The following is a 70,925-nucleotide window of genomic DNA, read 5'->3' as shown; positions in this document are numbered from 1 at the left end:
CTCGCGTGTCATCAGGCAAATCACATTTTTAGGGGTGGATCCCAAAATAAATGTGTAAAGTGAAAAAACTAGTGAAGTTAGTTGTGCAAGACAAGACAGATAAAAGGATGAGTAGCATATCGTTTTTAAATGTGTGCATGCTTTTCTCCTCCGAGAATACAACAGCTGATTCAAAGGGGGTGTGGCAAATGTCAAAACTCTTCCGCGGTAGGACACACTTGTGCTTCCTCGCCAAAAAGAGGCTATCGAGGAGGGGAGGACCTTCTTCCATTTGCCTACTAACGAATTGAAACGCTCCTCGACTCGGTTTCCAGGTCACAGAGAAGAGAGGACGGAGGAGAGAGGACAGAGGGCGGAGGAGAGAGGACGGAGGAGAGAAGACGGAGGAGAGAGGGCGGAGGAGAGAGGGCGGAGGAGAGAGGGCGGAGGAGAGAGGGTGGAGGAGAGAGGACGGAGGAGAGAGGACGGAGGAGAGAGGACAGAGGAGAGAGGACGGAGGAGAGAGGGCGGAGGAGAGAGGACGAAGAGAGGACGGAGGAGAGAGGACGGAGGAGAGAGGGCGGAGGAGAGAGGACGAAGGAGAGAGGACGAGAGGACGGAGGAGAGAGGGTGGAGGAGAGAGGATGGAGGAGAGAGGGTGTAGGAGAAAGGACAGAGGAGAGGAGACACAGGGAGAGAGGGCGGAGGAGAGAGGGCGGAGGAGAGAGGACGGAGGAGAGAGGGCGGAGGAGAGAGGGTGGAGGAGAGAGGACGGAGGAGAGAGGACGGAGGAGAGAGGATGGAGGAGAGAGGACGGAGGAGAGAGGGTGGAGGAGAGAGGACAGAGGAGAGAGGACAAAGAGAGGACGGAGGAGAGAGGACGGAGGAGAGAGGGCGGAGGAGAGAGGACGAAGGAGAGAGGACGAGAGGATGGAGGAGAGAGGGTGGAGGAGAGAGGATGGAGGAGAGAGGGCGTAGGAGAAAGGACAGAGGAGAGGAGACACAGGGGAGAGAGGGCGGAGGAGAGAGGGCGGAGGAGAGAGGACGGAGGAGAGAGGGCGGAGGAGAGAGGGTGGAGGAGAGAGGACGGAGGAGAGAGGACGGAGGAGAGAGGATGGAGGAGAGAGGACGGAGGAGAGAGGGGGGAGGAGAGAGGACAGAGGAGAGAGGACAGAGGAGAGAGGACGGAGGAGAGAGGGTGGAGGAGAGAAGACGGAGGAGAGAGGACGGAGGAGAGAAGACGAAGGAGAGGACAGGATAGGACAGGATAGGACAGGATAGGACAGGATAGGATAGGACAGGATAGAATGGGATAGGATGGGATAGGACAGGATAGGACAGGATAGGACAGGATAGGACAGGATGGGATAGGTTGGGATAGGACATGATAGGACAGGATAGGATAGGACAGGATAGTATGGGACAGGATGGGATAGGACAGGATAGGACTGGGGCCTTTTCTCAATTAGATTTGCTCAACACCTCCGTCCACTCTCCTCCATCCTCTCTCGCCTCCTTTTGAAAAAGGTCAAAGGTAATCGAGGAGAGGTGGCAAGGTGAGTGAACGTGGACAAAAATTTGCTTGTATGAAATTAGAATCTCCTTCTCCACTCGCGTGTCATCAGGCAAATCACATTTTTAGGGGTGGATCCCAAAATAAATGTGTAAAGTGAAAAAACTAGTGAAGTTAGTTGTGCAAGACAAGATAGATAAAAGGATGAGTAGCATATCGTTTTTAAATGTGTGCATGCTTTTCTCCTCCGAGAATACAACAGCTGATTCAAAGGGGGTGTGGCAAATGTCAAAACTCTTCCGCGGTAGGACACACTTGTGCTTCCTCGCCAAAAAGAGGCTATCGAGGAGGGGAGGACCTTCTTCCATTTGCCTACTAACGAATTGAAACGCTCCTCGACTCGGGTTTCCAGGTCACAGAGAAGAGAGGACGGAGGAGAGAGGACAGAGGGCGGAGGAGAGAGGACGGAGGAGAGAAGACGGAGGAGAGAGGGCGGAGGAGAGAGGGCGGAGGAGAGAGGGCGGAGGAGAGAGGGTGGAGGAGAGAGGACGGAGGAGAGAGGACGGAGGAGAGAGGGACAGAGGAGAGAGGACGGAGGAGAGAGGGCGGAGGAGAGAGGACGAAGAGAGGACGGAGGAGAGAGGACGGAGGAGAGAGGGCGGAGGAGAGAGGACGAAGGAGAGAGGACGAGAGGACGGAGGAGAGAGGGTGGAGGAGAGAGGATGGAGGAGAGAGGGTGTAGGAGAAAGGACAGAGGAGAGGAGACACAGGGGAGAGAGGGCGGAGGAGAGAGGGCGGAGGAGAGAGGACGGAGGAGAGAGGGCGGAGGAGAGAGGGTGGAGGAGAGAGGACGGAGGAGAGAGGACGGAGGAGAGAGGATGGAGGAGAGAGGACGGAGGAGAGAGGGTGGAGGAGAGAGGACAGAGGAGAGAGGACGAAGAGAGGACGGAGGAGAGAGGACGGAGGAGAGAGGGCGGAGGAGAGAGGGCAGAGGACGTTGCCCAAACGAGAGAAAGCCCCTGATACACACCAGTATATGAAAAGACACACACACTGGGGTCGGAGAGGCAGAGTTGCTGCAGCAGCATGTTGAGCCAGTAGTTGGTCAGCCCGTTGCTGACCAGCATGGGGTCAGAGTTCATCTCATCTATCAATTAACCATTACAAAGAGCAAAGTGAACTGTGACCCTCCTCCCCATGAGTTGCTGCCTGGCCAGACATACTCCGTCTGGGCTGCCCTGGATGAGTGAGGGAGGGTTCTGAGGGGCGCTGAGGTCTGGCAGGACTATCTGGGTCTGGGTCTGATGCTTGACCCCCAGGAAGTGTGCTCCATTCTATCCCAGCAGGAAGAGGTGTTGCTGGGTGGTCACGTCCAGCTGGGGGCTGACCACCCCCGTGACCCCGCCCTGACCCCCAGCCCCAACCTCTGACCCCAGCATCAGCTCCATCAGGACACACACTGCCTTCTGTTAGGGTAGGGAGAGAGAAGGGCAGAGTTAGAGGGGGAAAGTAATGTGTGCAGAGCTAATAATTGATCATATTCAATTATTATTCCCTTTTTAGTCACGGTTTCTCTTTATTAATGTAAGGAAGTGCATCTAAAAGTCACAGAGAAACAGAGAAAACAGTGAGACAGAGAAAGGGGAAAGTGTGGTGTGTGTGTGCATGTTCGGCTCTCTGTATATCTGTGAGACTCAGTCCTCTGACCACACAGCAGCTGCTATAAAGTCTGGGCTGAGCCCTGAAGCTCATGCTGATCCCCAGAGCCTGTGCCACCTGCTGGATGACCGGCAACACTGCGTCCGGCAGGGCCTGGGGTACCAGGGTCACCGGAAGGTCAAAGGTCAACACCAGAGGCTGGAGGTCCTGATGGGCAGAGAAGAGAGAGGGGTGAGAGGTCATGATGATGTATAGATCACATAAATAATGTGAAATAAAAGCCATCCATGCATTAAGATGTAACGTTAGAGACTCTCATTTCCTCTTCCTGGCTGCCTCCACCCCTTGGACAAGCCCAGCGATGGAAACCTGGACAGGAGAGGTAGAGAGAGATGAGGGAGAAACAAAATAAAGTTGCTGAAGTTTAATAACTAACGGGCAGTACTTCAGGGGTATACTACAAAGCAGGATCAATGAGATAGCCAGCTAACTTTGAAGCTATTATTTAAGCTATTTCAGAATATTTACGCAAGTTAGCTGGTCAACTCATTGATCCTGCTTTGTAATATCGCCCTCTGGTTGCTAAGGGACAATACCCAGTTATTAAGAGGCTGTACCTGGTTGCTTAGAGACAGTTGCTAAGGAACAGCTGCGGGTTGCTTAGAGACAGTACCTGGTTGCTCTTCTCTCCAGTAGCGTCAGGGAAGTGGATGTGGCATGATGTCATCTCCATCACCTTCTTGATGTTCCCGCCCCCTTTCCCGATCACATGAGAGTGCTCTGTGTGAGCCACATCCATCTTCAGGGTCACCTTGTTGACCTGACTCAGGAGAACGTGATTTTTTTACTAACTGTATATAGTCGGTTTACTTGGCTACATTACATGTTAGGTATAGGATTAAATCTCAGTTTAGGACACTTAACTTTGTCTCCAGAAGTTATTTTTGGCCACTAGAACATTGCCACGCTTGCCTTCCACTTTCACATGGGGGTCTGTGGTATAGATACAAGACAGAAATGAATCTAAAATATATGTAGTAGCTGGCAGACTCTGGTAAATATTTAGTATTGTATAAAATATCAAGTTGTATAGGAGATTGAGACAGATTGAGACAGGTTGAGACAGGTTGAGACAGATTGAGACAGACTGAGACAGGTTGAGACAGATTGAGACAGGTTGAGACAGGTTGAGACAGATTGAGACAGACTGAGACAGGTTGAGACAGATTGAGACAGATTGAGACAGACTGAGACAGGTTGAGACAGACTGAGACAGGTTGAGACAGATTGAGACAGGTTGAGACAGGTTGAGACAGATTGAGACAGACTGAGACAGGTTGAGAGAGGTTGAGACAGATTGAGACAGGTTAAGACAGGTTGAGACAGATTGAGACAGACTGAGACAGGTTGAGAGACTGAGACAGGTTGAGACAGGTTGAGACAGATTGAGACAGGTTAAGACAAGTTGAGACAGATTGAGACAGGTTGAGACAGATTGAGACAGGTTGAGACAGGTTGTTGGAGTATGGAGGTATCAGGTGGTCTGAAATCACCTTTCTTTGACTTGGCTCCTATTTTCAGCTTGGATGGCCATTTCACCTGGGTGTTAGTTTCCATCATCACCTGCGAGACAAAATGTGAGAGGAAGACGTGTCGATGTGTGAGTGACAGAGAAACTAATGGAGTGTGAAAGACAGGTCTTTTACCACGAGAATAACACCAGTTTATACATCCCAGACACACACACAATACACACCAAAACCCATTGTCCTATTCAGAGAAGACAATGCTTCATTACCATCTCAAAGACAATCATCCTCGCTACCATAACAACGCCAAATCGCTGAGTAACAATGTCAACAGTCAGCCTGTGACCTTTCATGTTCTCTATACAGAGGTCCTCTGGGAAATCTGTAGACTTTTACATGCAGGTATTTTCACGTCAGTGAGTCATATTTGAATGGGAAGATTAGATGTATGTTCATTATTTCTGCATTGTATGAATATGAGCCTTTATATTTTTATTTCAACCGTCCATTATATCTGTCTCAGTGTCAATGTGGTCTTCTCTCTTCATATTTACTCTCTCAAATAACTCTTCACCAGTAAGTCCCTCTCCATGTTTGGGAACTGAAGAATATTGAAAAGAAAGGAAAGAGAGAGTCACTTATTGGCCAAAATCTGAGGTGTAAATAAATACAAACATTTAAACATCCAAAAAACACCAAATAATCCATACACAGGGTTACTGGTTAATGCTTTGTTTGTGTCTATGCGACACTCACCTAAAAGGAGAGAAGTACTGTATGAAAGTTCTGCGAAGGGTCAACATTTAAAAGGGAGAGTTGAAATTTGCAGAGAAGTGGGGGACGTGGGGTAGAAGGTAAACATTTTAAAAGGGCATCGCTCCACAATTACATTTACAGCGTGGGGGCTCAAAACACCCCACCTGCTGAGCGCCATGGGTTACGCTCCTCTAAGCTAAAGAATGGGCGAGCGAGCAGCATGGAGCTGAGAGAGAGGGGAGGGGGGCACCAAAAGCCAGCCCCAGAGACAGCTAATCACATCAAAGGTATTTCACTGGCGCATGGACCCTCCACCCCACCAGAAATTAAATAACAAACACTGACACGCTTTAGAACCTGATGTAAAAACTACGAAACCCATCCCTCTATAGTGATTATTCAAACCCCAACATCCCAGATGTCAGCACCAATACACTGCTCGCTAGCATGCTAACACTCAGGGGGAAAGAGAATACACTGCTCGCTAGCATGCTAACACTCAGGGGGAAAGAGAATACACTGTTTATCAATAACTGTGTGACTGGCACAGTGCACAATTAGAGTTGTGAGGCTTATTCACAACACTATGCAAACACACCCTCTCTCAGTCCCTCTTTCTCCCTCCCTCACACACACACATACACGCACACACACACACACACACACACACACACACACACACACACACACACACACACACACACACACACACATACAAACACACACACATACAAACACACACACACAATAAAACAAACCATACACACTATAAACAGATACTCTACATCTAGGCTGAGGGAGAAAAATAACAGCCTCTTATTCAGTTGTCCTGTCAGAGTTTCCTCTATAACACAGTGGAGGTAGTTTATCACAGATCTGCTCTGCACTGATAAACGATACAATGGAGGTAGTTTATCACAGACCTGCTCTGCACTGATAAACAACACAGTGGAGGTAGTTTATCACAGACCTGCTCTGCACTGATGAACAACACAGTGAAGGTAGTTTATCACAGACCTGCTCTGCACTGATGAACAACACAGTGAAGGTAGTTTATCACAGACCTGCTCTGCACTGATGAACAACACAGTGAAGGTAGTTTATCACAGACCTGCTCTGCACTGATGAACAACACAGTGAAGGTAGTTTGTCACAGACCTGCTTTGCACTGATAAACAACACAGTGGAGGCAGTTTATCAAAGTCCTGCTTTGCACTGATAAACAACACAGTGGAGGCAGTTTATCAAAGTCCTGCTTTGCACTGATAAACAACACAGTGGAGGCAGTTTATCAAAGACCTGTTTTGCACTGATAAACAACACAGTGGAGGCAGTTTATCACAGACCTGCTTTGCACTGATAAACAACACAGTGGAGGCAGTTTATCAAAGTCCTGCTTTGCACTGATAAACAACACAGTGGAGGCAGTTTATCAAAGACCTGTTTTGCACTGATAAACAACACAGTGGAGGCAGTTTATCACAGACCTGCTTTGCACTGATAAACAACACAGTGGAGGCAGTTTATCACAGACCTGCTCTGCACTGAAAAACAACACAGACTGACAGGATGGGAATAATGATACTAACGCACCCCTGTCTCTGAGCTACACATCTCGGAATACCAAGCAAGCTTATCTCATAAATCATTAAGGCAGAAACTTTAACCATGCCTAACAACAATGACAGCAGCTGCATGATGACCTGACAGTTGAATAGTGCGGTACTGTGCCAGACGGGTACTACGGGCATCTCAGGATTGCCATTATGCAGAACCCTGGACAGCATAACAATTACTGGACTCTGAACTCATTTCAGAATGGATCACACACTTGAGTCAACTCAGGTAACTGTACAGATTTACAGCATGCACTACCATGATTCATCGTGGTCAACATATGACCACACTAAAAGTCAAACCATAACAATACCACATCACACCTGTTCACCACATCACACCTGTTCACCACATCACACCTGTTCACCACATCACACCTGTTCACCACATCACACCTGTTCACCACATCACACCTGTTCACCATATCACACCTGTTCAGCATACTGACCATACAGCATGGTCTCCAGTTTCTTCCTATCAAAACGGAACCTTTCCTCAACCCACTCCGGGTGTGAGTGTTCGCCTCCCATAGTCTCCAGTCCTGGTTAAGAATAACCTCCTTCCTCCTCTTCCTCTCTGTTGCGGTGGGACGGGGATGGGAAAGGTGAAAGGGTCTGAGATAGTCTTGTCCTGGCTCAGGATGGCTTCTGGGCCGGGTCTGTGTGGTTCTAGCTGGGTCGGGAGAGAAAAGCTTTCCTCCGTTGTGGTGGCCATAGCAAGACTGAGCTTCTGTCAGTGTGTACATGGAGATGGAGTGAGAGAAGGGGAGAGAGGGGAGAAAAACATGCCCCCCCATAGCCTTCCTTACATCCCGCCTCCACACACACACACATGTTGGAAACACACACACACAATATTCACATGCACACACACATTTCAATAGGCCATAGATAGAGCATGAGGATGGAGTAAGGTGGGGGCAGAAAGGAGTTGGGTTATATTAATACCCTACACTCTTAGAAGAAAAGGTGCTTAAAAGGGTTCTTCGGCTGTCCCCATATGAGAACCCTTTGAAGAACCCTTTTTGGTTCCAGGTAGAACACTTTTGGGTTCCATGTATAACTCTTTCCACAGAGAGTTCTACATGGAACCCAAAGGGGTTCTACCTGAAACCAAAAAGGGTTCTATCTGGAACCAAAAAGGGTTTTCCTATGGAAACTGCAGAAGAACCCTTTTTTCTACATATTTAGCAGACACTCTTATCCAAAGTGACTTACAGTTAGTGAGTGCATACATTATTTTTCATACTGGCCCCCCATGGGAATCAAACCCACAACCCTGGCGTTGCAAACGCCATGCTCTATCAACTGAGCTACATGGCGGCCATTCCCTGGACAACTGTGCACCGCCCCATGGGTCTCCCAGTCGCAGCCAGCTACGACAGAGCCTGGATTCAAACCAGGATCTCTAGTGGCACAGCTAGCACTGCGATGCAGTGCCTTAGACCACTGCGCCACTCGGGAGGTCAGAATGTATACTGAGGATGCAGACACCATCAGACACCATCAGAAGGCCTTTGAATAACATATACATAGACAAGCAGACACACACATTCCATCCTGATCACAGAGACATTTCCTACAGAAATGTACAGAACCCAGAGAGTCCTCTTATACTGAGGACCACCCGAAACCTGAATGAGAGGAAGAGGGCTTGAGATTCCTGAGATGAAGGGAGGCGGTCAGGGGGTTTGGATGGGTGTATAGGGGAGAGACGGGTTGGGGAAGGTGGAAGGGTGGGAGGGATGGGGGGATAAAATAGCTAACAACCAGCTCCAGCTCTGTGTTTGCCACGGTTGCCTGGCAACCCGTTTGTTTACGAACAAGCAAGTGGTGAGAAAGTCATAAACTTCAGCACAAGGGAAAGATGGGTAAAGAAAATGGAACAGTGACAAAAAGAGGACAATTCTCCACTGCATTTCATTAATCTGAAAATGTGGTCAGAGGCTTTGTATGGAGGGTGTGACACAATTGTGGGGCCTCTAGAGGCATGTTGAGGCCTAATCAAGCTCTATACCGCATTGCTGTGCACTCAAATTTGTAACAATGCAGAGGGCTCCGTATAGCTGTCCATCGACATGATAGGTTGATGGTAGGTGAGGGCGGGAGGTCCTGTATAAACACAAACTCACTTCCTTGACAACTTCCTTCACAACAGCTCTGTATTGCTCCGTGAAGGGCAAGAAGTATGAATGCCCTGACTTCTGCAGATGCCGTATCACCGTAAATGCTGCACGGCCAATGCAGATGTCGGATTGATCATTCAGTGCCTTTAAGAAGTGAGTATATGCAATGCCCACTGACCTGGGTATACCCACCACTACATCACTGTGGCTATGCATATTCATGATGAGGCTAAGCATCTCTCTCCATTGAATACAGGACCCTCATCAAATATTCAAAACAGGATTACACAATAATGAGATGTATCCACCAATCCAACGACTCCCATTGTTAGGGCGGAGAGTATCTTGTCAGTATATCCATAATCTTTGGCCCAAAGTCAGCTCAAAACAAAAGTGATGTAATTAAGCATGTGTATTAATTACTAGGGTTCTTTGTTTTTCCCATGCAAAAGGGATTGCTTTTGATAAAAACGCTTTATCTGCTTTCCCAATGAAAACTAGTTAGAAAATTCAGTCATTTATTTTATGGAAAATAGATTTTGTATGTTTCTGGACAATGCACCATGCTGCCTTGTTGACAAAATGACAGAGAGGCGCAGATTACTGTTAGATGGTAGAAGGACGCTCCTCCCGCTTTCGCCCGATGACGTGAGGGGTCTATCCCCCATGCCCCGCTGCTCAGCATAATCGAATCCGCCCAGTGTTAACCCTGGGACAGAGGCACAGAGAATAGCTCCATCCACCACACCAGTAACCTAATCACTGCCAGGAAACCCAGTGTTCAGGAATGGACCCTTTGTATGTGTCAGACAGACACACCTGCAAAAAACCATGCATGCATCATGCGTATGTTTGTGTGTGTGTATTTCCAGGATGTGCTCCGAGCTGTCTAAGGGGGCAATCCATTACCCCAATAAAAGAAAAGAACAGCTAGTACCTCATTAAACCGCACAGAACGAGCCAATCTCACACTCCTCGGGAAGAATGAAAAAGTAGGATTCCAGATAATATAATTTTTAAAATACTAAAACAGTATGAAAAATCACAATTGAATTTATTAACAATGAATCACGATTAAAATATAAATACAACAAGGCTGTAGGCTTAGACTGCCACGAAAGGTATAACTACAGAGCCTTCAACACAAAGGGATAATACATCAACTGAGGCTTTACAAGCATTTGTGTACCACAGCAACCACAATATTCAATTGGGATCCCTTTAAAACTAGTCAGTTATATTCAGGATATGTACAATTAACACAGACTGAATAGAAGATGTATCAATGGTGACTGGAATGCTGGTTTCACTGGACAAAGATTGTCTGTTATGTTGACAAGATATTAGAGTGACCGCTCTAACAATGGAAATACATGTCCTCAAAGATGGAAGGCAGGCGTGAGGAGGCGAGATCAGGTGGGACCATTCTAGCCAATGAGAGGGCAGATACGCGTGTCAACAACAGGCCATAGAGATAGCTAGAGGCCTCATCTTTGTATCTGTGCCATTACAACCTCTGTGGCAGCATGGGCAGCGCCATTGAGGCTATCTCCATTTTAAAGTAGTCCATTTACTACTTCATTGGCTAAGTGCTTCCAACACATAGGAATCCCCACCCAGTTGACTACTTTAAAATGGTGGAAGCCCTCAATGGCAATGTCCACGCTACCAATTTTTGGGTAAGTTGACGAAATGCCACGTGTGTTCACTTATATCAGTACATTCATAACAACCTATCCATTACAAAACTGATATTCAATCAAATAAACATCACGTAACAAATTAACAATTCCATTTTTTGTTGACCAAATTCGACACTCTCATTGACCTTTGTACAAAAATTCCTCACTTTGTGGGCTTATTTTCTGGCAGAGTAAAACCTCTCACTTCGCCTCTTCCTCTCTGCTAGGAAGTAAACGCCTCAGCGTGATTTTGTAGGAAACAGGTGCGTTCTCCGTCACACCTGCAACCAATCAGAGCAGACAAACAATTAATTAAAACCGACCAATCAGTTCACAATCACATAATTCATTGAATAGAGGGGCCTACATACAAACAAATTCAATCTTAAAATTGGTCTTTACACTTTGTAACTATTTACAGTATTATTTTAGTATTCTTCTCCCCAAGTGTCTCATCGCTGCAACTCCCCAAAGGGCTCTGGAGAGGCGAAGGTGGAGTCATGTGTCCTCCGAAACATGACCCGCCTAACCGTGCTCCTTAACACTCGCACCCATGTGTGAAGAGGAAACACAGTTCAACTGGTGACCGGAGTCAGCCCGCAGGCACTCGGCCCGCCACAGGGAGTCGCTAGAGCGCAATGAGTCAAGTAAAGCTCCACAGATCAAACCCTCCCCTAACCCGGACGACGCAGTCCTACGGGACTCCCGGCCACCGCAGGTTGTGGCACAGGCAGTGTTGCCAACAAATTTTCTGGGGAAGTTGCTAGAGGCAGGTCGATTTGTTGCTAAAAGTTGCTAAATGACGTTGTGATGTCATTGCGTCACGACGTCATTATGTAATAACGTAAAACTACGTCATTACCTAGAATACACAATAACGTTACTCAAATTGACTGGCCATCTCGGCAACAAATATGATTTGATATTTGTTAGTTTCGATTTGTTTGTTTATTATCACATATTTTTATTTGTAAAAGTACTATAAATACAACACATTTTATATGATCAGATATTTTTATTTTTAAACACAACACATTGAGTTATTGAACAATTACACATGACACATTATTTATTTTCTTATTAACTAGTAAACCTACACATGCTGAACAATTATAGTTTTAAGCAGTGTATTGTTAGTTAGTTAACGTGCTACCTAACTGATAAACAATTATAGGTACAAGCTAATAACAAGCTATATATGCTATCTTATTGAACAAGCAACTTAACTCAAATAATGATGTGTGCGCTAGGCATCTCTCTCCAGCTCTCTCCAGGTTGTTGTGCTGCTTGGCTGGCCTGCTGCTGCCTGTGCACGAGCTGAGCGCTTGATGCTGTCATCACTCACAATGCACTTTTGCAGCCAGGCACGTGTGTTGTGACTGAGTGTCTGACAGATAAAATCGTTTTTGTGTCATTTAGAGGGAACATGCGTGCATTTTAGGGTTTGAGTCACTTTTCAAAAGTTGCAAAAAGTTCCAAATATTTTTTTTGTTGCTAGGTGCTGTTTGAAAAAAATTGGCCAGGGTAGTCTGAAAAGTTGCTAAATCACTAGGTACAGGCCAGGAATGAACCCGGGTCTGTAGTAACGCCTCTAGCGATGCAGTGCCTTAGACTGCTGCGCCACTCAGGAGGCCCCAACTATTTTCAACGAACCTTTTCATATTGTGTGGATTGTGACAGTATAATTCTGCCTATAAATTAACGTGTTCTAATAGTCGCTAGATGGCGAAAGAGTTACATGGAATATTGTCAAAAGCCGTCCCACCAACTCAGGCCCTAGTGCCTGAGAAGGGAGATATGGAGATTTTCTGTTTTGTTTTGTCAATGTACAATTTTATTTTGGTGGATTAAGTTAGTTTCCCTATTATGTATGGATTTTATTTTTACCTTGTTTTGGTTTCAACCCGTCCAGTTGGTGGCGGCAATTCACCTTTTTTGGGTTGTAGTCCGCCATAAAACCCACAGAAGAAGAAGAAGTTGCTAGATGGGGATTCAGGTTCTCTGTAGAGAAAACTCAAACAGTGTCCTTTACCAGGAGGAAGGTGGGAGATGAGGTACTTGGAGAGGGTGGGGGCCTTCAGGTTCATTGGGGTATACTTTGATACTAGACTGACCTGGGCAGAACACATTGAGAGAGTGGTGGGAAAGTGTAAGAAGGTGGTAAATGTGATGCGCTGTCTGACGGGGAAGGAGTGGGGGGCTGGGCGTTCCTCATTGAAGACCATGTATGTTGCATTGATCCGATCTGTAATAGACTATGGAAGTATAGCATATGGTTCGGCAGCCCGGACCTCACTGGAAAGGCTAGATGTCGTACAGGGGCAAGGACTCAGAATATGTAGTGGGGCGTTTCGGACGTCCCCAGTGGCTGCATTACAGGTGGAGATGGGGGATATGCCGTTGCAGATTAGGAGGCAGCAGCTGGCAATGAATTATTGGGTCAACCTACAAGGACATGGGATGTCTCATCCTGCGAAAGGGATTTTACAGGCATGCTGGGAACATGAGCGAAGACCGTACACGAGCTTTGGGTGGTTGGGTAATACCCAGGCGAAGGAGATGGGACTGTATGGAAGGGAGTTTAGTCCAACGGTAGTTATTCCTGTAAATCCACCATGGCTACTCCCGCCTCCAGTAGTTGATTTAGAAGTGTTGGAGAGACTACAGAAAGATAGGGAGGGGGTTGTTCCTGCTGATTTCTTTAAGAGACTTCTGGAAACTGTGTATCAGGATTTTGTAGCCATTTACACAGATGGTTCAAAAGATCCAAGGACAGGACGTACTGGGTCAGCATTTGTAGTGCAGGAGTGTGGGGTGGAAGTCAGGAAACGTATTACAGATCATCTGGCTGTATATACGGCGGAGCTGATGGCCATACTGTTGGCCTTGCAGTGGGTGGAGGAAGTTAAGCCAGATAGAATAGTTATTTGCTCTGACTCAAGTGCAGTGTTAATGAGCCTCCAGTCCTTTAGCTCACGTAGCAGACAAGACCTGCTTTATGAGGTGCTACAAACCCATGGCAGGATTAAACAGATGGGTATTCAGATAATATTTACTTGGGTTCTAGCCCATGTGGGGGTGGAGGGGAACGAGGCTGTAGATGAACAGGCTAAACAAGGACTTAATAGTGGGGATGTTGATGTTGAAGTGTCAATGAGCAAGGCAGAGGCAAAAAGACTGATATGTACAGTGATGGTGCAGAGATGGCAGGAGCAGTGGAATATAAATAATAAGGGAAGGCATTTATTTCAAGTACAGAGGAATGTCGGGGAGGGGAGGACGGCAGGAAGGGACAGAAGAGAGGAGACTCTTTTTACAAGATTAAGGGTGGGACACAGCCAGTTGAATAAGACATTAAACGTGATAGGAAAGCATCCATCAGGAAAATGTGATTATTTTCAGGAAATAGAGACTGTGGAGCATGTATTGCTACAGTGTGGGCAGTATCAGAGGGAAAGAGAGAGGATGAGATTTAGTATGAGGGAGAAGGGAATACAGGAAATTAGTTTAAAGAGTATATTAAGCAAAACGTCATTAGATATAGTCTCAAATATTTTGTTATCTTTTTTAAGAGAAACGGGGTTGGCAGGTAGGATTTAGTTTCTCCCTGTCTCTGGCCCACATTCCAGTACGGTAGGTGGCAGTAATGCGCCATACTGTAAACCCCACTGAAGAAGAAGAAGAAGAAGAAGAAGAAGAAGAAGTTGCTAGACTGCAATGCGAAGCCGCAGTTTTGCTATTTCCGGGTGACGTTGCTTACTCGAGCTTGCCTCCTTCCAAAATAACCAGTGACCGTTCCATGCTTTATTTTTGTATCTAGACTAGAGCTACTGTACTCATGGGGCGAGAATACTCACCCAGTGAGTTTTTAAAGACACTCATTTAAGGCAAATATGGAGAAATATTCATCTTGAAACTAACTTCAGGACAACGAAACATGTGGAGAGTACAAGGGTTTGTTGGAAGAGGTGAGCGAAATATAATTGTCAATAATTTCCGATTTAGTACTAGCTAGCTAACCTTGTGTATGCACTCACGTCGAAGCTTGCTAGAAGTGTCTATAAAAGTTTCATAATAATGTGTTAGATTTGCAAATGAGGTATCCAGCTCGCTAATATTTAGTTTTTGTCATGACAGTGCTATTATGCGCACCAGCTAGAATCATTGACAGGCTTGCTAACAAGTTCTCTCATGTTCTAGAATGCAAGTCTATTTTAAAACATTCTCAGTTTATGCCTTAACTAGGCCATACTAGTTTATGTTCCATATAGCTATCATTGTTATTATGGGTGCTTTGATGAGCCACAGCCTCCACCCTGCCAACTGTGATCAAGTCTGTTTTGGTTTCAGACGGTTTGAGGTGTGTTTGCATAACATTAACTAACTAACTAACCACTGTTGTAACCTGTTTGGTGACACCTCCTTATGTTATTGTGGTTTGTTTGAACATCTTTATAATGAGAAAGACCTGATTTGCACAGAATACACAAGTACTTCGAGCGCCTTTTATTATAATGCATGTCAAATATAAAAAGGACAGCGCTTGTGCTGTGTCTGTGACTATAACGTGCAGAAATGCAGACAGTATTAGCAATAGGGCAATTACACAGTAACAGAATGATGCTGAGACTAAAATGTTTCACTTTAAAATGCATGCCAAACAAAAACCAATGATTGCAAAACGTTGCATCTGCACTGTTCAAGTAAATGTGTTTTAGTACAATTTTCAGTGGAAATTGTTGTTAAACGTAGTCTTTGTTCATAGAGTTGTATGGGTTGTTTAACTTTGCAATCATTGTTTTTTGTTTGACATACATTCTAAAGTCAAAAATCGGAGTCTCTGCACCATTCTGATACTGAAATAGCCTGTATCTTCCAGGCTATACCTAATTGTTGAAATGGCTGCTTTGCTGAATGAAGTCAACTTCTTCTATACACAATCACAAACCCATCTCTTACCCCTCTGCCCCCAGTTTTGAGCCGGTGCCATGGCAACGCCCCCCTGCGCCAGTCTCAGAATCACCACGTGGAGGATGAGGTCATCAACACCTCCACCCTCCTCTCCACTGGCTGTCACTCCCCTGACAGCAGGTACCGCATCCCTCCTTCCCTTCAAACCTCTATAGTGCTCCCCCTCCTGTGAGGCGCTCTGCAGCCCTCTCTGCCAGCCTTGCAGCTGGTTGCATCATCCTGTGGCCCTGGCCAGTCTCCGCTGTGCGTGTAGTGTTCTGTTGGGGAAACGGGGACAAACAACCTCTCTCAAGTCACATTTGAGGCTCCTGCCGTGATAGTTTAATACAGCAGAGTAACTAGGGGATAAGGAATCTGACATGTACAGTGAGCTCCATAATTCATTGGACAGTGACCATTGTTTTGTTATTTTGGTTCTGTACTCTAGCACTTTGAGTTTGAAAGGATACAATGACAATGAGTGTGAAGTGCAGACTGTCAGCTTTAATTTGAGGGTATTTTCATACATATCGGATGAACCGTTTAGAAATGACAGCACCTTTTGTACATGGTCCCCCCATTTTAAGGTACTACAAGTATTTGTTAAATTGGCTTCACAGATGTGTGTCGTTAGGCAGGTGTATTCATTTTTGTCGTTAGTGAATGCAGGAGAGCTGTTGATGAATAGTAATGATTCTAGACGTTGCTATTGCCTTTGGAGGTTGTTATTGGGGTGTGACAACATGAGGAAGACAGCAGTGTTGATGCAAATGAAGTTGGCCGTCATAAGGCTCAGAAATGAAAATCAATCATTCAGGAACATTGCAAAAACCCTGGCCATGCCCAAGTCAACAGTTTTGTTCATCATTAACAAGAAAAAAACAACCGGTGAACTCAATTATGTCAAAAGACCCGGTAGACAGAGGAAGACCACTGTAGTGGATGACCGGAGAATACTCTCTATGGTGAAGAAAAAACCCCTGATAACAGCCCAACAGATCAAAAACACTCTCCTGGATGCAGGTGTAGATGTGTCAAAGTCTACCATACGTAGAAGACTACACCAGCAGGACTACAGAGGGTACACTACAAGATGCAAACCACTGATAAGCCTGAAGAACAGAAAGGCAAGATTACAGTTTGCTAAAAAGCACCTAAAAGAACCCCAAGAGTTCTGGAAAAAAATATTGTGGATTAACATGTACTAGAGTGATGGAAAGACAAAAGTGTGGAGAAAAAAAAGAAATGCCCATGATCCAAAGCATACCACCTCATCCATGAAACATGGTGGAGGGGGTGTTATGGCTTGGGCCTGTATGGCTGCCAGTGGAACAGGCTCACTTGTCTTCATCGATGATGTGACTGCAGACAGAAGTAGAACAATGAATTCTGAAGTCTACAGAAATATTGTATCTGCTCAGATAAAACCAAATGCCTCCAAACTCATTGGACGGCACTTAATCACGCAACAAGACAATGACCCTAAACATACTGCTAGAGCAACAAAGGGGTTTTTGATGGCCAAAAAGTGGAAAAACCTTGACTGGCCGAGTCAATCACCAGATCTGAATCCAATTGAACATGCATTTTACATGCTGAAGAGGAGACTTAAGGCAATAAGTCCCCGAAACAAGCAGGAACTGAAGATGGCTGCAGTACAGGCCTGGCAGAGCATCACCAGGGAAGATACCCAGCGTCTGGTGATGGCGATGCATCGCAGACTTCAAGCAGTCATTGCATGCAAAGGATATGCGACCAAATATTAACAATGATTACTTTATTCTACATTATGTTAAACTGTCCAATGTTTTTGATGCCCGAAAATGGGGGGACCATGTACAAAAGCTTCTATAATTCGTAAACGGTTCATCCGATATGTATGAAAATACCCTCAAATTAAAGCTGACAGTCTGCACTTCACCCTCATTGTCATTGTATCCTTTCAAACTCAAAGTGCTAGAGTACAGAACCAAAATAACAAAAGAATGGTCACTGTCCAGTGAATTATGGAGCTCACTGTATGTGTAACTAGTAGATGCACACACACTACATGTTAATGTTTCTAAATGTATGTAAATTGTAAAGTATTTGGTCTGTAATGTATTTTTCGTCATGTGTGGGACCCCAGTAAGACTAGCTGTCGCTTATGGGTATCCTAATAAATGAAATCAATATACAAGTTTATATGTAATTTATTCACATCACATTCTTTCTCTTTTAGCTCTCAGAAAGGGGAGGATGGAGACAAGAGGAGGAAGAAGAGGACCTCTCAGTTCTGCTACGCTGGGCTCCCCCGCTACACTGCCTTGGATGCAGTTGGCTGGGTACTTTTCACACATTAAGATGCAAATATAAAGCACATGGCACATTTGGAAAAATACAATGACCTGTGATCTCTCTCTTTAGGGGGAAGCTGCGGTGCTGTTGATGCAGATCTGTAGGAGGGTCCACTCTCAGTTTTCTGGGAGTGAACCCAACCCCAACCAGAACCCCAACACAGGACGCCTGGCCATACAGGGAACCCTGCAGAAGTTTGGCAACCGTTTCCTACTGGAGAGACGTGAGACCCACTATAATCCCAAGCAATTCATCCTGTAAATTATATTGAGCTGTGACATTCAGACGAGGAAACTCTGAAGCTAATTTCTCTGCTCAATTTCAAAGCGTTCTGGTAGTACATGAATGCAGAATGAGTCTGATCTCCTTCCCACTGTGTTTGTCCAGTGTCTCGCCATTACGTGCTGCCCAGAGGGAGGAGTGTGCACTGTCTGCCCCAGAGCCAGCAGCCCCAGAGCCAGCAGCCCCAGAGCCAGCAGCCCCAGAGCCAGCAGGCCCAGAGCCAGCAGCCCCAGAGCCAGCAGGCCCAGGAGCACAGCAGGCCCAGGAGCAGCTACAGCAGCCCTGACCAGTTTCATGAAGACCATCTGACTGCTGGAACGGGTCAGTCTCACATTCTACCTTTACATGTTAAGTGTTTGGTCAGGGTAACAATATTTATCTTAAAGCCTTACATCATGCTTTTCACAAATCCATGCCTACCAGACTACATGATAAAGCAACATAGTGGAGGGCTGCGTTCCCGGGGGATGCCCGTGGGACCTGCGGGTCCCGACAGAGATCGTTGTGGCGCTGTCTGCATTTTTCACGCTGCAGGCGGGGTGGTCAGACAGACAACTTTGGGATTAAAATATTTGGAGACGGTCATATTTTTGCTTTGTATGCGTTAGCAGATTGTATTAAAAGCACCTTTTACACTCTTCACACTCTTAAGAATTTTCTGCTTCATGTTCAGTTGCTCTCCTCTCATAGTTGGGCGTGCGAGATCACTTGTGCCTACAGTATATGGTGTCAGTGAAATAGAGTAGTCTTCCTATGTGTGGGCAGAGAATCAAGTGGCACTTATCTTTCCATGGAAATACACTTAAATATGATTAGGCTATAGTTTACTACAGTGTCTGTAAATAAATATTGACAATGGAAAGAAGTGGAGGGTGCTCAACCATCGTGAGTCGAGGTGCAATCAATTTTTTAAAATCATTGTTGAAAAGAAAAAGGTGCAGCGTGCGCATACCTAGGTGGAGAAGCTTTACTACATTGCCTAGAAATGCATGTTGATCACCCATATTTGTCAGTCTGAAAGTCATCCCTCTCCTAAAAGGTAGGCTTTAAAGCATAGCTCAAAGCTGTCTCTGCAACTCTGCTCTCTTCAAACTACGTCTAACATATTGGCTGATATAGCCCAGTAATCCAGCGAGAGCGGGCTGGTGCGGTAGTAAAAGCTGCCGCTGCGGGACGGATGAGGGAATCAGTCCCGCGCAGACCTCTACAACATAGGCCTAAACACATGCATTTTTGAATCTTTCCATGTTACAGAGGAGTCATCATTTTCAGAGTCCTCCCTCCCTGAAGACAACCACAGAACCAGAGACGGGGAACAGCCTGGGCAGCAGAATGACCAGGTGAGTTTTTAGGCTTATTCATTCCTCTGATGATGAAGCTGCCTGTCTCCTGTTGATGACCTTTGACCCTGACCTTTGCCCCCTGTGTTCCTCAGGACGCCCTGGCGGGGGCAGCCCAGAACCTCCAACAGGTAGCCGACTCCAGTGGTCCTGTAGTCCTCAACATCATCGGTCTGGAGAGTGCTCAGACTGGGGACTATGAGGCAGCCTTCTCCTGTTTCCTGGCCTCCGCCAGACGGGGCTACTGCAAGGCCCAGTTCAACACTGGAGTCTGCTATGAGAAAGGCAGGGGTGTATGCAAAGACAAGGAGAAGGTAAGAAACACACACTCAAACTTGCATGCAGTCAAACTCACATGTGCACACAATCACATGCACACACACACACAATCAATTACTCAATTCCTGTCTTGTGACTCCCCTCTTCATGTTCCCCGTCCAGGCTCTTGACTTCTACAGCCAGGCAGCGACAGGGGGTCACAGTCAGGCTCAGTACCGCTGTGCCAAACTCCTCCTGAACAGCAGAGGGCAGCAGAGCACACAGCAAGACCTGGACACAGCCATCAGCCTACTGCAACAGGCTGCCTCAGCTGGACTGAGAGAGGTGAGGAGTGAGGGAGTGTGTGTTGCGATGTATGTGTAGCGAGTGTGAGATGTTGCCTAAAAGAGAACATTGGTATTTTTCTTCAAACTTTCTTCGTTCTTCTTTCTCTCTCTCTCAGGCCCAAGTGTACCTGGGGTCTCTGTTCTCACAGGAGCCAGTCAGAGATGGCCGTAAGTCAGTGCACTACCTGAAGATGGCAGCAGAGAGCGGAGTGAGTGACTTCCACTACACTTAAACTCTACAACTGTAATTATAGTCCACGGTCTCAATCATAACCTGGTCTCAGTTCAGTGTAATGTGATGCTGATGTGTGTTTCTCTGTCTGTATGTGTAGGACAGTGAGGCCCTGCTGTTCCTGGGCCAGTGTTATGAGACTGGGTTCGGGGTGTCCCGGTGCTTCAGAACAGCAGTAGGGTTCTATCAGAGGGCAGCCCAGGCAGGAAACAGCCAGGCCAAGACCTTACTGGCGCCGCCCTTTGGACTGGAGGGTAAGGACACAGTCCAATACACACACACTTCAGATCTACACTTAAGCCTATTTGCACTGATACATGTTATTTACACAAATCTGAATGAAATACAGAGATGGCTTTAGTCCTATATTATAATGATCTTCTTCTCTCTCCCTCTAGAAGATGCCGTCCTGCGCTCTATCCGTTCTTCCCAATGTTTCTCTGTAGCTGACCATCTGCGTAGACCTCTCTCTACCCTCACCTCCCCTGTCCCTCCCTCCAGTCGCCCCACCCTCCCCCACTCCTGGAGCACAGGGAGCATGGGCCCCCCACCCATGCTGTCCTCCCTCACCCCCAGCTCTCAGAGGAACGCCGTGAGGTGGACTATAGGAGTGGGATAGTTGGCGCCACAATCATGACTCATGAATAATATAATGATAATATATGCCTTTTAGCAGTCACTTTTATCCAAAGCCACTTAGTCATGTGTGCATACATTTTACATACAGGTGGTCCCGGGAATTGAACCCACTATCCTTGCGTTGTAAGCACCATGCTCTACCAACTGAGCTACAGAGGACCAATGTGGTTATCTATTGCATAAGAGTGAAGAGGGATTGCATGGTCACATGTTTAAACACTGGGTTACTGTCCCTCTTTCAGCACTTCTAACTAGATTTGTATGTATGTGTGTATATTTGAGCACAGGTCAATTTTTTGAGGAAGTATGGGAGATAGAAATATGTCTGAAAGGCAGGCATGTCAAAGGTTTTGTATGGCTTTAACTGTTAGCTTGATGCAGTCTGGGATCTTAAGCACTTACAAATTCTTAACATATTGTACGAATTGCAAAAAAATGTTTGCAGGACGTAACATATCATGCGAAATGGTTGACGTTACACAATTTTCAGGGACCCATTTTGGCTCGTGAGCGCTACTTTAAAAACTACTGGCTGAAATTCTGCAAAAGCTCTGGTGCATGACTTTAATAACTTTAGTATTGTTCCTACAAAATGTTCTCATGGCACAATCTTGGCCAGTTTTTGTACAACAAACTGCCCTATGGGTAGAAAGATGGTATTGCGATATAATATGTGCCTTACTAAGTCATTGTAAGTACAGGATCTCTGGTATTTACTTGATCCTCTTGATGTGAGTATGTTTCATCTTAACTTCATTAGTTTGCTATTTCAGTTATGTCTTTGTATGTGTGAGCTGTTCTTGTCTACCCATGGCATCCAGTGAGGTTAAAGAATGTCAATGGAAAAAACGCAAGTACCTTTATTTTTGTTTATCATGAACTATCGACAAAGTCGTCATTATTATCAGAGCTGAACTATCCAACCCTGTCCAATGATGCATAAAAGCAAGCGATACATAACATCTTTACAATAGGTATCTTTACCCATGTGGTGGTGCATTCGGAAACTATTCAGACCCCTTGACTTTTTTCACATTTTGTTACGTTACAGCCTTAATCAAAAAATGATTAATACATTTTTTCCTCATCAATCTACACACAATACCCCATAATGACAAAGCAAATTTTTTTTTATTTTTTTTATTTTTTGTGCAAATGTATAAAAAATTAATGACAGAAATACCTTATGTAAATAAGTATTCAGACCCTTTGCTATGAGACTGGAAATTGAGCACAGGTGCATCCTGTTTCCATTGATCAACCTTGAGATGTATTTACAAATTGACTGGAGTCCACCTGTGGTGAATTCAATTGATTGGACATGATTTGGAAAGGCACACACCGGTCTATATAAGGTCCCACAGTTGACAGTGCATGTCAAAGCTAAAACCAAGCCATGAGGTCGAAGGAATTGTCTGTAGAGCGCTGAGACAGGATTGTGTCGAAGCACAGATTGGGGGAAGGGTACCAAAACATTTCTGCAGCATTGAAGGTCCCCAAGAACACAGTAGCCTCCATCATTCTTAAATGGAAGAAGTTTGGAACCACCAAGACTCTTCCTAGAGCTGGCCGCCCAGCCAAACTGAGCAATTGGGAGACAACCTCCTTGGTCAGGGAGGTGACCAAGAATTCCATAGCTCCAGAGTTCCCCTGTGGAGATTGGAGAACCTTCCAGAAGGACAACCATCTCTGCAGCACTCCACCAATCAGGCCTTTATGGTAGAGTGGCCAGACGGAAGCCACTCCTCAGGAAAAGGAACATGACAGCCCGCTTGGAGTTTGCCAAAAGGCACCTAAAGACTCTCAGACCATGGGAAAAGATTCTCTGGTCAGATGAAACCAATATTGATCTCTTTGGCCTGAATGCCAAGCATCATGTCTGGAGAAAACCTGGCACCATCCCAACGGTGAAGCATGGTTGTGGCAACGTCATGCTGTGGGGATGTTTTTCAGAGGCAGGGGCTGGCTCTGGGAAAGGATCGAGGGGAAAGATGAACAGAGCAAAGTACAGAGAGATCCTTGATGAAAACCTGCTCCAGAGCGCTCAGGACCTCCGATGGCCGATGGTTCACCTTCCAGCAGGACAATGACCCTAAGCACACAGCCAAGACAATGCAGGAGTGGCTTTGGGACAAGTCTCTGAATGTCCTTGAGTGACCCAGCCAGAGCCTGGACTTGAACCCGATCTAACATCTCTGGAGAGACCTGAAAATAGCTGTGCAGCGACGCTCCCCATCCAACCTGACAGAGCTTGAGAGGATCTGCAGAGAAGAATGAGAGAAACTCCCCAAATACAGGTGTGCCAAGCTTGTAGTGTCATACCCAAGAAGACTTGAGGCTGTAATCGCTGCCAAAGGTGCTTCAACAAAGTACTGAGTAAAGGGTCTGAATACTTATAGAAATGTGATATTTCAGTTATTTTTATACATTTGCTGAAATTTCTATTTGTAAAAAAACAAACCGTTTTTGCTTTGTCATTATGGGGTATTGTGTGTAGATTGATGAGGGTGGAAAAAACAATTCAATCCATTTTAGAATAAGGCTGTAACCTAACAAAATGTGGAAAAAGTCAAGAGGTCTGAATACTTTCCGAATGCACTATGTAATGCACAAGGTGTCTAACACCAATAAAAAAATGAAGCTCTTTTCTACAACCCGGCCTGTGTGTCACTGAGATGTGCAGACAATGTATTGAAGTATTTTAAATTGTACATTTTGTCCTAAGCTATGACATAGTCTCTGTCATTGCACCAAGGGAAGAGGCGCTACAGGTCTATTAGGCTATAACGTCATCTGTGTCTAGAGTTAGACAATAGCCTGTGCCACTGCAACAGTTGAAGGTACTGTTTGTTATGCCGGATTATGAATGGTTTATTGGAATCTGTACACTCTTGAGGTGCTGGTTCTGGCTGAAATTATATACACAAATCACTTCTTCGATCAATCACTTTTTACATAGACGCCAAAATGGTACTCTAGGCAAAAGAGTTGATGAATTGTCAGTGTTTCATTACACCAGTTGAATACCACTATAAACACCAAAATAGCAGATTTATGATGAAGCTCTGCGTCTCTTCTGAACCTCTGCGCACACAGCGTCCAGCGCTCTGATTGGGTCCTGGGCGCTCGGGAGGCAGTGGCGCAGAGAGACTAGCTGTAGGTACCAGCACCGGAGGAGACCAGAGAGTGATGTGATGTGATCTGATACGGGTAGCTACGGGAGGACTCGCGCTTAAAAAGCCGGCGTCACTTCTCTGTCCTATATCGGTGTCGTCGTTGAAGTGGCATAGAAGCACGATTGTCAAACGCGGTGAGTGAATGACTGTAAATAAACTGTGTGTGCGGTGCGCGTTCGCCTTCCAGTGCGGTGACGTGATGGGAGAGAATATTGGGTGGGAGAGAGACGTCAGAAGATTAACTGCGTCTGATATCGATAGCCCTACTGCCTTTCTAGCTTGTTTCCAGAATTCGCAACAGATTGGTGTTCTCTTTGCAATATAGGACATTTCTGCTTGATTTACTGAAATAGGTGAGGCTGCAGAACGGATCATAAGGTTAGAAAGGTATAGGCTAATGTAAGGCACGAGAAGAGGATGCAAACACTCCACCCATTTAGTGACATCATCTCCTTTTATAAGTTGAAATGGTCTAGCATTTTAGTTGAAGCTTTATGTTGGTGGCATATGTATGAAATGTGTAGTATCATGTATTATTCAACTCCAGTTATTAGCCTACCACACCGTTTGAAAAATAGTTAGGTCTACCTTCGAGGCCTACACAAATTCAAGAAAATTATTTCTTAATATTCCTTAACTGGAGTAGGCCCAAGCCTGTTTCAGCAGTATAGGCTACAGTACAGATGTATTTGAGGTGACTATTTTAAATATTCATATCGATGCTATAGCAGCATCTGTTCACCACAGTGTGTGAAAGACATAAAACAACCCACCTCTCCTATTGCTATTGAGATGTGCTGTTTGTGTGTGCTCTTCGATCACACTGATCAAGCTGTGAGAACTCACCGTCAATGTTCCCTCTAAGCTGTGCGCGGTCGCGCACCTCCTCCAGGACTGCGGCGCAGAAGAAATGCCATGCCGCGCAGAGACGCAAGAGATTGAACTTCACTGAGTAAGACCCATTAGTTTTCACTATATAGATGCACTTTTTTTCTGTGATCGAATCAACATTATATCAGCCCCTTTTCAATGCAACAAACCTAAACAATGCTAACTTTGCCAGATTGAGTCTGTGATTTTGTTGTAGGAAGAGCCAGAGCGCAACGGAGTAGAATTCTATTGGCGGGGGTAGCCCACAAGCGGTCCTTCAATCAACCGCGAGTGAATGCGCTTTTCTGATCAGTTCAGATTAGAGCGCAGAGCCGCGCGTGTGCACATTTGTTGATATTCTTTGCTAGTTATTAGCCCATTTATAGATAAGTATAGGTCAGAAATGGGGAGTTACTGATTCCTACAAGAGCACAAACGTGTAGGCTACATTTTAATATGTATTTGAAAAGCCAGTCAGGTAAAAAGCTATGTCTTAATTAAAGGGGCAGTGTTTTATTTGGAGACGGGCTTGAATATGCAAGTAAGCCAATAGGCAGAGGGATAGCTTACATGGTCTAATTCTCTTTATGGTAATAATAATTAATTTTATTTTGTAAAGTGGTTTCTGGCATCATACAATACAATGCAATTTACAGTCACCAATCTGGCCCATGGTGTTAAAGACCAAGTAAAAAAATCATGAATTAATGTAAAAACGTATTTAAAAGTCTCATGCAATGCAGGCCTGCATTGAACACCCACATATAGGCTACTGTAGGCTATATCATAGAAATCAAAAGCTATTTCCATTTGAAAATGTTATGGGATTTGCTCCATTGGTTTTGTTGGTAGACTTACATTATGCTCAAATAGCCACAATAGCCTATTGGCTACTGTCTAAAACTGTAATGGTACAGCCTCAGTGTTCACTGTAAACGCAAAATTCTCACAACTTTCAAGTTTCCGCTCGCAAGACCTAACATTTGCTCAGTGCCCCAAACAATTAGAAGGAACATTTCTCGCATTCGGAACTAACTTCTAACCTGCATGAGTCGTGAGTTCTGCTCTGACACCTGTCCCACCTACAGTAAAATAAAAATAAATAAATATGCCATTTAGCAGACGCTTTTATCCAAAGCGACTTACAGTCATGTGTGCATACATTTTTTGTGTATGGGTGGTCCCGGGGATCGAACCCACTACCTTGGCGTTACAAGCGCCGTGCTCTACCAGCTGAGCTACAGAGGACCACTACAGTACATAGAAGGCTGTATCTCATGCCTGACTGTATGTTATCTACAGGAGTCTATGATTATTCTTTCAACGCCAGCTCCTTATTCCTGCAGTAACTCTGAGGGCTGGTTTCCCAGACACAGATTAAGCCTAATCCTGGACTAAAAAGCATGCTCAATTGAGAATCTCCATTGAAAAAGCTATTTAGTCCAGGACTAAGTCGAAGATGAACCTGTGGCCAGGAAACAGTCTTCTAGACATTTCTCAGCTGTAAATGACAACACTGCTAGTTGACGTCCTCTAATATGGGTCGTGGTACCATGTTTGGTAAGGTCTCATGAATGACCTAAAGTGATGGGAATACAATGTGTGTGTAGTAAGACAACAGCTGAGCTGAGTGGTGATGTGAACTCAATGTCCCTGCTGAAAACTGCTGTGTCATTGTCCTATCTCACTCTGTCTCTAATATCTATCTCTCTTGTATTTGTCTCATGCCCTTCTGCTAACTGAGGTTTGCAGAGTCAGAGGAAAAACACACTATCTCGGTCTGGATCTAGCAGCTCTCTCTCCAGCTCTGAGATTTATGCAAAGAAAGCAGGCATTTGTGCATTTGCATATTGCACAGTTGATACCTTATCAATTGCTTCCTCAGTTTTGGTGTTTTCCCAGGCCAGGGTATTTATTATGTGAGAGGATAATGAGGGTAATGCAAAGTGAGAGAAATGTCAAAAACGGTCTTGAAATCAGTAGCAGACGGTATAATGTCACTTCGTATAGAGAGCCAAAATATCCTTATGAGTCATGTTTTGTGTTAAATATCTGGTAACATTTTAGTCTATCATAGGTGTAGGCTGATTGACCTTGTTTGACATTATTTGTGTTACAGAAGCTCTACAGGTTAGTTCCTGAGTGCTCTCTGACACCACAACACCACCCAGAGAAGGTTGAAGGGCCCTCATGAAAAAGTACATTGTGTGGAGATATTTTGTCTTAAAATGTAATCTCTTGCTTTTTCCAAGGGCTTGTCTTGTTTTCAAATCTGCTGTGTCCATGTTTTCCATCTTTCCATGAAAGAAGTTAGCATTTGTGTTTGTTTACCTGTGTATGTGCATGCTTCCGTGTGTGTGTGTGCAAGTGTCTGTGTGTGTGTGTTCATTTGTTGGAGAGGGGTATGATTGAATTGAAGAACAGAATATGATAAAAACCAACCACTGAGCCCTAAACTCAAAGCCCTGTCTCTTCCTGATTACATCTGAATTGACAATTTCTCTGGCTGGGTCCAGTTGCCAGCACAAAGCTGATCACCAGGGAGATACAAGGGTCAGCTAGAGAGTAGGATCTGCTCTGCAGCTTGTCAGCATCTGGACCTAGCATTGGTACACCTTCCAACAGCCTGTCTCTAGCCTTGGCATGGTGTATCAGTTGTGGATGAATACATTTACAGCAGTAAGCCTCATGATTGCCAAGCATGTCAAGAAAATAAGACCCAGGTTATAGGTTTGGCACCATGTTTTAAACAGTGTGACATATTCACCAGATGTGACAAACAAAAAGGGAGAGAGAGGGTGTTACTGTATTGGGACACAGTTACAAAACACACCACAGAGTGCGTCAATAAAACCCTCCGCTATTGGTCGATGGGTTGCCAGAATGTTGAATAGTTGAGGCTTTTCATTTTGTGTGAGTGCCATGGCAACAGATCAATGCCAGAGGAGTGGCTGTGGGCCTGATGGTCTGTAGGACTTTATAGAGCCATACGGAGTATCTTTATTCATACAGTGGGGAAAAAAAAGTATTTAGTCAGCCACCAATTGTGCAAGTTCTCCCACTTAAAAAGATGAGAGAGGCCTGTAATTTTCATCATAGGTACACGTCAACTATGACAGACAAAATGAGATTTTTTTTCCCAGAAAACCACATTGTAGGATTTTTAATGAATTTATTTGCAAATTATGGTGGAAAATAAGTATTTGGTCAATAACAAAAGTTTCTCAATACTTTGTTATATACCCTTTGTTGGCAATGACACAGGTCAAACGTTTTCTGTAAGTCTTCACAAGGTTTTCACACACTGTTGCTGGTATTTTGGCCCATTCCTCCATGCAGATCTCCTCTAGAGCAGTGATGTTTTGGGGCTGTCGCTGGGCAACACAGACTTTCAATTCCCTCCAAAGATTTTCTATGGGGTTGAGATCTGGAGACTGGCTAGGCCACTCCAGGACCTTGAAATGCTTCTTACGAAGCCACTCCTTCGTTGCCCAGGCGGTGTGTTTGGGATCATTGTCATGCTGAAAGACCTAGCCACGTTTCATCTTCAATGCCCTTGCTGATGGAAGGAGGTTTTCACTCAAAATCTCACGGTACATGGCTCCATTCATTCTTTCCTTTACACGGATCAGTCGTCCTGGTCCCTTTGCAGAAAAACAGCCCCAAAGCATGATGTTTCCACCCCCATGCTTCACAGTAGGTATGGTGTTCTTTGGATGCAACTCAGCATTCTTTGTCCTCCAAACACGACGAGTTGAGCTTTTACCAAAAAGTTATATTTTGGTTTCATCTGACCATATGACATTCTCCCAATCCTCTTCTGGATCATCCAAATGCACTCTAGCAAACTTCAGATGGGCCTGGACATGTACTGGCTTAAGCAGGGGGACACGTCTGGCACTGCAGGATTTGAGTCCCTGGCGGCGTAGTGTGTTACTGATGGTAGGCTTTGTTACTTTGGTCCCAGCTCTCTGCAGGTCATTCACTAGGTGTCCCCCCCGTGTGGTTCTGGGATTTTTGCTCACCGTTCTTGTGATCATTTTGACCCCACGGGGTGAGATCTTGCGTGGAGCCCCAGATCGAGGGAGATTATCAGTGGTCTTGTATGTCTTCCATTTCATAATAATTGCTCCCACAGTTGATTTCTTCAAACCAAGCTGCTTACCTATTGCAGATTCAGTCTTCCCAGCCTGGTGCAGGTCTACAATTTTGTTTCTGGTGTCCTTTGACAGTTCTTTGGTCTTGGCCATAGTGGAGTTTGGAGTGTGACTGTTTGAGGTTGTGGACAGGTGTCTTTTATACTGATAACAAGTTCAAACAGGTGCCATTAATACAGGTAACGAGTGGAGGACAGAGGAGCCTCTTAAAGAAGAAGTTACAGGTCTGTGAGAGCCAGAAATCTTGCTTGTTTGTAGGTGACCAAATACTTATTTTCCACCATAATTTGCAAATAAATTCATTAAAAATCCTACAATGTGATTTTCTGGAGAAAAAAAATCTCAATTTGTCCGTCATAGTTGACGTGTACCTATGATGAAAATTACAGGTCTCTCTCATCTTTTTAAGTGGGAGAACTTGCACAATTGGTGGCTGACTAAATACTTTTTTCCCCCACTGTATGTGCTTCTCATTTAGACTGCCTTAGTCATACAGACGTGGGATATTAATTTGATCACCCTGCAGGAAATTTAAACTTGTAGTGTATTTGAGGTTTAATAAGTCTTCTGAAAGTAGAATGTGAAAGTTCAGACTTGATTTTTCCCTTAAGAAAAATGTATCAACCCATACAATAATCCACATAATAATTCACATTTCCTGTTGCAGCAAACTGGCTCAAATTAAGATCCTACATCTGTATGCTGACTTTTCTTGTGTTTCTGCCTCATACCACCAACCCAGTCCTGTAATCCTCCTAACTCATCACACATGGAGAAGACGTGACTCAGGCCAAGTTTCCTTCAAGTACTGTGGTGGATAATGGGCGCCGTCACCAGTATCAGATGTTGAATTCCTATGAGAGCTTGGAGCTGGTGTGTGTGTGTGTGTGTGTGTGCTGCATGTGCATGTGTGTTTTGTTGTACTCCTAGTGAGCCCTTTCTCCTCTTTTCTCTCCCTCTCCAGTTGACCTCTTGACCTCTCGTCAGTCATGACATCCGTCCACACCCCCCCTCTCTCCCGCAGTGGCTCCTCCCCTTCCTCTGTCGGCCTGGCCAATCACAGCGGTCCCCCTGCCGCCCCTCCCACCTCCCTCAGCCTGCGCTCCTCCTACAACCAACTCCTGGGTCGTGATGTCATAAAGGAGTCCCCTACTGCCATGGAAATGGGGAGTTCTGCCACTTTACCAAAGAGTCGCCATAGATATGCCATGACCAGCGTGCGCAGTGCCATGGGGCTGAGCGACACCCTCGCCCCTCCCACCCGAAACCAGCCCCCCACCGGTGGTAAGCGCCTCCCCACCAAGTCCTCTTCATCCTCTGCTCTCTACTCCTCCTCCTCTTCCTCATTCTTCTCCACCAACCCCAAGCTGGCGAAGAACGGTGCCAACCTGCAGAGGAAGGCTGAGACCCAGCAACAGGAGCAGAGTAAGACCAACACGGAGGTCAAAGAGCAGGATGACATCATCACTCCCATACACAGCACTGATTGGCTGGAGGGGGAGAAAGACAACTCCCAGGGCCCACCCCCATTCTGTCGGAGGACCAAGAGTTTTCTGGAGTTCCATGAGAAGGAAGAGGACCCTCCTAGGGTAGAAAACAAGAAAGAAGAACTTCCCAGCAAGGAAGGGGAGGAAGAGGATGAGAAGCACCCCTGCCCTGAGAAAGATCAGGTCAGCCCGGATAAAGAGAGAGAGAGACCTGAGGAGGAAAAACAGACCCCAAAACAGGAGGATTACATGGAGTGGCACCCTCTTCCTCTAACTGCTAATCAGTCTTTTCTACAGGGGGCCCAATCTCCCCCCATCTCCCCCCAAAACAACCTCAACTGGGCCCAAGAGAACAAGATTCAGAGTTTTCCCCCTCCCCAGGGCAGAAAGGAGGCCTTAAACCAGGGCCAGGGTCAACCACATGGGTTTGAGACGCCCCCCAAACCCTCCCGGAGCGCCCAGGCCCCCCCGCCCAGAGTGATCAAGGTGGAGCTGCACCCCAGCAATGAGAACCCGTACCTCCACCGCCCCCCCTCTTCACCCCCTAAGCAGCCCAGGGGGGAGGAGAATACCCCTCTCCTGCTCCAGACCCCCCCTGCATCCTTCGGCCCGGACCCAGAGAAAGGAGCTCCTAAACTGGGTACTCTGAGGACGAAGGTGGAGTCTCCCCTGGAGGATGAGGATTCCAGCTGGACCACCCTGTCCCAGGAGAGTCCCTCCCCTCAGACCCCACAGGAGATAGGTGAGACAATGATATGATATACCTTCTGGCTGGCTTTATGTCTGTTTGTCTGAGTGACTGGCTGGTTGTCTGTCTGTCTGTCTGTCTGTTGGTCTGTCTGGTGGGAGATATACTTTCTGTATGTCTGTCTGTATGTCTGCCTGTCGGTCTATCGTCCTGTCTGGTTGGAGATACAGTTGAAGTCTGAAGTTTACATACACCTTAGCCAAATACATTTAAACTCAGTTTTTCACAATTCCTGACATTTAATCCTAGTAAAAATTCCCTGTCTAAGGTCAGTTAGGATCACCACGTTATTTTAAGAATGTGAAATGTCAGAATAATAGTAGAGAGAATGATTTATTTAAGCTTTTATTTCTTTCATCACATTCCCAGTAGGTCAGAAGTTTACATACACTCAATTACTATTTGGTAGCATTGCCTTTAAATGGTTTAACTTGGGTCAAACGTTTCGGGTAGCCTTCCACAAGCTTCCCACAATAAGTTGGGTGAATTTTGGCCCATTCCTCCTAATGGAGCTGGTTCTGCCCACACATTTTCTATAGGATTGAGGTTTGGAAGTATGCTTGGGGTCATTGTCCATTTGGAAGACCCATTTGCGACCAAGCTTTAACTTCCTGACTGATGTCTTGAGATGTTGCTTCAATATATCCACATAATTTTCCTTCCTCATGATGCCATCTATTTTGTGAAGTGCACCAGTCCCTCCTGCAGCAAAGCACCCCCACAGCATGATGCTGCCACCCCTGTGCTTCACGGTTGGGATGGTGTTCTTCGGCTTGCAAGAATCCCCCCTTTTCCTCCAAACATAACAATGGTCATTATGGCCAAACAGTTCTATTTTTGTTTCACCAGACCAGAGGACATTTCTCCAAAAAGTACGATCTTTGTCCCCATGTGCAGTTGCAAACCGTAGTCTGGCTTTTTTATGGCGGTTTTGGAGCAGTGGCTTTTTCCTTGCTGAGCGGCCTTTCAGGCTATGTCGATATAGGACTCGTTTTACTGTGGATATAGATACTTTTGTACCTGTTTCCTCCAGCATCTTCACAAGGTCCTTTGCTGTTGTTCTGGGATTGATTTGCACTTTTTGCACCAAAGTACGTTCATCTCTAGGAGACAGAACATGTCTCCTTCCTGAGCGGTATGATGGCTGCGTGGTCCCATGGTGTTTATACTTGCATACTATTGTTTGTACAGATGAACGTGGTACCTTCAGGCGTTTGGAAATTGCTCCCAAGGATGAACCAGACTTACATTTACATTTTCGTCATTTAGCAGACGCTCTTATCCAGAACGACTTACAAATTGGTGCATTCACCTTATGCTAGTCAGTTTTTTATTTTTTGGGGGGGTGGGGTAAGGGGGGGTAGAAGGATTACTTTATCCTATCCCAGGTATTCCTTAAAGAGGTGGGGTTTCAAGTGTCTCCGGAAGGTGGTGAGTGACTCCGCTGTCATGGCGTCGTGAGGGAGCTTGTTCCACCATTGGGGTGCCAGAGCAGCGAACAGTTTTGACTGGGCTGAGCAGGAACTGTGCTTCCGCAGAGGTAGGGGAGCCAGCAGGCCAGAGGTGGATGAACGTAGTGCCCTCGTTTGGGTATAGGGACTGATCAGAGCCTGAAGGTACGGAGGTGCCGTTCCCCTCACAGCTCCGTAGGCAAGCACCATGGTCTTGTAGCAGATGCGAGCTTCAACTGGAAGCCAGTGGAGTGTGCGGAGGAGAGGGGTGACTTGAGAGAACTTGGGAAGGTTGAACACCAGACGGGCTGCGGCGTTCTGGATGAGTTGTAGGGTTTTAATGGCACAGGCAGGGAGCCCAGCCAACAGCGAGTTGCAGTAATCCAGACGGGAGATGACAAGTGCCTGGATTAGGACCTGTGCCGCTTCCTGTGTAGGGCAGGGTCGTACTCTGTGAATGTCGTAGAGCATGAACCTACAGGATCGGGTCACCGCCTTGATGTTAGCGGAGAACGACAGGGTGTTGTCCAGGGTCACGCCAAGGCTCTTTGCACTCTGGGAGGAGGACACAACGGAGTTGTCAACCGTGATGGCAAGATCATGGAACGGGCAGTCCTTCCCCCGGAAGAAGAGCAGCTCCGTCTTCCCGAGGTTCAGCTTGAGGTGGTGATCCGTCATCCACACTGATATGTCTGCCAGACATGCAGAGATGCGATTCGCCACCTGGTTATCAGAAGGGGGAAAGGAGAAGTTTAATTGTGTGTCGTCTGCGTAGCAATGATAGGAGAGGCCATGTGAGGATATGACAGAGCCAAGTGACTTGGTGTATAGCGAGAATAGGAGAGGGCCTAGAACTGAGCCCTGGGGGACACCAGTGGTGAGAGCACGTGGTGCGGAGACAGATTCTCGCCACGCCACCTGGTAGGAGCGACCTGTCAGGAAGGACGCAATCCAAGAGTGAGCCGCGCCATAGATGCCCAACTCGGAGAGGGTGGAGAGGAGGATCTGATGGTTCACAGTATCAAAGGCAGCAGATAGGTCTAGAAGGACGAGAGCAGAGGAGAGAGAGTTAGCTTTAGCAGTGTGGAGAGCCTCCGTGACACAGAGAAGAGCAGTCTCAGTTGAATGACCAGTCTTGAAACCTGACTGGTTTGGATCAAGAAGGAGGATTCAGCAGGGAGGAGAAGGTGGCAAAGAGCTTCCTAGGGTTAGAGGCAGATTCTTGGAATTTAGAGTGGTAGAAAGTGGCTTTAGCAGCAGAAACAGAGGAAGAAACTGTAGAGAGGAGGGAGTGAAATGATGCCAGGTCCGCAGGGAGTCTAGTTTTCCTCCATTTCCGCTCGGCTGCCTGGAGCCCTGTTCTGTGAGCTCGCAATGAGTCGTCAAGCCACGGAGCAGGAGGGGAGGACCGAGCCGGCCGGGAGGATAGGGGACATAGAGAGTCAAAGGATGCAGAAAGGGAGGAGAGGAGGGTTGAGGAGGCAGAATCGGGAGATTGGAGGGAGAAGGATTGAGCAGAGGGAAGAGATGATAGGATGGAAGAGGAGAGAGTAGCGGGAGAGAGAGAGCGAAGGTTGCGACTGCGCATTACCATCTGAGTAGGGGCAGAGTGAGTAGTGTTGGAGGAGAGCGAGAGAGAAAAGGATACAAAGTAGTGGTCAGAGACTTGGAGGGGAGTTGCAGTGAGATTAGTAGAAGAACAGCATCTAGTAAAGATGAGGTCAAGCGTATTGCCTGCCTTGTGAGTAGGGGGGGACGGTGAGAGGGTGAGGTCAAAAGAGGAGAGGAGTGGAAAGAAGGAGGCAGAGAGAAATTAGTCAAAGGTAGACGTAGGGAGGTTAAAGTCACCCAGAACTGTGAGGGGTGAGCCATCCTCAGGAAAGGAACTTGTCAAGCTCATTGATGAACTCTCCAAGGGAACCTGGAGGGCGATAAATGATAAGGATGTTAAGCTTGAATGGGCTAGTGACTGTGACAGCATGGAATTCAAATGAGGAGATAGACAGATGGGTCAGGGGAGAAAGAGAGAATGTCCACTTGGGAGAGATGAGGATTCCTGTGCCACCACCCACGCTGACCAGATGCTCTCGGGGTATGCGAAAACACATGGTCAGACGAGGAGAGAGCAGTAGGAGTAGCAGTGTTTTCTGTGGTAATCCATGTTTCCGTCAGCGCCAAGAAGTCGAGGGACTGGAGGGTAGCATAGGCTGAGATGAACTCTGCCTTGTTGGCCGCAGAACGGCAGTTCCAGAGGCTGCCGGAGACCTGGAACTCCACGTGGGTCATGCACAAAGTAGATGTCCTAAACGACTTGCCAAAACGATAGTTTGTTAACAAGAAATTAATGGAGTGGTTGAAAAACGAGTTTTAATGACTCCAACCCAAGTTTATGTAAACTTCTGACTTCAACTGTATACTGTTGAATAACACCTTATTCCCTATAGTGTACTGCTTTAGAGCCACAGAGCACTCTGGTCATATAGTATTGCCTGTAGGTATGCCCCTCTCTCTCTCTCTCTCTCTCTCTCCTCTCTCTCTCTCTCTCTGTCTCTATCTCTCTGTCTCTCTTTCTCAGGTTAGTCTCTCACTCTCTCACTCAGTCTCTCAATCTCGCTCTCTCTCGTTTTCTGTTAGAAGTCTTTTAGAACACTCAGTCTTGATTGAAAATGTAGCACATCTCTCCTTGATGACTATGACTTCAGCGAAACTGCAGAATCCTTAATGACCCCTGTGAGCCACCGTACTCTGCAGGCATTGGAGGAAGAGAGGGAGAGAGATAGGATAGAAGGGGAGAGAAAGCAAGAAGAAAGTTAAAAAGAGGAGAGGAAGAGAGAGAGATAGAGAGAGAGAGGTAAAACAAAAATAGAGAGGGGAGACAGAGAGGCCTGTGTCCTCTGAGTGCTACTTCAGGAGTTGAGCCCAATGGTTGCTATGACAACAGAACAGGATGACCATCTCAGAATTGACCTAGACCACTGTCTGTGTATCTGAGTGTCTGAGTTGTGTGTGTGCACTTTAGTATGTGTGTGTGTTTGTCTGTGTGTGTATTTCTGTGTGTGTATTTGCGTGTGTGTGTGTATTTGTGTGTGTGTCTAAGTCAGTCTCTCTACATACACGTATATCTGTGTCTGCATATGAGTGTGTGTTTATGTCAGTGTATGTGATCTGTGTGTAGTTAATGTGTGTTGTTGTGTGGTACATCAGATGTGTGGGTTGAGGGGGACCTTCCCCCAGGCTGGCGTGAGGTCACAGACCAATCAGAGATCTATTTCTGGCATGTCCCCACTGGCACCACCCAGTACGACCGCCCTGTCGCCACGACACACCTCGACCCACACCCTGGCTCACAGCAGGGCGACACAGTCACCCTGAGACCCCCCAGCGAGGTGAGGCCTGACACACACACATAATGTACACACACACACTCAAAGGCTGTGTTTAGACAGGCAGTCCAATTCTGGTCTTTTTTTAACAAATTGGTCTTTTGACCAATCAGATCAGCTCTGAAAAAGATCTGATGTGAGAAAAATATCAGAATTGCGCTGCCTGTCTAAACGCAGCCAAACTCGCACACATGCATGCACACTCACACATACTCACGCACACTCACTCACACTCACACACACACTCACACACACACTCTGTGTACACTGAGTCCTGCCGCTAGAGTTCCTTTGATAATGTCATATCTCTCTCTCTCTCTCTCTCTCTCTCTCTCTCTCTCTCTCTTTATCTCTCTCACTCTCTCGCTCTCTCTCGGTTGTTCTCTCTTCCCTCCGCTTTCTACCTCTCTCTGCAGCGTCCTAGCAGTTTGGTATCAGACAGTTCATTGGAGCCTGTGCCCTCTCCCTCCGGCTCCTCTCCCTCCTCCTCCACCCCTCCCTCTGATCTCCCTCTGCCTGACAGAGGCTTTGACAACACCAGCTACACTGTCAGTGTAAGACTACACACTACTAACGGCACCATGTACACAGGCTCAGAAACAACTGAAATCACACATGTGTACCTTAAAAATTCGGATATGTAAGAGATAGTAAAAAGTATCAATATATATAAAATATGAAAGGGATGTGGTCCTCTGTAGCTGAATTGGTAGAGCATGGCGCTTGTAACGCCAGGGTAGTGGGTTCGATCCCCGGGACCACCCATACGTAAAAATGTATGCACACATGACTGTAAGTCGCTTTGGATAAAAGCGTCTGCTAAATGTCATATTATTATTATTATTAGATATTAATGTATCTCTCTCTCTTTTCTTTCTCTCTCGCTCTCTTTCTCTCTCGCTCTCTTTCTCTCTCTCTCTCTCCTCGCTCTCTCTCTCTCTTTTCTCTCTCTCTCTCTCTCTCGCTCTCTCTCTCTCTCTCTCTTTTCTCTCTCTCTCTCTTCTCTCTCTCTCTCTATCGCTCTCTATCTCTCTCTCGTTCTCTCTTCCCCCTCTCTCTTTCTCTTTGATCCCCTTTCTATCTAGGAGCTGAAGGACTACCCAGTCTATCCTGACCCCAGCCTGAAAGCTTTTGAAGGAGCTACTCTTCGTTACGCCTCACTGAGACTGCAGTAAGACGCACACAGACACACACCATAAAACACACAGACAGTCGATTAAGGCAGCCCCCTGCCACCTCTCTGATCAGTAGGGGTTGGGTTAAATGTGGAAGACACATTTCAGTTGAATGCATTCAGTTGTGCAACTGACTAGGTATCCCCCTTTCCCTTTCCCAGTATTCAACAACATTGCTTACCAGACATTCAGCATAGCCTGGATTTCTGATTAGCACATTCGTCACATTTCTCCTGACCATTTCTCATTATTATTCAGTCATTCACACACACTTTAATGTCTTTGCTCATGGTTATCTCTCCGTCTGTAGCCCTGCCCAGTTAGAGACAGTGGACCTCAACAGTGCCTGCACTGACCCAGAGGGACAGGTGAGACCTCCTTAATCACTGATTTTACAAGGTTGGATAGAGGACAACAATGGAATACTAACCATGCTGTCACCTATCCAGAGGAAGGGGAGGGCTGGAATGATGTAATGTGCTGTCCATTGAGATTCTGTAGCAGTACCACCTAGTGGTAGTTTAGTGAACTACTGCCTTGTACCAAGGCTCTGCTACTAAATGGCAGGTTTAAGTGCCCCCTGCTGGATAATTGGTTAATGTACATGCTCCCCAACAGAGGTGGTGGGGGGTGATGTCATAGCAAGGTTATTATAGTAAACTAAAACTGAAACTAAAACGAATCATGAAAAATCTATTTAATAAACTGAAATAAAATAATTAAGAAAAATTTAAACTATACTGAAACTATTATCTTTGACTCCAAAATGACCTAAAATAAAATAAAAGTCATCATAAATTATGTTCAGTTTTTTTTTTCTCATAGGGCAAAAATAAAATAAAAAATTCAAGCAGGTAAATGCTGCTCGGAGATGGCGATGTTTCAAATAGGCCTAGCTTGTGCATCACTATCACTAGCTACATAGTCTGTAGACAGATGGGTTGCCTCGCACAGTGTAACAATGTTTCAGCATACACATCTGTACAAGTACCTGCATCGCTTGGGACAGAGAGGAGGAGTTGGAACAAGGAAGACCGTACCTTATCTGGTGACGTCATTGCCTTATCCGGTAGTTGCCCTAGCAGAGGTGGAACTCAGTCGGGGTCTCAACTTACTGTTGAGAGTTAGAATAGTAGAATGCACAAGGTGCAATTTCGAAATGTGGTTTTGCATCAGCAGTTTTTCTCATATGTCAGTCACTGACAGTAACTCAGTTAGTCCATGTCAGCTAACATGTTATAGATTTTTTAGGCCGGCTCTGACTGCATGTGTGGGTATGGATGTGGGTACGAAGCAGACCCACGAGCCACTGCTGCCCTGGAACAAGCTCCCCCACGACACGCCAGGACAGCGTAGTCACTGACCACCTTCCGGAGACACTTGAAACCCTACCTCTTTAAGGAATACCTGGAATAGTATAAAAGTTATCCTTCTACCCCCCCCAAAAAAAAAGATTGTCCCACTGGCTATCATAAGTTGAATGCACCAATTTGTAAGTCGCTCTGGATAAGAGCGTCTGCTAAATGATGTAAATGTAAATGATGAGTTCAGAATTTTTGTGGCCCCCATCAAAGTTGTCCATCCCTGCCCTAGCGTAAACATCCCCACTGGACACAAGGTTGTAGCTTGCTAGCTAGCAGGATGTAGAATGTGGAGGATATTTTTTATGAGAGCATTTTGCTAGATTGTACATCTACATTCACTAAAACCACGGCGAAGGTTTTGGTTTCGAATGGCAACGTTCTTAGACTGTATGTCTCCCTACAGGCTACTGAAAGAGTTAGATTTTCAGGCTTTGCCCGCCTACCCGTGATTTGTTGGGAGTGTTGTCTGTCTGAAGAGGACCGATCCTTCCTGGAATTTTTTTTTTATGTCCAAGAGAATCTGAGATCCTCCCCAGACCTAGTGCTGTTTCTCTAGGTCTGGGATTCCATAGCCATCACTAGCTAACACCAGCCACACCAGCCATCACCAGCCATCACTAGTCATCACTAGCCAACACTAGCTAACACTAGCCATCACTAGCCAACACTAGCCAACACTAGCTAACACTAGCTAACACTAGCCAACACTAGCTAACACTAGCCATCACTAGCCATCACTAGCTAACACTAGCTAATACTAGCTAACACTAGCCATCACTAGCCATCACTAGCCAACACTAGCTAACACTAGCCAACACTAGCTAACACTAGATAACAGGAAATAGAACCTACAACACACATGGGTACTGGCCTCTCATATATAGGCTACTTTCTGTCCCTAATACTAAAACTAAAACTGAAACTAAATGATATAAAAACGAAATAGAAAGGTTTTTATCAAACTAAAACTGGATAAAAACTAGTAAATCAAGTAGGGAAAATAAGTGAAACTAAACTGAATTTTGAGAAAAACGAATAGAAATGAAAGCTAATATAAAAACAAAACAAAACTATAATAGCATCATAGTTTGATGAGGTTGTTGTTGTTGTTGATGTTGATACGGTTTCTGAGTGAGAATGACCAGAAGGTAAAGAGAGGGAGAAGAAAAAGAGGAGGAAGGATTTAGAGAGTAAACAGTTAGGCCTAATGTACCTGGAAACATTCAGATGGAGAACAGCTGTTGAACGTTTCACACGTTAACGGATAATGTGTTCATGTGTGTCTGTCCATGCGCGTGTGTGTGAGTGCATGAGTGCGTTCATGCTTGCTTGCTTGTATGCATTTCTGTGTGTTCATACACACCTGTTTGTGTGTCAGTCTGTGTGCATGTTTGTCCATGTGTGTGTGAGAGTGAGAACAAAAGCCTGGGGTCTGTCCCTAAAGAGAAGAAGAATACATTGTGGTGCTCTGTAGAGGGAGGGCTGGCTCTGGGCTTTCTATCTCTCTCTCTCTCTCTCTCTCTCTCTCTCTCTCTCTCTCTCTCTCTCTCACTCTCTCTGTCTCTCCCTCTCCCTCTGTCTCTGTGTCTCTCTCTCTCTCTCACTCTCTCACTCCCTCTCTCTCTGTCTCTGTCTCTGTCAAAGCCCTGGGATGCACTGAACCACAGCCTTTATATTTTATAAACTGTCGCTTGCGCATGCACCAAAAATGTTTAGGGGCCTAATCATAGAATTACATATAGAATCTCTATGAATTCAATAGGATCTCTGTGGGCCTAGTCGTAAACATTTGTCATATAACTTTCAACACAACCATTTGTCATTTAACTTTTAACACAACCAGTCATGATGTTTTCATCTGATTGTCAAACAATCACATAATAATAATAATAATAATATGCCATTTAGCAGACACTTTTATCCAAAGCGACTTACAGTCATGTGTGCATACATTTTTACGTATGGGTGGTCCCGGGGATCGAACCCACTACCCTGGCGTTACAAGCACCATGCTCTACCAATTGAGCTACAGAGGACAACATCAAAGGGCTCTTTAACTAGGCTACCCACACGTTCAGCCACTCGCAACATATTTCCAGCCTTAAAACAGTGATGAATGGAAAGAGACATCTGTTACACCAAAAAAGTGTAATGACATTTGGCGATTGTCATTAGGCCAGAATGTATGCCTCCACTGCTGTCCTCGCGCATCTCGGGTGTCGGCCACTACTGTCCTCGCGCATCTCGGGTTTCGGCCACTGCTGTCCTCGCGCATCTCGGGTGTCGGCCACTACTGTCCTCCCGCATCTCGGGTGTCGGCCACTACTGTCCTCCCGCGTCTCGGTGTCGGCCACTCCTGTCCGTGCGCGTCTCGGTGTTGGCCACTGCTGTCCGCACGCGTCGGTGTCGGCCACTGCTGTCCTCGCGCGTCTCGGGTGTCGGCCACTACTGTCCTCCCGCGTTTCGGTGTTGGCCACTACTGTCCTCCCGCGTTTCGGTTTTGGCCACTCATCTCTCTGCCTTGACAAAATGTATATGTTTTCATCTAACCACATCGCATTTTAGAGCGTAGGCTATACCACCCGTTTTCAAGTCCATTCGCTCATTTTTCATGCCTCGGACATGCTGTAATGATAAAAAAAGTGTTTTTCTTGACATTTTGTTTTAATTATTGTGATAGCCTCATGTTTGACCGGTACTGCGTACCCCCACTATTTATTTTGCCGGGATGCCATACCAGACCATACCGCCTTACTTTCACCTCTTGAACGCACACCCATGGTATCTGCTGCATTATAGCCTACCACTGTTAAAAGGCCTCTCTTCACACATTTGACCAGAGATCTACAGATTCACTTACCAGACTGGACCGTTTTACTTTCACCCCTACTAATGAGTATAAGTGTGTTTATTATTCAGTGTGTGTGTGTGTGTGTGTGTGTGTGTGGGCGGGGGTACTGGCTAGGAGTCTGTATATATTATATTAAATGTATATGAATCCATCTATGTGTGTTGTAGTCGTTCCCGGTGCGTTCTCTGGGCTGGGTGGAGATGGCAGAGAGGGACCTGACAGAGGGAAGGAGCAGTGTGGCTGTCCACCACTGTATCAGACAGCTGTCCTACTGTAGGAGGGACATACAAGACTCCGCTGGGGTCTGGGGAGAGGTGAGGACACTGTGTGCGTGTGTGCGTGTGTGGGCGCATTGATTGATGTATTGACATATTGATCGTCCCATCAGGGTAAGGGCATGCTGCTGGTGCTGCAGGACCGTGATCTGACCCTGGTTGACCCTGACGACCACAGCCTGCTCCACTCTCAGCCAATCAGCAGTATCCGTGTGTGGGGTGTTGGCCGAGACCACGACAGGTGAGGAGGACGGGAGGGGGGGTCTTATAAAGGGAGATACATCATACTCCTGTATTACAGCCGTATTACACCTAGTACCACACCTAGTGAATATCCTGTATTACAGCCGTATTACATCTAGTACCATGCCTAGTGAATATCCTTTATTACTGCCGTATTACACCTAGTAGCACGCCTAGTGAATATCCTTTATTACAACCGTATTACACCTAGTACCACGCCTAGTGAATATCCTGTATTACAGCCTTATTACACCTAGTAGCACACCTAGTGAATATCCTGTATTACAGCCGTATTACACCTAGTACCACACCTAGAGAATATTCTGTATTACAGCCGTATTACACCTAGTAGCACACCTAGTGAATATTCTGTATTACAGCCATATTACACCTAGTACCATATTACAGTAGTATTACACCTAGTACCACACCTAGAGAATATTCTGTATTACAGCCGTATTACACCTAGTAGCACACCTAGTGAATATACTGTATTACAGATGTATTACACCTAGTAGCGCACCTAGTGAATATCCTGAATATCTGGCACACGTTAGGTCCCTTGATACCAATTGACCAACGTTTCCATGCCCAAAGAATTCAGGTTGTTCTGGAGGCAAAGGGGGGTCCGACTCGGAACTAGATAAGCTGGCCACTGAGTGTATTTGTATAGGATTGTGTGTATAGACATTATGGACAGTATATGAATAGAAAAGGTGTGTACAACAGTTATATAGGATGAACCTTGACTAGAATACAGTATATACATATGAAGTGGGTAAAACAGTATGTAAACATTATTAAAGTGACCCGTATTAAATGACTATGTACATAGGGCAGCAGTCTCTAAGGTGCAGGGTTGAGTACCTGGTGGTAACCAGCTTGTAACAGTGACTAAAGTTCAGGGCAGGGTACTGGGCGGAGGCTGGCTAGTGGTGACTATTTAACAGTCTGATGGCCTGGAGATAGAAACAGTTTTTCAGTCTCTCGGTCCCAGCTTTGATGCACCTGTACTGTCCTTCTAGATAGTAGCGGGGTGAGCAAGCCGTGGCTCGGGTGACTGAGGTCCTTGATGACCTTCTTGGCCTTCATGTGACACCAGGTGCTGTAGATGTCCTGGAGGGCAGGCAGTGTGCCCCCATTGATGCGTTGGGCTGACAGCACCTACTGAATATCCTGTAAATCAGGGGGTTGTGGGAGTGTCTGGAGAGCATTGAGATAAATATTGCCTCTATGTTGCTATTGTGTAATACATACACCTCTATTCCAGCTATATTACACTTGTAATAGTTACTCCGAGGGTATGTTTTAAAGAGAATAAAAAACTGTACAAGGACAGAGTGTTTCCACCGACATGTATTGGCTGGTTTATCCACATTGGGGAGATGGGGACCTCTCCATCATTCTATGGTGTGACATGGTCTTAACCTGTCCATATTGAGCTGGTATTGTTGCTGACTCAGGCAGACTTGGTAATTGTGGTTGGACAGAGAAACCTGGTTCCTTCAATGATATTCACACCCCAGGGCTCAGTCTTGGTTAAGGTAGCGTTCTGTAGGAGTGTGCACATTTTGACCCTCCAGAGATATGTTGAAAGGTTTTGGTTCTGGTACGGTGGTTTTCTGTGGCTATGAATGTCTGGTTGTTTTATTAAGAAGCAGTAGTGGTACGGTATGTATTGATTCTTTGGATTAACTGTGTTGCATTTGCTGGACATTTGTCATGTGGAGAATGTGCAGTTGTGTTCCATGGGAAAAGTATATTTCTACATGCTAGCTTTTCTCACCTCTCTGTCTTTTCTCCTTTTCCACGCTCTTCTCTCTCTCCCTCCTTTCTCTCTCTCTCTCTCCCTCCTTTCTCTCTCTCCCTCCTTTCTCTCTCTCTCTCTCTCCTTTCTCTCTCCCTCCTTTCTCTCTCTCCCTCCGTTCTCTCTCTCTCTCACGCCTTTCTCTCTCTCTCGCTCTCTTACCTTATACGTTCCCCCGCTCTCTCCACACCCCCCCCCTCTGGGTTATCAAGCTTCCAGAGGCTGTCTGTAGGTAATGGGAAAAGTGTGTAGTAGAGGAGGGATGTGAGGGTCAGCCCTGGCAACCTCGCACCATGTCACCACTCTCCTATTTCTCTCCTTCCTCTCTACAACTCTGCCTTCCTTGCCATTCTCTCTGTCTGTCTCTCCCTCCATCTCTCTTCTTCCCCACATATATTGTATCTCTCCCTCCATCTCTCTTCTTCCCCACATCTATTGTATCTCTCCCTCCATCTCTCTTCTTCCCCACATCTATTGTATCTCTCCCTCCATCTCTCTTCTTCCCCACATCTATTGTATCTCTCCCTCCATCTCTCTTCTTCCCCACATCTATTGTCTCTCCCTCCATCTCTCTTCTTCCCCACATCTATTGTATCTCTCCCTCCATCTCTCTTCTTCCCCACATCTATTGTATCTCTCCCTCCATCTCTCTTCTTCCCCACATCTATTGTATCTCTCCCTCCATCTCTCTTCTTCCCCACATCTATTGTATCTCTCCCTCCATCTCTCTTCTTCCCCACATCTATTGTATCTCTCCCTCCATCTCTCTTCTTCCCCACATCTATTGTATCTCTCCCTCCATCTGTCTTCTTCCCCACATCTATTGTATCTCTCCCTCCATCTCTCCTCTTCCCCACATCTATTGTATCTCTCCCTCCATCTCTCTTCTTCCCCACATCTATTGTATCTCTCCCTCCATCTCTCTTCTTCCCCACATCTATTGTATCTCTCCCTCCATCTCTCTTCTTCCCCACATCTATTGTATCTCTCCCTCCATCTGTCTTCTTCCCCACATCTATTGTATCTCTCCCTCCATCTCTCCTCTTCCCCACATCTATTGTATCTCTCCCTCCATCTCTCTTCTTCCCCACATCTATTGTATCTCTTCCTCCATCTCTCTTCTTCCCCACATCTATTGTATATCTCCCTCCATCTCTCCTCTTCCCCACATCTATTGTATCTCTCCCTCCATCTCTCTTCTTCCCCACATCTATTGTATCTCTCCCTCCATCTCGTTCTCTTCCGGTACATGATTACACCTGCTTTTGCTAAATCATAACAATATTCTATGCATCTACAAGTTTTGTTCATGATGCTTGTTTTTATGCCCTTGGTTGTATTCAATGCTATAGGAATGCATGGGAAATTAAAGTGCAGAAGGTATTCACTGCATATTATGCAAGCTGACATCTCTATATGGAGGAACGTTTGTTACAACGTTCTCTGACTAGCATCGTCCTAGCATTTTCTCTGTGGATATGACTAAGTTATGCTGTTTTAATGTTATGTCATCTTTATGCTGCTTGGTGAGAGAGGGAGAGAGAGAGAATGGGGGAAGGTGGGAGTGGAAAATGGAGTACACTGAGAGTGTATCTGTTATGCATGTAAGGGACAGAGTGCACTTTGCACAAATGCTCCCGTCACGCCACAGCTGCAGTACAGAGAGTGGTCACCAGAGTGCACTGTAAGCAAGGCTCTGCTGTATTTATCCTTCCAGTTCTATTAAAGCCAATGATGTCTCACTTCCAGGCAGACAGTCAATCAAGCAGCTCCAGCCGTCTCCTACACTAGCTGTGGAGCTGACGGTGTGAGGACTGTGATGTAGCTGTGTGTGTATGGAGTGTCTTGGCCAGAGCATGGGTAGGTGGACAGAAACGGCTGATCTCAACACTAGGAGAGAGAGAGAGAGAGAGAGAGAGAGAGAGAGAGAGAGAGAGAGAGAGAGAGAGAGAGAGAGAGAGAGAGAGAGAGAGAGAGAGAGAGAGAGAGAGAGAGAGAGAGAGAGAGAGAGAGAGAGAGAGAGAGAGAGAGAGAGAGAGAGAGAGAGAGAGAGAGAGAGAGAGAGAGAGAGAGAGAGAGAGAGAGAGAGAGAGAGAGAGAGAGAAGAGAGAGAGAGAGAGAGGAGAGAGAGAGAGAGAGAGAGAGAGAGAGAGAGAGAGAGAAGAGAGAGAGAGAGAGAGAGAGAGAGAGAGAGAGAGAGAGAGAGAGAGAGAGAGAGAGAGAGAGAGAGAGAGAGAGAGAGAGAGAGAGAGAGAGAGAGAGAGAGAGAGACCTGCTCTGAGGAAAGGAATGGACCTCCCAGTGACTCTCCCTCTGTGTGTACGTGCGTGCATATGCTCTCCAAAAATGCTTTACAGCCACAGGAATATCCCCAGTTCTGTACTGAACGTTCTCTCACTCACTTCCCATCTCTTTCTCTCTCTCCCCCCCCCTTTTCTCTGATTCAATATGAACGAGCCCCCGTCTCTGAAAGGGGGGTTAGATGGTCGATGAAGTCATGGGTCTATATCTGGAGCACTCAGCAAGTCTCTGCGTGTGCACGTACATGTGCATGTATGTATGTGTCTGCACATGACGTGGGTCTGAATTGATGAAGTCATAGGTCTCTGTGTGGGGTTGTGTGTCTCTGGCCCTATCTCCATCTCTCCGGGTCTATTTCTACCCTTTGTTTCTAGCGCTCCTCCACTCTCACGTTATTGGCTACAGCTCTCTCCCTCTTCCTCTCTATCGCTCTTATTTTGTCACCCCGTCTCTGACTTTGTGGGTGTGAGAGTGTGTGTGCTGTGTCTACTGCAGTGAGAGAGAAAGTGAAAGGGTGGAAGACCAGGAGGCAAAAAAAAAAGAGTGGTGAAAGAGTAACGGAAAGAGATTGGGATACAGCAGAAGGAGAGCAAGTCCTAGAGCTTGAAAGCCAGCGAGAGAGAGATGGATAGCGAATGAGTGAGGGAGAAAGGGAGGGAGAGAAGGCATGCTTCACCGACAGTGAAAGACAGAGTAAGACCTTGCAGAGGACTCTCCCATCAAGCGTGCGTGAAAGAGAGAGAGAGAGAGAGAAGCAGAGGTAGGGGGAGGGAGTGGAGAAGGAACAGAGAAAAGGAAAGGGGGACTCTGAGGATAAAAAAAAATAAAAAAAAGGAAAGAGAGTGGAGGACAAGTAGTGGAACGACAGCAGCAGGCAGTAAAAGCACAAGCCAAACCCTGCTTACCCCTGGGTGCCATGGTGAAACGGCTGTAGCAATGTCACCGAAGCAATGAAGCTAACGACCCAGGGAACTACTCAGCGATAACAGGGAGGATGTCTGACGCTGTGAGTACCTCCTATGTCTCTGTCCCTCTATCTCTCTCTCTTCTTCTCTCCATCTATCCCTCCCCATCTCTCTCTCTTCTTCTCTGCTTTCTCTCTATACATCTGTCATTGATTATTTTTGTCCTGTTCTGTTCTACAACTGATTTCTATGACTCTACACCTCTAGTGTGTTCATGTCCCCTTTCCCTATTCCTCTCTCCTCTCCCGCTCTCTCTCTTTTCTTCCTCTCTCTCTCTCTCTCTCTCTCTCTCGCTCTCTCTCTCTCTCTATCTTCCTCTCGCTCTCTCTCTCTCTCTTTCTCTCTCTCTCTCTCTCCCACCACTCAATTCAATTTTCATTTTCAATTTAAGGGCTTTATTGGCATGGGAAACATATGTTAACATTGCCAAAGCAAGTGAAGTAGATTGTAAACAAAAGTGAAATGAACAATAAAAATGAACAGTAATCATTACACTCAAAAGTTCCAAAAGAATAAAGACATTTCAAATGTCATATTATGTATATATACAGTGTCTCTCTCTCTGTGCCTCTCTCTCTCTCTCTCTCTCTCTCTCTCTCTCTCTCTCTCTCTCTCTCTCTCTCTCTCTCTCTCTCTCTCTCTCTCTCTCTCTTCCTCTCTGGTTTAGCGGCTGTAGCTGTGAGGTAACTGTGTTGGATGCTGGTTTAGCGGCTGTAGTTGTGAGGTGACTGTGTTGGATGCTGGTTTAGCGGCTGTAGTTGTGAGGTGACTGTCAGATGCTGGTTTAGCGGCTGTAGCTGTGAGGTAACTGTGTTGGATGCTGGTTTAGCGGCTGTAGTTGTGAGGTGACTGTGTTGGATGCTGGTTTAGCGGCTGTAGCTGTGAGGTGACTGTTGGATGCTGGTTTAGCGGCTGTAGTTGTGAGGTGACTGTGTTGGATGCTGGTTTAGCGGCTGTAGTTGTGAGGTGACTGTCAGATGCTGGTTTAGCGGCTGTAGTTGTGAGGTGACTGTGTCGGATGCTGGTTTAGCGGCTGTAGTTGTGAGGTGACTGTGTTGGATGCTGGTTTAGCGGCTGTAGCTGTGAGGTTACTGTGTTGGATGCTGGTTTAGCGGCTGTAGCTGTGAGGTTACTGTGTTGGATGCTGGTCTAGCGGCTGTAGTTGTGAGGTGACTGTGTTGGATGCTGGTCTAGCGGCTGTAGTTGTGAGGTGACTGTGTTGGATGCTGGTCTAGCGGCTGTAGCTGTGAGGTGACTGTGTTGGATGCTGGTTTAGCGGCTGTAGTTGTGAGGTGACTGTGTTGGATGCTGGTCTAGCGGCTGTAGTTGTGAGGTGACTGTGTTGGATGCTGGCTGTGCCTGCTAGCCTGGGGATGTAGAGACAGAACAGGAGGAGGCTCTGAAATGAAAGGGTAGAGGGGAATGAAACATGACAAAATGAATGAAAGGGGTGATGTAAGCAACAGAATGGATGAGAGAGAAAGGATTATGAAGAAATATGCTGGATGCATTGAGAGGTTTTTACAGTCTGCATTCTCTTTGGGTATTTAGTAGAGATAAGGGTGTGTGTCTGTGTGTGTGTGTGTGTTCGTGTGTTTTGCAGAACGGGGTGTGTTCGTGTGTTTTGCAGAACGGGGTGTGTTCGTGTGTTTTGCAGAACGGGGTGTGTGAAGTGTGTTTTCAGAACGGGGTGTGTGAAGTGTGTTTTGCAGAACGGGGTGTGTTCGTGTGTTTTGCAGAACGGGGTGTGTGAAGTGTGTTTTCAGAACGGGGTGTGTGAAGTGTGTTTTGCTGGGTGCTTTACTGTACCACGTGTGTTCTAAAAGGAGTGGAGGAGGAAGAGAGAGAACACGCTGCTCTCTTTCCCTCCCTTTCTCTTTCTGTCTCTCTCTCTCAAAATGAGGGGGGAGAAAGGAAATGGAGGAAAGGAAAGATTGGGAGAGAGGAGAGGAAGGGTTTGTGACATCAGAAGGGTTTGTGACATCTCAGTGTATGATGTGTGGATTGAAACAGCAGAGGTAAAAAACCAAACCGATTTGATAAATGATGTCATCCTCTGAATATACGCAATGTTTACATTACGACTGACCCCATTTAGTCGACTGGTTGATTGTTTGGTCAAGCAGTTGCAATTTTTTCATTTTTTTTCATGGTGCACAAGACACCTGTCTGATTCGCGCCTGTCTCCATTGCGGAGGCCACAGGGATGGCACAGTCCATCACTCTAAGACGTGATGCTGAAATTGTATATGGTTATATTAATTAAAAATAATGGCGCAACACTAATAAATCTAATATTATTTTATAATAAAATGCGCTTTCTCCCGCGTTGGATACGGTTTCTGAAACATAATCTTCAATGTGCCGTATAATTGCTGCTTTTCCCTATGTTGCTATGTGCATAATAGCAAAGTTAACCAGCATATTGGGATTGAGAACAATGCGGCGGAGGCAGCAGCAGAGACGAGGAAACAGCCCTTGCCTTAGCCTAATTGTCTGAGAAAATTGAGGAGAGAGGAAACCCCAACTTAATTAGGTCTATAATCAATAGCTTAACTGTTAAATGAGCCTGGCTTTATAAATCATCCAGATATATCTGCAGAAATAAGACAGATCTTGCTTCTGTTGCCTGTTTGAGTGTTTGTTTAATAGCCTACTGATTCCGTGAGCACCAAGCCTCATAAAACGGCAAAATGTCAGATAAAGCAATTTCACAGATTTGGCTGTTTTTAATCTTTGCTATGCTGTAATAATGGCTTTACAATTTGTTTTCGTTAGAACAGACTGGTATTACTTTTAATTAATTTAGTGTTGTTTACACTGTTCCAAACTGGCAGAAAAATAATATTGTAATCTAACAGCACCTGTTTGTCACACATAATCCTATACCCTCTTTTTTCTAGATCTCATTCTTATTGTTATTATTACAATTATTTTATGATCATTATAATAATAAGTAATGTCGTTATCATTAGTAGGCTTTATATATTATTATTTTTCGTTAGAACAGACTCTCTGGTACACTTATTTATTTAGTGTTGTTTACACTGTTCCAAATGGTTAAAAAAAAGTAATAATATTGTAATCTAAAAGCAACTGTTTGGCACACATAATACTCACGCAACACTTGCTCCTATACCCTCCTTTTTATTGATCTCCAATAGTTTCCACAACTAAGTTAAATGTCTTCCACAGATCTGACTTTCCCTTTCCCTCCTGAGCAACCAGTAAACATTCGCCCGTTTCAAGTTTCTTTTTCATGCCCTCCACATCCATTTTGCTGTCACGTGTTACTGTGTTCGGAGTTTGTTCTAACCAATGTATTGATGTGATTATGATAGGCTATAGGTCAGGCCCTATTAGTCACATGCACGCGATGCTTACATGTTTCACTTAAAGAGAGGTTGAGGGAATAGGGAATGTTTTTCCTTAAAAAATTTGGGATTTCGGTAACAGAACTTTTCAGTCAGAAACAAGTAAAAAACTAAATGACTGAAATAATGTTGCAGCTTCAGCACGGACAGCGTAATAAACACTTGCTGTGCTATGGTGCCTTTTCGCTGCAGTAGGGAGGAGAGTGAGACAACGTGCGCCAGTCATATAGGCACTCACTGTCATTTTTTTTAACACAGTGTGACCATCGGGCTCTTTTTCTTGAATAATTTGTGTGTGTTAATTATTTAATCAAACAGTGTGCTTAAAGCATCAGACAAGCTCAGTGCATATGTAGTTGATTCTATTCAAACACATAGGGTGTGTCTGTCTATATATGGAAAAAACGGTCAACCAATCTTTTTTTTTAGTCGGGGACAGCCATAGTTCACGTTTGCATGAATGTCTATGTAACAAGCCATAACGCTGTTTACCTCTGTTTCTAATGACTGATCAGCTTGTTTGCTGGCCCCTTGAACACAAGTCATTCATATTCATTAAGAGGCAGCAGAGCAGAGGAACCTACATGTATCTCTTGTTTATTCCTCCCCTCCCCCTGTTGACCTTCTGTGGACAGGTTTGGCATGAAGAAAAGGAGGAGGAGAGGAAGGAGGCATTAGTTGTAAATGTGTCTCCACCACACATCATTCATCTTTTACTATATACAAGTCCTACTCCTTTCCTCAATAGATACATCATTTTGTGTTTGTGTGTATTTGTATGTACTGGTGTGTGTGTGTGTGTGTGTGTGTATGTACTGGTGGGTGTGTATTTGTATGTACTGGTGGGTGTGTATTTGTATGCACTGATGGGTGTGTATTTGTATGTACTGGTGTGTGTATGTTCAGTACGTGTGTGTGTATGTACTGGTAGGTGTGTATTAGTATGTACTGGTGTGTGTGTGTGTATGTACAGTACAGTACGTGTCTGTGTATGTACTGGTGGGTGTGTGTTTGTACTGGTGGGTGTGTATGTACAGTACGTGTGTGTATTGGTGGGGGCATGCGTATATATGCATAGTTTAGCGCTTGTGTGTGTCTCTGCCACAGTGATGTAATGGCAGTTATGTCACCCCCATTTCCCAGCAGCCCTTGTACCTGCGCTGATGTCCCAATTGGCCATAGCTCATTGGCTGCTCACGTCCCCTTACCTTAATTAACATGCGTGTGCTTTAAACAGTCCACAGGGACGATGGTGGAACACCCAGTCCCACTCAATAAATGCCAGAGTGATTGATGCCTTTTCCTTCCCACTCCTGGTCTGATCAGGGCCCATTACAATGTCTCTCTTTACCCACGAGTCATCACTCTTATACTATAGCTCACTCCATCTTCCCACAATTCGTCTGTCTGTCCGCTCAGAACCATTTTTCTCTAAAGACTCATTATGGGAAGGACACTCGCTCTCCACCCTGGAATCATCACTCACACACACTATCTATCCATCCATACAACAGTTACTCTCCTTCATTTTCTCTCTCTCTTCTTCCTTCCATCTCTCTCCCCCTTCTCTTCTCCTGTCCCCTGTCCCCTTCTATTCTCCTGTAACCTGTCCCCCTTCTCTTCTCCTGTCCCCTGACCCCTTCTCTTCTCCTGTCCCCTGACCCCTTCTCTTCTCCTGTCCCCTGTCCCCCTTCTCTTCTCCTGTCCCCTGACCCCTTCTCTTCTCCTGTCCCCTGACCCCTTCTCTTCTCCTGTCCCCTGTCCCCCTTCTCTTCTCCTGTCCCCTGACCGCTTATCTTCTCCTGTCCCCTGACCCCTACTCTTCTCCTGTCCCCTGACCCCTTCTCTTCTCCTGTCCCCTGTCCCCCTTCCTGTCCCCTGTCCCCCTTCTCTTCTCCTGTCCCCTTCTCTTCTCCTGTCCCCTGTCCCCCTTATCTTCTCCTGTCCCCTGTCCCCCTTCTCTTCTCCTGTCCCCCTTCTCTTCTCCTGTCCCCTGGCCCCTCCCACTTCACCGCCCTTTCCCACATATCGCCCTCTCTCTCTCTCTCTCTCTCTCTCTCTCTCTCTCTCTCTCTCTCTCTCTCTCTCTCTCTCTCTCTCTCTCTCTCTCTCTCTCTCTCTCTCTCTCTCTCTCTCTCTCTCTCTCTCTCTCTCTCTCTCTCTCTCTCTCTCTCTCTCTCTCTCTCATTAACATGGTTAGGCACACCTGCTCTAATCCCAGATTACAGCCCCTGTTCCTCCTATAGATTCCTCTCTCTGTCCCTCCCTCCATCCCTCCCTCCCTCCCCAGCAACCAATACATCTCTACCTACCTACTCCTCACAGCAATGCCCAGTGAGTATGTTCACCCCTTAGACAGACTGGCTTTACATGCACAATGCTGAATATGTTCAGTCTGTCCACTGTGTATATACAGTCGTGGTCAAAAGTTTTGAGAATGACACAAATATTTTCACCAAGTCTGCTGCCTCATTTTTTATGATGGCAATTTGCATATACTCCAGAATGTTATGAAGAGTGATCAGATGAATTGCAATTAATTGCAAAGTCCCTCTTTGCCATGAAAATGAACTTAATCCCAAAAAACATTTCCACTGCATTTCAGCCCTGCCACAAAAGGACCAGCTGACATCATGTCAGTGATTCTCTCGTTAACACAGGTGAGAGTGTTGACGAGGACAAGGCTGGAGATCACTCTGTCATGCTGATTGAGTTAGAATAACAGACTGGAAGCTTTAAAAGGAGGGTGGTGCTTGAAATAATTGTTTTGCCTCTGTTAACCAAACACGTGCCGTCATCATTGCTTTGCACAAAAAGGGCTTCACAGGCAAGGATATTGCTGCTAGTAAGATTGCACCTAAATCAACCATTTATCGGATCTTCAAGAACTTCAAGGAGAGAGGTTCAATTGTTGTGAAGAAGGCTTCAGGGCGCCCAAGAAAGTCCAGCAAGCGCCAGGACCGTCTCCTAAAGTTGATTCAGCCAGGGGATCGGGGCACCACCAGTGCAGAGCTTGCTCAGGAATGGCAGCAGGCAGGTGTGAGTGCATCTGCACACACAGTGAGGCGAAGACTTTTGGAGGATGGCTTGGTGTCAATAAGGGCAGCGAGGAAGCCACTTCTCTCCAGGAAAAACATCAGGAACAGACTGATATTCTGCAAAAGGTACAGGGATTGGACTGCTGAGGACTAGGGTAAAGTCATTTTCTCTGCTGAATCCCCTTTCCGATTGTTTGGGGCATCCGGAAAAAAGCTTGTCCGGAGAAGACAAGGTGAGCGCTACCATCAGTCCTGTTTCATGCCAACAGTAAAGAATCCTGAGACCATTCATGTGTGGGGTTACTTCTCAGCCAAGGGAGTGGGCTCACTCACAATTTTGCCTAAGAACACAGCCATGAATAAAGAATGGTACCAACACATCCTCCGAGAGCAACTTCTCCCAACCATCCAACAACAGTTTGGTGACGAACAATGCCTTTTCCAGCATGATGGAGCACCTTGCCATAAGGCAAAAGTGATAACTAAGTGGCTCGGGGAACAAAACATCGACATTTTGGGTCCATGGCCAGGAAACTCCCCAGACCTTAATCCCATTGAGAACTTGTGGTCAATCCTCAAGAGGCGGGTGGACAAACAAAAACCCACAAATTCTGACAAACTCCAAGCATTGATTATGCAAGAATGGGCTGCCATCAGTCAGGATGTGGCCCAGAAGTTAATTGACAGCATGCCAGGGCGGATTGCAGAGGTCTTGAAAAAGAAGGGTCAACACTGCAAATATTGACTCTTTGCATAAACTTAATGTAATTGTCAATAAAAGCCTTTGACACTTATGGAATGCTTGTAATTATAATTCAGTATACCATAGTAACGTCTGACAAAAATATCTAAAAACACTGAAGCAGCGAACTTTGTGAAGACCAATACTTGTGTCATTCTCAAACCTTTTGACCACGACTGTACAACCTGTTATGGCACATAGCACTTTAGAGTGCAGACAGAACTGCAGTTGTTGTTTTATGCTGTGGTTGGGTTGACCTGGATCTCAGGGGTTGTAGGTAGTACAGCATGATGTAGAGCTCTGTAGCACTGTAGTAGTCTCTACACTAGGAGGAAGCTGTAGTAGTCTACAGTAGGAGGAAGCTGTAGTAGTCTACAGTAGGAGGAAGCTGTAGTAGTCTACAGTAGAAGGAAGCTGTAGTAGTCTCTACAGCAGGGTTCTTCAATTCCGGTCCTGGAGGGCCGAAACACTTCTGTTTTTTATTTCTACCTGGTAGTTAATTGCACTCACTTGGTGTCCCAGGTCTGAATTAGCCCCTGATTAGAAGGAGAGGATGATAAACAGAGGTGTTTCGGCCCTCCAGGACCAGAATTGAAGAACCCTGCTCTACAGTAAGAGGAAGCTGTAGTAGTCTCTACAGTAGGAGGCAGCTGTAGTAGTCTCTACAGTAGGAATATGTAGTAGTCTCTACAGTAGGAAGCTGTAGTAGTCTCTACAGTAGGAAGATGTAGTAGTCTCTACAGTAGGAGGAAGCTGTAGTAGTCTCTACAGTAGGATTATGTAGTAGTCTCTACAGTAGGAAGATGTAGTAGTCTCTATAGTAGGAGGAAGCTGTAGTAGTCTACAGTAGGAAGCTGTAGTAGGCTCTACAGTAGGAAGCTGTAGTAGTCTCTATAGTAGGAGGAAGCTGTAGTAGTCTCTACAGTAGGAGGAAGCTGTAGTAGTCTCTACAGTAGGAAGATGTAGTAGTCTCTACAGTAGGAGGAAGCTGTAGTAGTCTCTACAGTAGGAAGATGTAGTAGTCTCTACAGTAGGAAGCTGTAGTAGTCTCTATAGTAGGAGGAAGCTGTAGTAGTCTCTACAGTAGGAAGCTGTAGTAGTCTCTACAGTAGGAAGCTGTAGTAGTCTCTACAGTAGGAAGCTGTAGTAGTCTCTATAGTAGGAGGAAGCTGTAGTAAATCAAATCAAATCAAATCAAATTTTATTGGTCACATGCGCCGAATACAACAGGTGCAGACATTACAGTGAAATGCTTACTTACAGCCCTTAACCAACAGTGCATTTATTTTAAACAAAAAAGTAAGAATAAAACAACAACAAAAAAGTGTTGAGAAAAAAAGAGCAGAAGTAAAATAAAGTGACAGTAGGGAGGCTATATATACAGTAAAATAAAGTGACAGTAGGGAGGCTATATATACAGGGGGGTACCGTTGCATAGTCAATGTGCGGGGGCACCGGCTAGTTGAGGTAGTTGAGGTAATATGTACATGTGGGTAGTGTTAAAGTGACTATGCATAAATACTTAACAGAGTAGCAGCAGCGTAAAAAGGATGGGGTGGGGGGGCAGTGCAAATAGTCCGGGTAGCCATGATTAGCTGTTCAGGAGTCTTATGGCTTGGGGGTAGAAGCTGTTGAGAAGTCTTTTGGACCTAGACTTGGCACTCCGGTACCGCTTGCCGTGCGGTAGCAGAGAGAACAGTCTATGACTAGGGTGGCTGGAGTCTTTGACAATTTTGAGGGCCTTCCTCTGACACCGCCTGGTATAGAGGTCCTGGATGGCAGGGAGCTTTGCCCCAGTGATGTACTGGGCCGTACGCACTACCCTCTGTAGTAGTAGTCTCTACAGTAGGAGGAAGCTGTAGTAGTCTCTACAGTAGGAAGCTGTAGTAGTCTCTATAGTAGGAGGAAGCTGTAGTAGTCTCTACAGTAGGAGGAAGCTGTAGTTGTCTCTACAGTAGGAAGCTGTTGTAGTCTCTATAGTAGGAGGAAGCTGTAGTAGTCTCTATAGTAGGAGGAAGCTGTAGTAGTCTCTACAGTAGGAAGATGTAGTAGTCTCTACAGTAGGAAGCTGTAGTAGTCTCTACAGTAGGAAGCTGTAGTAGTCTCTACAGTAGGAAGATGTAGTAGTCTCTACAGTACACTTGTAAAAGACCCAACAGCACTGTATAGTCTACTATCACACCCTCTGCTGCATAGACCACTGCATTGGCCATAAAACATCTCTCCACTTTACAGACGGTAGTCATACACTGGTGTGGGCTATACTCAATTTAATACACCATAGACGTTTTTATTTTTACATCGACTTAACTTTGCCCCAGTTCTGTGCTGCCTCTGGCTGTATCGATGATGGAGTACGGGTACGTGTGTGTGCCGTGCATTCCGTTCATGCCGTGCGTGTGAGTATGTGTATATGCGTCTGTTTGTGTTGTCTCCCAGTGATTTAGTATATGCCCCCCCCTCCCTGGCCTGGGTGTTGAGGGAGAGCTCGTTTGGGTGTGTGTAACAATGTGTATTGCTGCTGTAAACAACTTGATGGTGCAGGGAGGTAATTAAGGCCAGACATTAGCACTAATGGCTGTGGGCTGTGACTAATTCACCACACTGCACAGGGCTTTCCTCTATCTCGCTCTCTCTGCCTGTCACTGAGATGCACAATACATGCTTTATGACCACAACACATACTGGATTCCAGAATTTCTGCCATAATATAATATTTATAGTTCCTAGCAGTGGTTTAGTATTCTCTTTATATTGTGAAGTATATGCTTTATCAGTCGGAAATATATTGTAGGGGCGGGGGCAGTGTAGCGATGCTCTCTAATGAGCTGGTCCCTCCATTAGCTATAATATATTCTAATTATTAATAGAATAAATCAACAGAATCCATACTTGTAGATTGGAGAACACATCATCAGAATGCAGTATGGTATTCCAGTTTGTGGGGAGACACACAGCGTTTGGACTTTGGCGATAACATTGTAGGAGAGAAAACATACTTCCACCCACTCAGCCATATTTCCACAGTGGTTTAGTATTCTTTTTATACTGACTATAAAGGACATGATTGGGACTGTGTTAAAAGGGTCAAATAACTAATTTAGAGACCAATGATTTATTCACTCTTGTTGCTAGACTACAGTGTTTGTCCATTCACTAAAACTGGACCATAGTTGGTGTGAAACTGGGCTCAACCTGAATAAATGTGAAACTGGGCTCAACCTTAATCAAATTAGATTGAAACCAGAGTCAAACCAGATTGAAAGCAGAGTCAAACCAGATTGAAAGCAGGTGTCTATGCACTAACTCTCCTCATCCCTCTGACCCTCACACCTTTGTGTACATGACTGTGTCACAGTCAGAACACTTATTCAGTCATTTACATAAACGATTAGCATATGTAACAACATTTGCATAGGGGCTGGCACTTTTGGATACAGTCTGTAAAGCTGTTTGATAATTGCAGTCTGTGTGAAGTGTGTGTAATGGTGCGGTGCGTGTAGTGTGTGTGTGTGTGTCTGTTTGTGTGTGTGTGTGTGACAGATGGTGGAGAGGACAGACAGGCTCTTGTGAATAATACCAGGGATTAGGGAGCAGTAGAGAAACTACAGTAAGCCAAAGTTACAACAGGTTAGGGAGTTATAGTCGTAATTATACAATGACACGTTTATGGTTATGGTAACCGTTGACTACCTCCTCCTGGTCTCCTCAATTCATTCAAACTTCACCTCTCCACCCTTACCTCCATCCTAATCACCACATCCTACTACCCCCCCACTCTCCACCTCACCTACTACTCTTACCCCTTGCCATACACCCCTATCACCCCAACTTCACCCAAATCCTCCCACCTTTCCCCAGCTATACTACTCCTACCTCAGGGGACCTCTCCCCTCTCCTTCTCCTTGCTCCAGAGCCTCTATTCCTCTCCCTCCTACCCACCTGGTTCCTCCCTGGTTCCTCCAGCCCGGCCCTATCCATTAAAGCAGCAGGGGAGCTCAGTGAGACCTCCAATACCTGAATGCCTCTCTCTCTCTCTCTCTCTCTGATCTCTGCTGTGTCACTGGGGGTCACAGCTAACTGATCCTTAATGATAGTGACTGACTGGGGAGGGATAAAACCCCTCTCTCTAACCGAAGGGTGTTATCTCACTCAAATAGGGTCAGTGTGACACTGGTAAAATGATTGTTCTTCAGTCAGGTGTATCTGTAAACTGTAATGGGGTTTCACAACTGTGTCGCCTCAACACTTTACCAAATTAAATGGAGGTTTGTGTGTGCACGCACCGGTGCTGCCTGTGTGTCTGTGTGTGTGTTGGCCACCTGCTGTGAGGAGATGTGGTAGAAACACCAGTAGTGATGTCTGTGTCTGTACACCCCTGTTTGAACCAGGGAGCAGCTGTTTCTCCTGCTGCCTATCTCACTAGCTCTCTCTGGTTTCTACTAATACTGTCTATCTCTCTGGTTTCTACTAATACTGGGGAGATGGAGAGAGGGGGTAGGAGAGAGAGGGGGTAGGAGAGGGAGGAGGTAGGAGAGAGAGGGAGGAGGTAGGAGAGAGAGGGAGGAGGTAGGAGAGAGAGGGAGGGGGTAGGGGAGAGAGGTGGAAAGTACAGTGATGAAGGAGCGGGAAAGAAGATTAAAGGGGGAATGGATAGATGGAGGATGAAAGAGAAAAAACTGAGTGCCAGAGAGAGAGATTCAGTTGCATATAATGATAGGTTTAGTGTGTTGGCATGTCAAACAGCAGAGGTGTGATGTGTCATAATGGAGCAGAACACTAAGCTATGCCGCTGAAATGAAAAGTACACAGAGGCTGACAGAGCTGAAGCTTCCACACACACACACACTGCTCAGGGAATGGAGACACCTTCTGATTGGGGCCAAAGAGCATCCTCTGTGATACAACTTCTATAGACTTAAGTCTGAGTCACTCTGCTCCCCAGAATATTCAATGTACTAACAGTGTCTTTTTCCCATCTCTCTCTCTCTCTCTCTCTCTCTCTCTCTCTCTCTCTCTCTCTCTCTCTCTCTCTCTCTCTCTCTCTCTCTCTCTCTCTCTCTCTCTCTCTCTCTCTCTCTCTCTCTCTCTCTCTCTCTCTCTCTCTCTCTCTCTCTCTCTCTCTCTCTCTCTCTCTCTCTCTCTCTCTCTCTCTCTCTCTCTCTCTCTGCTTCCCTGGACCTAGAGAAAGGTAAATGGTTTGTGTGCTACATGTATAGCCTTCTGTCTTCTCTGTAATCATTGTGTGAAGTCCTCCATTTTACCTGCAGTCACAAGCCTATTCAGCTGCCTGGGGAGTGACAGACAGACAGCCTGGGAGTTAGCTCTGCTCTTTAGATAGAACACAGTACTACAAGCTGACAGGCAGACAACAGCCTGGAAGTTAGCTCCTCTCTTTAGATAGAACACAGTACTCAGACAGACAGACAGACAGCAGACTGGGAGTTAGCTCCTCTCTTTAGATAGAACACAGTACTCAGACAGACAGACAGACAGCAGACTGGGAGTTAGCTCCTCTCTTTAGATAGAACACATTACTCAGACAGACAGACAGACAGCCTGGGCGTTAGCTCCTCTCTTTAGATAGAACACATTCACTGACTGACTGACTGACAGACAGCAGACAGCCTGGGAGTTAGCTCCTCTCTTTAAAACACAGTACTCAGACTGACAGACAGACAGACTGACAGCAAACAGCCTGGGAGTTAGCTCCTCTCTTTAGATAGAACACTGTACTCAGACAGACAGACAGACAGCCTGGGCGTTAGCTCCTCTCTTTAGATAGAACACATTCACTGACTGACTGACTGACAGACAGCAGACAGCCTGGGAGTTAGCTCCTCTCTTTAAAACACAGTACTCAGACTGACAGACAGACAGACTGACAGCAGACAGCCTGGGAGTTAGCTCCTCTCTTTAGATAGAACACTGTACTCAGACTGACGCTCACTCAGTCACCACAGGCTGTTATTATCTCAATACTGCATCTCTGTTTCTGCTCTCAAAAGACTTTAAACACAACATGAGACATTTGTCATATAGACTCAAGGCCACTGTACTCTGCAGCTTGTGTGACAGAATGCTGAAATGTCCTGCAGCTTGTGTGACAGAATGCTGAAATGTCCTGCAGCTTGTGTGACAGAATGCTGAAATGTCCTGCAGCTTGTGTGACAGAATGCTTAGATGTCCACACGCACCTACTCACACAGTCACACACACACCCCTCCCCTTTCCGTTCTCTCCGCTGGCCAGGAGCAGAGTATTATCCACCCAAAGTGTGTGAGCACACAATTTAGCAGGGAGACAGGGCTGGTAATGGACTCATAAACAGAGACGTACCGCTGTGATAAACGCTGAGTGTGTGTGTGTGTCACAGCTGCACCTGTGGCTCTGCTCAGTTACCCTGCATGGCCCCTCAGCATGGTTCCACTCCCAAGTGCTCTCTCCTTTATCTGACATTCTTCCTTTATCACTCTGTTTTTCTGTCCATGGTTTTCCAGATTCCCTCTCTACTCTCTACTCTGTGATGATTATTTGTTGATGGTGTATGTATGACAGGTGTTGTATTTCATCCCCATCCAACTCTCTACCTCTCTCTCTCTCTCTACCTCTCTCTCTCTCTCTACCTCTCTCTCTCTACCTCTCTCTCTCTCTCTACCTCTCTCTCTCTCTCTCTCTCTACCTCTCTCTCTCTCTCTACCTCTCTCTCTCTCTCTCTCTACCTCTCTCTCTCTCTCTCTCTACCTCTCTCTCTCTCTCTCTCTCTCTCTACCTCTCTCTCTCTGGCATGTGGCAACTGTCTGATGTTCTCAGCATGGCATTTCCTTTTCCCTATGCGTGTGTGTGTGTGTGTGCACCCTAGAGAAGACACAGTTATATTCCTGAGGCAGTGAATGATAATCCAGTATGATAATAACTGTGCACTAAGGATAGGGAAGCACTCATCATCGTTCATCTATGGAAACACAAGTAAACAAAGTAGCTTCTATTTATAGTTCAACCATACATTGCATGTCAAGGTATATATATATATTGGCCTATTACTAATTCAGAGTAGAGATTTCATAGTAGTGGAAGCCTCTGTATTCTACCCCATGCCTTTAAAAAAATATATTAAATTGTAAAATATACAGGCACTAATTGACTGAATTATCTGCCATATACTTAAGCAATAAGGCCTGAGGGGGTGTGGTATATGATCAATATACCACGGCTAAGGGCTGTTCTTAAGCATGACGCAACGTGGAGTGCCTGGATACAGCCCTTAGCCGTGGTATATTGGCCTATATACCACAAACCCTTGAGGTGCCTTATTGCTATTATAAATTGGTCACCAACGTAATTAGAGCAGTAAAAAAAAAGTTTTGTCATACCCATGGTATATTGTCTGATATACCACGGCTGTCAGCCAATCAGCATTCAGGGCTCAAACCACCCAGTTTATACATGCATGTAAATATGATATAGGTATTGATATCTCATATGATATCTTCTGTGTATCCTATAGGGACTTTGCCTATGTGGCGAGAGACAAAACCACGCGGGTGTTGAAATGCCATGTGTTTCGATGTGATACCCCTGCAGAAGCCATAGCAACGAGTCTCCACGAAATCTGTTCCAAGGTGAGTGGGCCTGCGGTTCCAGACAGAGAGGAAGTAGACACAGACAGACAGGACACTCTCAGGTAAATCTACTGTCTATTTACAGAAGTCTAAATTCACAGTGAAATGTTACTGACGTTGAATTAGCCTATTCAAGTCGAATAAATAGAAAGAAGCAGTCCTGCTTACAGTATGTGTACCCCTACCAACACCACTATCTGGCCCAGGGCGGGTGTGCAGTTTTGAATGTGAGGGGAGGTGGGAGTGTGTTAATCCTCTCAGGGTTAGGGAGGTGCTAGCCCTGAAAGGTGTCAAACTGAGACCCAGGTGTGAAACTGAGTCCCAGGTGTCAAACTGTGTCCCAGGTATGAAACTGAGTCCCAGTCACGAATGTCCTGTTCCTTTATCATACTACCAAACAATCCCCTGACTACTGTTTCAGACATTGACAACTCAGGTAGGGTCTGCAGGGTTTAGACCAGACATGACCTTGAGAAGGACAATTGACTCAACAAAATAAAGAATATTTGTCTGGTGAGTATGATCTACAGTCTGATAGAGAGATGGTGACCCACTTTGAAAAGACACACCACGTCTTTTCTCAGTGTTTCTCAGCTCTTAATCAATAATTTGTTGGTTTAGCAGTCCCAGACAGAATTAAAAGAATAATCCGGGCCCCAAACAAAGTGACTGACTCATTTGCGGGTGTGGGTCAGTAAATGAGTGTCTCACTCCACATTGTCTATTTAAACACAGTTCCTACTGCAGAGGGGAAAATAACTGACCTCGGACTCTGCTGTTGTGCAATGCAACGAGTGTGTGTATTTGAGCGCGTGTGTGTGTTCACCTGTGAGCAGAGAGTTGCAGACTCACCATAGACTTTGATTAATGACACCTACAATGAATCAAGTATCTGGAGCAGGGAGTGCGCCACACTGCAGTGCCCTCCACACTATTGTTAAGGAGGGATGCTGCTCTACGTCAGTTAGAAAGGAGGAAGAGATGGAGAAGACAAAATGAAGAGATTCATTTATTTTGGAAATATTTCTACATTTTAGTTCAAAGAACACGTAATGACTTGTGCTTCTTAGTTTGAAGTTTAAACGCTTTGAAGGTTCTTTAACTTTACAACCTTATCCCCCCCCCTCTTTAACCCTCTCTTACCCTGTCTCTGACTCTCCCTCTCTCCCCCTCCTATTTTGTGCTCTCGCTCTCCTCCATTCCTCTCCTCCCCTAGATCATGGCTGAGAGGAAGAGTGCCAAAGCTGCTGCCGGCAGCTCATCCCAAACAGGCTCCGATGTTCCTCTCCAGGGTAGGAGTTTGTTGACCCACACACATACAGTAGTACTGTTGTCTGTTTAGGGAATTGGAGTTGAGCATCAAAGGGATACTTCAGGATTTTGGCAATTAGGCCCTTTATCTACTTCTGCAGAGTCAGATGAACTCGTGGATACTATTTGTATGTCTCTGTGTCCAGTATGAAGGAAGTAAGAGGTAGTTTTGCGAGCCAATGCTAACTATCTTTAGCGCAATGACTGGAAGTCTATGGGTATCTGCTAGCATGCTTTTCAATGACATCATCACACTCCTTGACTTTTTCCACATTTTGTTACGATACAGGCTTATTCTAAAATGGATGGAATTGTTTTTTAATGACAAAGCAAAAACAGGTTTTGATACATTTTTGCCAATTTATTAAAAATAAAAAACAGAAATATCACATTTACATAGTATTCAGACCCTTTACTCAGTACTTTGTTGAAGCGCCTTTGGCAGTGATTACAGCCTCAAGTCTTCTTGGGTATGACGCTACAAGCTTGGCACACCTGTATTTGGGGAGTTTCTCCCATTCTTCTCTGCAGATCCTCTCAAGCTCTGTCAGGTTGGATGGGGAGCATCGCTGCACAGCTATTTTCAGGTCTCTCCAGAGATGTTCGATCGGGTTCAAGTCCGGGCTCTGGCTGGGCCACTCAAGGACATTGAGAGACTTGTCCCGACGCCACTCCTGCGTTGTCTTGGCTGTGTGCTTAGGGTCGTTGTCCTGTGGGAAGGTGAACCTTCGCCCCAGTCTGAGGTCCTGAGCGTTCTGGAGCAGGTTTTCATCAAGGATCTCTCTGTACTTTGCTCCGTTCATCTTTCCCTCGACCCTAACTAGTTTCCCTGTCACTGCCGCTGAAAAACATCCCCACAGCATGATGCTGCCACCATGCTTCACCGTAGGGATGGTGCCAGGATTCCTCCAGATGTGACGCTTGGCATTCAGCCCAAAGAGTTCAATCTTGGTTTCATCAGAGCAGAGAATCTTGTTTCTCATGGTCTGAGAGTCTTTAGGTGCCTTTTGGCAAACTCCAAGTGGGCTGTCATGTACCTTTTACTGAGGAATGGCTTCCGTCTGGCCACTCTACCATAAAGGCCTGATTGTTGGAGTGCTGCAGAGATGGTTGTCTTTCTGGAAGGTTCTCCCATCTCCACAGAGGAACTCTAGAGCTCTGTCAGAGTGACCATCGGGTTCTTGGTCACCTCCCTGACCAAGGCCCTTCTCCCCCAATTGCTCAGTTTGGCCAGGCGGCCAGCTCTAGGAAGAGTCTTGGTGGTTTCAAACTTCTTCCATTTAAGAGTGATGGAGGCCGCTGTTCTTGGGGACCTGCAATGCTGCAGAAATGTTTTGGTACCCTTCCCCAGATCTGTGCCTCTACACAATCCTGTCTCTGAGCTCTACGGACAATTCCTTCGACCTCATGGCTTGGTTTTTGCTCTGACATGCACTGTCAACTGTGTGACCTTATAGAGACAGGTGTGTGCCTTTCCAAATCATGTCCAATCAATTGAATTTACCACAGGTGGACTCGAATCAAGTTGTAGAAAAATCTCAAGGATGATCAATGGAAACAGGGTGCACCTGAGCTCAATTTCGAGTCTCATAGCAAAGGTTCTGAATACTTATGTAAATAAGGTATTTCTGTAAACCTGTTTTCACTTTGTCATTATGGGGTATTGTGTGTAGATTGATGAGAAAAAAAATAGTTCATCAATTTTAGAATAAGACTGTAACGTAAAAAAATGTGGAAAAAGTCAAGAGGTCTGAATACTTTCCGAATGCACTGTATATACATAAGTATGTGGACACCCCTTCAAATGAGTGGATTCGGCTATTTAATAATAATAATATGCCATTTAGCAGACGCTTTTATCCAAAGCGACTTACAGTCATGTGTGCATAAATGTTTTCGTATGGGTGGTCCCAGGGATCGAACCCACTACCGTGCCGTTACAAGCGCCATGCTCTACCAATTGAGCTACATGCAATCTCCATAGACAAACATTGGCAGTAGAATGGCCTTACTGAAGAGCTCAGTGACTTTGGAATGAGATGTTCGACGAGCAGGAGTCCACATACTTTTGGTCATGTAGTATATCTGCTAGCACAGTCATTGCACTAATGCTAGTTAGCAATTGCGCTAGCGCTACTCAGCAACTTCCTTCAAACTGCACGCAGCTCATTGCCAAAATCCCCAAGTATCCCTCTAACTCCCTCTCTATATTTCATGAGTGTGTTTCACTGCAAATTAAAAAATACCCCTTATGAATCCAGAACTGACTGCAAACACATGTTAATGAAAAAGATAGCCGTGTTGTGTTCACTTACTGAATTATGCTGACAACAGTACAACGTCTCATAATACAGGACCAAACCATTCTCACATCGTGGCGTTAATGCTATTCCACATTTTCCATTCCACTACGCCGCAACACATATCCATCCTCCTTTTCATCCGAAGTTAATTCATGATGGATAATAAAAAAACAATTCATCCCATAACTTTGGCTTTGAGGCAGGATCTGCTGACTGTGGGGGAAATACCTTTATTCTGTGCATAGAATAAAAGTCCTACATTGGCTTTGAGCTCGCGGGAGCAGCTGAGCTCATTAAAAGCCAATTAGTGTTGCGTAGCAAGCCCTAACTCTCAGCAACCCCTATTGAGAGATCAAAGCACACATTGGATTAACATTGCTCACTCACTACCACGACCAAACCGTCTGTGCACTCCACTCGCCAGATCCCTCCACTGTCTCTCCCGTCCTTTAATTCCATCCCTCGTTTCTCCTGACCCTCAGGCAGAGTGTAATAGGAAGTAGGCTAACTCCTTTTCTGTTATTTTTCGGGGGAGTTGGTATTCAAACCATCTTATCCTCTTCTCTGTGTTAGAGGGAGGGAAGTCCTCCTGCCCCTCAGGCCATCCTGTAAATAGACATATCTTTTTTTTTTCAGCCGAGCCCCTCTGAAGTTCATATGGCCTACTTAATTAGATGCAACAGCATCTGAAATATTCCAGTATTCACACAAGTATCTGTTTATTTTTGCATTTTAGACTAATAAGCCTGTTTGGACATTTCTTTGCCGGAGTCTTTGCTCAGATGTGCTTTGTACTGTGTATTCCCTGCAGTGTGTGTGTGTGTGTGTGTGTGTATCTTTGGTGTCTGATGTGTGTATTCTCCCACAGAGTTTCCCATGCCAAAGACTGAGCTGGTGCAGAAGTTCCATGTGCACTACCTGGGGATGACGTCTGTGTCTCGCCCAATAGGTAAGAGAAGTAAGGAAACAACGAACACAGCCGTGCCTACTCACCTGCACCTGTCCCATCAAACATGCTCCATACACCGGTACACATACTGGAGGTAGAAAACTAACTCGGGTTTCACCTCTCTCTCCCTCTCTCCAGGTATGGACATCATCAACGGGGCTATAGAGAGCTTGGTGTCCTCCATAGGGAAAGAGGACTGGACCCCTGTTACTCTGAGTGTAGCTGACGCCACTGTGGCTGTCATCAAGGAGAAGGCACGTAGCATCTTTTCTCCACTTAACTACAGATTATTAGTGACTTCACCACAGCATCCATTCATGATTTTATTTGTTATCCAATAGATTCACCTGTGATCCACATGGACGGAGAGCGCTGGTTCTTCCCTCATCATGACAAAAAATCTAAATGTATATCTGAGTGTTCTTTAACAATTATATTGGTCCCCTGGACAGGAAGAGGAGGAGGAAGTGCTGGTGGAGTGCCGCGTGCGTTTCCTGTCCTTCATGGGCGTGGGCCGGGATATCCACACCTTCGCCTTCGTCATGGACTCTGGGAACCAGCACTTCCAGTGCCACGTGTTCTGGTGTGACCCCAACGCTGGCAGCGTGTCTGAGGCCGTCCAGGCAGCCTGTGTGGTGAGCTCACACACATAGCTATACACACACGTACTGTATATATAAAGACAGACATAGACAGACATAGACAGACAGACAATCTAAACCAGGATGTGGACATGACGGTAGGGTTAGGACTGTGGTTATAGCTAGGGTTAGGGTTGAGCCAGGATGTGGACATGACGGTAGGGTTAGTGTTAGGGTTGTGGTAGAGGTAGACTCTGATGTACTTTCCTCCTCTTCCTCCTCCTCAGCTGCGGTACCAGAAGTGTCTGGTGGCCCGCCCCCCCTCCCAGAGAGCTGGCTCCTCCTCCCCGCCACCCGACTCAGTGACACGCCGGGTGACTACCAGCGTGAAGCGTGGAGTCCAGTCTCTCATAGACACTCTGAAAACAAAGAAACCACCCTCAGAACTGCCCCAGCAATGACAGACAGCTCGCTGACCACACCCCCAACCCCAGCCCCTGGCTCTGTCATTCACACTATCGCCCGACTATGACCTACAACCACGCCTAACCAATACGAGCCATGGTAACCAACAATGTACATACATGTTAACTTATTACCACTGGGCAGACCAAAGGAGGAATGGAACTGGAAATTGACGTCTGCTCAAAATAATAAAAAGTGAAATAATCTGCAGAAGAAGAGGAGGAGGAGGAAGTCCAAGCTTCAGCATGATGAGGTGCTGGTGATTTGTGTCTCTAATGGAACTTTCCATTGACTTTTTGAACTCTGCCGTGTCATAGCGAAACTGTCCTACTTTAGCCAGGCCACACCGGTCTTCACCGGGCATCGCCCCAGTCTTGTGGAGTATTATAACTACTGAGCTCTATGGAGTATTAGACTACTACTGAACAACACTAGACATACCTGAGAAAAAGAACCAATCCCCATTGAGTGCTGGCTTAGTTATATCAGGAGGGCCATTGAATGACTGTTTTTGGTCTCCTTTATCTGCCCCGTTTTCTACTTCTTGGGCACAGTGAGTGTAACCCTGTTCCCATCGCAGTGCCAAACTGAGTAGCATTCCAGAACGGGACACACACGTGTCTCTTTAAGACGTCTGTCTCGTTAATGTGGAAACGGGACATGCTTATGGGAAAAGCCAACCATCACGGACAAGGCCACTGACCAATCAGCACCATCCAGCTGCTCTACCCGACCTAGTAACCTTTGACCCCCAGACTGCAACAGAAACGTGTCATGTGATGGACTATACAGGCATGATGTCATAGCAGAGACAAGAAGTGAACAGAACATGGGAACCAATGTATTCCATTCCCTGGCTAGGAATTCCATCTGGCTCACAAAACAGACTGAACCAATGTCTCCCTTGAGGAGGGGTGCTCGATTGTACTATAATTACCCCTCTGATTGTAAAGTAATGATTGTATCCCCGGTTGGAGAGGAGATGGTAGAGATGAGAAGGAGGAATGGGGTGGTGTTGGTGTTGCATGTGTCTGTAATCTGAATGTGAGGAGCTAGATAGATAGATTATTATGGGGGAGAGAGGTTACTGAGGAGGGTGTCAATATGGACATAGATGCTCTGCACAAAACCCCAACCCCACCAGACTATCTATACCCGTCCACACACACACACACACACACACACACACACACACACACACACACACACACACACACACACACCGTTCACCCAGCTATGGAGGACTGACTCCTATTGGACCCAGGGACACCTCTCTCCACTCTAACTCAACTCTGTGAATGCAATCCAATCCAACGTAAAAACACAAAAATATAGACGTGAAAATACTGTCATTCATGTGCTGTTCTTCACTCATCTCTACACCATGTAAATGTAATCTGTTGTGAAAATAAATGCATTACCAATAAAAGGGAAGGTCTTCAAAGTGCAGGTTTATTTTATCATGTTCAAGTCAATGCAACTACACTCCCATCCATATTGGACAGTAAAGCTAGCATTTTAAATGTGGCTCTATACTCCAGCCTTTTGGATTTGAGATCAAATGTCTCATATGAGGCGACAGTACAGAATGTCACCTTTTATTTCAGGGTATTGTCATACATAAACTCAGCAAAAAAAGAAACGTCCTCTCACTGTCAACTGCGTTTATTTTCAGCAAACTAAACATGTGTAAATATTTGTATGAACATAACAACATTCAACAACTGAGACATAAACGGAACAAGTTCCACAGACATGTGACTAACAGAAATTGAATAATGTGTCCCTGAACAAAGGGGGGGTCAAAATCAAAAGTAACAGTCAGTATCTGGTGTGGCCACCAGCTTAATTAATTACTGCAGTGCATCTCCTCCTCATGGACTGCACCAGATTTGCCAGTTCTTGCTGTGAGCTGTTACCTCACTCTTCCACCAAGGCACCTACAAGTTCCAGGACATTTCTGGGGGGAATGGCCCCAGCCCTCACCCTCCGATCCAACAGGTCCCAGACGTGCTCAATGGGATTGAGATCCGGGCTCTTCGCTGGCCATGGCAGAACACTGACATTCCTGTCTTGCAGGAAATCACGCACAGAACGAGCAGTATGGCTGGTGGCATTGTCATGCTGGAGGGTCATGTCAGGATGAGCCTGCAGGAAGGGTACCACATGAGGGAGGAGGATGTCTTCCCTGTAACGCACAGTGTTGAGATTGCCTGCAATGACAACAAGCTCAGTCCGATGATGCTGTGACACACCGCCCCAGACCATGACGGACCCTCCACCTCCAAATCGATCCCGCTCCAAAGTACAGACCTCGGTGTAACGCTCATTCCTTTGACAATAAACGCGAATCTGACCATCACTGACCATCAATCTGACAAAACCGCGACTCGTCAGTGAAGAGCACTTTTTGCCAGTCCTGTCTGGTCCAGCGACGGTGGGTTTGTGCCCATAGGCGACGTTGTTGCCGGTGATGTCTGGTGAGGACCTGCCTTACAACAGGCCTACAAGCCCTCAGTCCAGCCTCTCTCAGCCTATTGTGGACAGTCTGAGCACTGATTGAGGGATTGTGCGTTCCTGGTGTAACTCTGGCAGTTGTTGTTGCCATCCTGTACCTGTCCCGCAGGTGTGATGTTCGGATGTACCGATCCTGTGCAGGTGTTGTTACACGTGGTCTGCCAGCCACTGCGAGGACGATCAGCTGTCCGTCCTGTCTCCCTGTAGCGCTGTCTTAGGCGTCTCACAGTACAGACATTGCAATTTATTGCCCTGGCCACATCTGCAGTCCTCATGCCTCCTTGCAGCATGCCTAAGGCACGTTCACGCAGATGAGCAGGGACCCTGGGCATCTTTCTTTTGGTGTTTTTCAGAGTCAGTAGAAAGGCCTCTTTAGTGTCCTAAGTTTTCATAACTTTGACCTTAATTGCCTACAGTCTGTAAGCTGTTAGTGTCTTAACGACCGTTCCACAGGTGCATGTTCATTAATTGTTTATGGTTCATTGAACAAGCATAGGAAACGGTGTTTAAACCCTTTACAATGAA

At 45.8% G+C, this 70,925-nt stretch overlaps 3 protein-coding genes across 10 annotated transcripts in view; 2 read left to right on the top strand and 1 right to left on the bottom strand.

Moving 5' to 3' along the window:
* Positions 1–7,750, bottom strand: part of LOC121532642 — a 13,716-nt gene extending 5,966 nt beyond the window's left edge. The window contains exons 1-5 of one of the 2 annotated variants that reach the window (XM_041838433.2): positions 7,502–7,750; positions 4,705–4,774; positions 3,825–4,144; positions 3,269–3,520; positions 2,523–2,958 (exon numbers count right to left, since the gene is read on the bottom strand). In XM_041838433.2, coding sequence (XP_041694367.1) covers positions 2,523–2,634 — 112 coding nt within the window. In that variant the 5' untranslated portion in view covers positions 2,635–2,958; positions 3,269–3,520; positions 3,825–4,144; positions 4,705–4,774; positions 7,502–7,750. Of the gene's footprint in view, positions 1–2,522; positions 3,521–3,824; positions 4,145–4,704; positions 4,775–7,501 lie in introns of both variants that reach the window. The other variant, XM_041838438.1, reaches the window with a different exon arrangement.
* A 6,836-nt stretch (positions 7,751–14,586) lies between these two features.
* LOC121536668 (DAP3-binding cell death enhancer 1-like) lies at positions 14,587–22,312 on the top strand. Of its 2 annotated transcripts, none has more exons than XM_041844093.2 (11): positions 14,587–14,828; positions 15,834–15,951; positions 18,032–18,134; positions 18,217–18,370; positions 18,535–18,750; positions 19,684–19,769; positions 19,865–20,083; positions 20,211–20,372; positions 20,491–20,583; positions 20,707–20,860; positions 21,008–22,312. In XM_041844093.2, the coding sequence occupies exons 1-11, from the start codon at positions 14,798–14,800 to the stop codon at positions 21,223–21,225; spliced, it is 1,554 nt and encodes a 517-aa protein (XP_041700027.2). In that variant the 5' UTR covers positions 14,587–14,797; the 3' UTR covers positions 21,226–22,312. The 2 variants fall into 2 exon arrangements, with proteins under 2 accessions (XP_041700027.2, XP_045062052.1); XM_045206117.1 differs by having other exon boundaries at positions 21,005–22,312.
* A 1,996-nt stretch (positions 22,313–24,308) lies between these two features.
* Positions 24,309–69,328, top strand: LOC121585958 (amyloid-beta A4 precursor protein-binding family B member 2-like). 6 transcript variants are annotated; one of them, XM_045204975.1, is made up of 17 exons: positions 24,309–24,555; positions 25,287–25,373; positions 27,411–27,489; positions 30,413–31,677; positions 36,339–36,520; positions 36,934–37,071; positions 37,603–37,688; positions 38,003–38,060; positions 42,075–42,221; positions 42,296–42,423; positions 59,838–59,843; positions 62,160–62,274; positions 63,491–63,566; positions 66,757–66,846; positions 66,976–67,091; positions 67,290–67,472; positions 67,706–69,328. In XM_045204975.1, exons 4-17 carry the CDS (start codon positions 30,438–30,440, stop codon positions 67,877–67,879), a joined length of 2,739 nt encoding a protein of 912 aa, XP_045060910.1. In that variant the 5' UTR covers positions 24,309–24,555; positions 25,287–25,373; positions 27,411–27,489; positions 30,413–30,437; the 3' UTR covers positions 67,880–69,328. The 6 variants fall into 6 exon arrangements, with proteins under 6 accessions (XP_045060910.1, XP_045060908.1, XP_045060909.1 ...); XM_045204973.1 differs by lacking the exon at positions 27,411–27,489; XM_045204977.1 differs by lacking the exon at positions 27,411–27,489 and having other exon boundaries at positions 24,317–24,555; positions 66,757–66,837.
* The last annotated feature ends 1,597 nt before the right edge of the window (positions 69,329–70,925 follow it).

This window comes from Coregonus clupeaformis, chromosome 2 (genome assembly GCF_020615455.1).
Source record: "Coregonus clupeaformis isolate EN_2021a chromosome 2, ASM2061545v1, whole genome shotgun sequence".
Taxonomy (NCBI): domain Eukaryota; kingdom Metazoa; phylum Chordata; class Actinopteri; order Salmoniformes; family Salmonidae; genus Coregonus; species Coregonus clupeaformis.
Note: the sequence above shows the minus strand (reverse complement) of the source record. Positions and strands in the feature narration are given on the sequence as shown.

Coding starts and splice junctions, on each gene's coding strand:
- LOC121536668 (XM_045206117.1), top strand. CDS start 14,798: ATGTGGAGAGTACAAGGGTTTGTTGGAAGAG. Junction 20,084..20,210: donor TATGCAAAGACAAGGAGAAG/GTAAGAAACACA, acceptor TTCCCCGTCCAG/GCTCTTGACTTCTACAGCCA. Junction 20,861..21,004: donor GCCGCCCTTTGGACTGGAGG/GTAAGGACACAG, acceptor CTCTCCCTCTAG/AAGATGCCGTCCTGCGCTCT.
- LOC121585958 (XM_045204974.1), top strand. CDS start 30,438: ATGACATCCGTCCACACCCCCCCTCTCTCCCGCAGTGGCTCCTCCCCT. Junction 62,275..63,490: donor TCCACGAAATCTGTTCCAAG/GTGAGTGGGCCT, acceptor CTCCTCCCCTAG/ATCATGGCTGAGAGGAAGAG. Junction 67,473..67,705: donor CCGTCCAGGCAGCCTGTGTG/GTGAGCTCACAC, acceptor CCTCCTCCTCAG/CTGCGGTACCAGAAGTGTCT.